General features: G+C 48.6%; 3 protein-coding genes across 3 annotated transcripts; 2 read left to right on the top strand and 1 right to left on the bottom strand.

Moving 5' to 3' along the window:
- The first annotated feature begins 22793 nt into the window (after positions 1–22793).
- On the top strand, positions 22794–25242 carry LOC120665306 (protein OCTOPUS-like). The gene has a single exon (XM_039944832.1). The coding sequence runs from the start codon at positions 23035–23037 to the stop codon at positions 25066–25068; it is 2034 nt and encodes a 677-aa protein (XP_039800766.1). The 5' UTR covers positions 22794–23034; the 3' UTR covers positions 25069–25242.
- A 14192-nt stretch (positions 25243–39434) lies between these two features.
- LOC120665303 (probable anion transporter 2, chloroplastic) lies at positions 39435–43335 on the top strand. The gene is made up of 8 exons (XM_039944830.1): positions 39435–40152; positions 41231–41457; positions 41791–42139; positions 42225–42269; positions 42347–42493; positions 42596–42733; positions 42873–42906; positions 43025–43335. Exons 1-8 carry the CDS (start codon positions 39658–39660, stop codon positions 43195–43197), a joined length of 1608 nt encoding a protein of 535 aa, XP_039800764.1. The 5' UTR covers positions 39435–39657; the 3' UTR covers positions 43198–43335.
- Positions 43336–43831: 496 nt separating this feature from the next.
- Positions 43832–46549, bottom strand: LOC120665305. Its single transcript, XM_039944831.1, has 4 exons — positions 46028–46549; positions 45814–45915; positions 44275–44412; positions 43832–44195 (listed from the first exon to the last, which is right to left on the bottom strand). Exons 1-4 carry the CDS (start codon positions 46247–46249, stop codon positions 44154–44156), a joined length of 504 nt encoding a protein of 167 aa, XP_039800765.1. The 5' UTR covers positions 46250–46549; the 3' UTR covers positions 43832–44153.
- Between the last annotated feature and the right edge of the window lie 15533 nt (positions 46550–62082).

Raw genomic sequence — 62082 nt, 5'->3', positions numbered from 1 at the left:
CCGGCCAATGGGTATATATAGAGTTTCCCTCAAAAACTAGCTGTTACACTCTTTTCTACGCAATCGCGGACCATCCGCCATTCAAGACCAGTGAGTCAGAGTGCAATGATTGCGTGTCAGAAGTGACCGTTATAGCCCCGGCGGACCATCCGCAGTTCAAACTTCCAGACCACCTGAGATGAAATCGTCTCTGGATGTTTTCTACAAATGACCGGCGAACCGTCCGCGCTCTAGGGGCGGACAATCTGCCGTTCAACCTCTTAGCCTAAACAAAGCCACAGACGTCTCTGTAAAAATTCATGTTAGTAGGGCGGACCGACCGCCCTTGGCAGTTTTCTCCAAGCAGAGGTAAACAACGTCTCCAAACAGGGCCGGACCATCCGCCCTTCAAAGCTTTTTCTCACCAGAGACATCCACGCCTCTGGATGTTTTTGAACATGTGTGGCGTACCATCCGCCATCTACGGCCGGACAGTCCGCCCTAGACAGTCAGCACAACATTTTTAAACCAAGTTACCATTTTCTCTACCAAAGTTAGCCCTCGTGCATGCAACAAGGATTTTTTTTAGCAAAATGGCACTAGAGACCCGTCAAGCAAAGGTGCAAGGACCCCTCTTGATAGTACGGCTATCTATCCTATTAATTCGGTCATTTTTCATTCGCTAATCACCTTATGACCGGCAAAATAGAAAAGCTCTTTATTATACCTTTGCCTTGAGCTCATCGCTTGATCATCATCTCCAAATCGTTCCACGACATCGATGAATCCTCATTTATTCATGAACTAACCTATACTTATCATCTCAAATGAAATCGTTAGTCCATGAATGTTGTCATTAATTACCAAAACACGAATTAGGGGCCTATATGCTTTCACCATATCATATTTAGCCGATAATATAGACCATGTAGATCATGTAGTTGATTTTACATGTGATTCCCCACGCGTAACAAGATTGGTACACAGGTTTGGAAGGAGGAAGATGCCCCTGGTGAGGCGCCCGCAACTAGGTGGGAATGGATGCTTTGTTCTTGATGGCTGTGATTCAGCTGGGCGACTCATCAACCGTCCGTCTATTTCTCTCTCTTCTCAGTCTACTGACTGTGTTATAATACTTGCTTTTAGGTGAACCATCTTAACAAAATTTCATAATTCCCCGGGCGTAACAGGATTGGCACACAGGATTGGAAGGAGGAAGATAACACCTGGTGAGTCGCCTGCAACTGGCTGGGAATCGATGCTTTGTTCTCATTGGGTGTGATTCAGCCGGTCGACTCATCAACTGCCATTTTGTGTCTCTCTCTTCTCAGTCTATTGACTAGATGTTATAATACTTGCTTTTAGGTAAAAGACCTCAGCAAAATATCATAATTTGTGTTAAGGTATATTTCATTCCGAACCTGTTAGTTTAATTGAAAATTCGTTGAAATCTTAGGGGTGCTTATGTGTGCGCGGGCATCGAACAAAGCCTCGACTAAGTATATAGGGATGCCCATATGATTGGTAGGGATCGGCTTTGTAGCAATACAAACCCATTGTATGTTTTCATATGAAGTATCCAAACGTTATGTAAGAAATATGGCATTTGACAAAGAATGTGAAGGAAAATTAAAAAATGCACAAGATTAAACCTCGACAAATTTTAGAATAAAATGTGGTTGATATATGGACACCAATCATCAGTAAATTCTACAACGTAACAAGTTTATTAAATTCACATATATAATTTTATAAATATGTTAGTAGCTATGTCCTAAAGTATGGGTTATTACAGGTCGTTAGTCTTTTCTTTCTCACTCCTGATTTCATTTGCACTAGAATTTTTCATTATTTTAGGCAACATATTCCATGTTATATTGTAATGTCGCATATGTTTTATCCATTGTTAACTTGAAAATGCTATTCTTTGGTGCTGTAAAGAATGAGATGCGGAATATAATGTTGTAGCTCCAACGTTTTTTTTATATAGCAGAAAAATACAAGGTTATGTTTCTGGGATATCATAACTAGGCAACAAAAAGAAAAAGAAAGACCACAAAAACAACACCGATGGGTTGGATTGGGACATAACGCGCGCTGAACTGAACTCTACTCAACAGCTCAAACCGGTCGAATTGGGGCCACAGTACATGTGGAAGTTGTCTTTTAATGTTTCAGAGTTATTCTCTGACCTGAAAAATTGTTAATTTTATTTAGGCACCTAGAAGGCTAGAATGTAATTACTCCCTTATTTTTCTCTATTATGTTGACCTCAAGCTAATTAATGCCAGCGCGTGGTCTAGCTATCACTGTTATCCGCCTTTTATATGATCTGAAACTATAAATACTGTTTGCGGGGCAAGTTTACTAACCCTTTTCGGATGGAGGGAGTAGTACGTCCGCCGTTTTCTTCCGCCGACTCTTGCATACATTGCCGCCTGCAGCGAGGAATTCCTCTCTTCGAACCTTTCCTCAGCCTAACCAAAGGATTCACAATTCGAAATTTAGCATGCGTTTAAGCAACGACAGATTTTTCAGGAACCGGATGGGAGCAGCTAAAGGAATGTGCTTAGTGCTTAAGCGTCCTGGTTAATTTTTTTGGTGGGGTCTTAGTCGAGGGCCGGAGCATCTGATCGGAACGGCAAAAGTGATCGAGCGAGCAATGGGATCTAGTAGGAGGAATACTTGGCCGGATTTCGACAGGCTCGACATGGACGCGGCCGGTGCTCTCGTGACTTCGTTCTACACCGGCGGGGCTTCGTCTTCGTGTGGGTTCCGAGCTTCTCGTGGTGGTGGTGGGGTGGGTTAATTCGCGCGGTTTCATCATGATCCCCGTGGCGCGCGCATGGGCGCCGGTGATGGGAGCACGCGGAAGATTGATCACCTCGCTGTCGCGCCCCGCGCACGCCGCGCGCGGTCCCCGTCCCGTCCCGTTCCAGTCCCCACCGTTACGTTACGCACGCGCACCAACACCCTGCTTGCCTGATGACGGGTTAGGCTGCCGTGCCACGCGCGCGAGCTGAATGGTTCCAGGAGCAATGCTCGTGTCGACCTGACAAGCGAGAATTCCACCTCGAACGGGAGATGTCCGGACTTGACGGGGGCCACCGGCGCAGGAATCCTGGCCTCTTTCTTTCGTCCGGAGTGGTATGCGGTGTCGACTGCCGAGTGGCCATTGACCGCTAGTGCGCGGCCACCGTACCCCCGCCGGAATAATGAAAGCCGGCGACTTGGAACAACAACTCGTCGGTGCACGGCACCTGCAGTGCATGTCTTCCGCCGGATCGGTGGCTCGGCTGCCCAAAGCGGCCGGGATTTCGCTGTGCCAGCCGAGGACAAGCGCGGCAGAAGATCCCGCGCGCTTCAAATGATAGTCCCTTTCTCCGACCCTGCTAGAGTGCTAGGGTCCTCGATCGATGTGCTTGCGTTGCCAGCCAATGAGAGTATCTCCAACTGTTTAGCAAATGGAGTTGATCTCCTTAATTTTTTGGGAAAAATGTTTGAAACACCCCTCTAATAGTTTGGCAAACAATTTGGTAAAATATAGCAATTTGACAAAAACCCTCCCTCACCGTGCATATATGGCAACTTAAGAGCATCTCCAAGAATTTGCCATATTTTACTTGGCATATCTTGTATTTTGCCAACTTCTAAAAAGATATGCCAAGTAAAAAAAAAGCTTATCTCCAACAGTTTGGTATAATTCACTTGCCAAATCCAAATCTAACTTACATCAGGAACCCTGAGAAAGAACCAAAATTATATTTATGCCCTTCCAGCTCTTGAAAACTTAAATCAGGAACCCTTCTCTGTTATTTATTTCTTTTTTCACCCTCCCACCTGACTAGAAACCACGATGCCAACCGCGCGCCACGCGGGTATATTTACGCGTTGGAGGCTGGTTTTTCCCAAGTTGCCAAAAATTAACAAGCCTTTTGCCAAACTGTTGGAGGAGTATTTTTAACATTTTTGCCAAAAATCAAAGATGGCAACTCGATTTGCCAAACTGCTGGAGATGCTCTAATAAAGGACTTGGCAAATCCTCTCTCTGCATGCATGCTGCATAATGACCACCAAAATAAAGTCTTCTCTCTGCTTGTATGTTGTCTATTGCTTTTTTTATTTTGCCAAGTCCGAAATAGCAAACTATTAAAGAGAAACTGTTTTTTTACTTAACAAATAGTTTTGAGAGTTGGCAAATCGCAAAATTTGTCAAATAAAATATAGCAAACTTTTGGAGGTACTACAAGCGCCCGCGCGCAACCAAATCCTCGGGACACCAATCGTTAACGACACATCACACGGTTAATAACTCACCTAGGCCCCACCCCCTCCCCAACAATCACTGCCGGCGGTCAAACAACCGCGCATGCGCAGGCAAATCGCCCGTCGGCCAATCCCATCCTCCTAGGAAAGGAGGCGGCTACCTGTAAAAATTTCCCCCCACTCCGGCGGCTCGGCAATCAAGCTACGCGCACGCGGCACGCCCATGCGGCCCTGCCTCTCTTCTGTAGCCTCCTGGTAGCCGCCTTCTCCTAGCTGTGGCTCACAGTCCTCGGCGTGTACCGTTTGGTCTGATTGTCTGGACACTTGACCATAGCCAGCCCATGGGGGCTGGGGAAAAAGAATAGAGCTACGTAAATTTTTATAGAACACTCCAATTATAGAGCCTATAGCACTGTAGGTTTTGTCACCACATATTTATAAACAATCCGTCTGGTTTTTTTAGAGGGTGTTTAGTTGGTGAAAAGTTTGGATTTGGGTAATGTAGCACGTTTCGTTGTTACTTGACAATTAATTTCCAATTATGAATTAATTAGCATCATTAGATTCATCTCGTATGAATCAGTTAGATTATGTAATTAGTTATTTCTTTCAACTACATTTAATACTTCATGTATGTGTTCGAAAATTCGATATGATAAGTACTGTGTAAAAAAAATTGGAAACTAAACGCAGCCTTAGTTGTTTATAGTCGGTAGTACTAGTCCTACATGATTTGTTGAGCTGCAAATACAAAGGGGGAGAGTACACCGGTACAATTATTGGGTCTGTACTTTATTGTTTGTGGTTTTTATTGACCAATCTCAGACCGCCAGGGCATGCTTGTGTGGCGTCTACCTCTACACTACTGTGACCTCCCAAGTGCCATGCCATGCGCCCATGCCAATATACCACGCACTGCACAGCTTTGGAACCTTTTCCTCACCTCCTTCCGGTATGGATCCAGGAGCAGCGGGGTTACTCTTTCGGGTAACGAAGGGATGCCATGAAATAAAGTCGCACAAACTTTTTTTTTTCTGTTTTCTATGCCTCCACATGACCTCACATCACAAGGGACCAAGCGGACATCTTGGACGCATGTACAAGTACAACTCCATCGCCTCGCCGGGAAAGAAAGTACACCGGATGCTGACATGAGCACGCCAGGGAGGGAAGGAGAAAAAGATTCCCAGCACAAATAGTATTTGTATATTTGTTTGGCCGCAAAGTGTGCCCTTTTTTTTTGTTTCTCGGTCTGTTTTCGCGGGCTTTGGTTTCGCGGCGCTGCCGGATGCCGCCGCGAGCGCGCGAGGTTGGGATCGGAGCGCGGCGTTTGCGTGTCGTGTGAGATGAGCAGCCCATCACCCTTGTAGGGGGAAAATGAGAGGAGGTCATGGCGCAAGCAAAGCATCTGATGCCCGTTATGGCAACAAAAAAGGATCGAGTTGTGTATGTGTGTGGTGTGGGTGTGATGGATTCTTTGGTTCTTCCACTGAATGAAGTGCTAGTGGCAGTGGTGGTTGGGTCTTGAAGATGTTTTCACGGTGTTCCTTTCGAGCTTGGCCGAAGGTTTTTTGCTCGAGGAAGGACGGTGGATTCCAGAACGGTGCAAGCCGAAGAAGGTCCTGGATGACGACAGACAAACAGAAACCCCATTCTTGTTCGAAGAGAAACAATGAAGTGGGGTAGGTAGCAACACCACCACCATTCCTTCATCTAAAAAATTGTGCACCTTACGAAAGAGCTGGACCGACATCTGGCCCGGTTAAATACAAGCAGGCCCTTAGCCCGCTGGTGTCGCAAACAAGCCCCGACGGGCCGCCGTTAAACTTTTGAGCTCAGATGCCCTCATTTTAGCCGTGCTGCTGCAAGCCCGGCCCCCGCAGGAGGCAGCACCACAGCTTAAGATCCAAGATCCAGATCCTGAAACCCACTACTAGCTTTGCTGCCCCAAGCAAACCGGCCCGTGCTGGCCCCTGGTGGCAAAGGTGGCAAACCTGGCGCGGCAGGAGTAGCCCAACTTCCCGAGCTGCCCCCCACTGCTGCTGGGCCGTTAACCCACCCGAGCCCAACTGGGTTCAGAGATCTTTGGCTCTCCTTTTTTCTGCCGATCCTGTGAAATCGGCGCGGCCACGGCCGGCCAGGCCAGGCGACACACAACTGGCCGCGGCCATCTCGCTCGTGGCCTCGGGCATCCTCCGGTCCATCCAGCGGCGCCCGCCCCCGGACTCCATGCCCATCGCCTCGCACGAGGATGACAGCGACTCGTGCCTATCTGCCGTCCCTTTCTCTCCAGGTCCCAGCCAAGACGCGCACTGCAGCCTGCAGCGCCGCCTCTCTCCTGCGCTACGGCCAGCGGCCGATCCGCTGCCATCGTTCTGACATTCTTGCCCGCGCCAGTGCGTGGTGCTCGGCTCCGCTTGCATGTTGACTGTTCTGTTTGAGATGGACACTCATTGGCAGCCAAGGGGTTCTGTTTTCTGACCGCTCCATGTGATGATCGTCACTGGCCAGGGTTTCAGGGTTTGCTTCCTGAAGACACTACTTATCGTCTGATCATCTGATGATCCCGCGAGACCGTGAGGTCGGGGCAACCGGGCCGGGCGTCTTTTCCCCGTCCGTTTCAGCTTCAGCCGCGCCTTTTTCTTCGTCGAATTGAGGACTGCTCACTGGCGGCGTTTTGCCTCGAGGTAAATGGAGCCCCTGTAAGGCTGTAACTATAACCTGAAGCTGCGATCGTGGGCGTGCTTGCGTGGAAACCAAACAACTGTCTCACTTTGGAACAAAGCACTGTTCACCGTTCTCTTTGCTTCGCATTGCGGCCACGGCAGCAGAGAAGCGCCCAGCAACCAGCATCCTTTCGTGGCTCATCATTCGTATAGCTCTCAAAGGAACCAGAAAAATAAAGTCCAACATTGGACGGCCACGTTGCACTGACCCGGTGGCCGCTGAACATGCACGCCTCGCCCCCGCATGCCCGCGGCCCTGAGAAGCGGGGGCGTGTCCCGGCGCCCTCGATGCCGCGCTTCTGCACGCCCGCACGCACGAACAGTTCCAACACACACGCCCAGGATTGGCTTGGGCATCCAATGCTCCTCCTCTCCCCGTGCCCCCGCGTGCGTGTTCGCCGCCGCCAATTATTGTGACAGACCCGCGAGTTAAAATGCTTAATTAAGTGAAACCGTCATTATTTGAACGCATTATTAGCTTAATTAAGTGTAACTTGACAGGCTGTTTCCAACCCACAGGCCGATCGAAACACACCAGACGTCTCGCACGAAGGCGAGCGCAGAAGATACCAGCAATGATACAATCTCACAAAAATAGTAAATAAAATTAAGACTTTTACAAAACAGCTTTAAATTTAAAATATATAAAAGAAAAGATAGCAGCGGAAGAGAAACTAACTTACAGAACATTTTTACTAGAGAATAAATAAAACTAACGAAATAAGTCGATGACTACCGAGACATAAAGACAAGGCGCCACATCGAGCCCACCGATGTGAAACCTAGTTAGCTCCTAAACCTGAAATACGATAAACAACAAACCCTGAGCAACTAATACTCAACAAGACTTACCCGACCAGTGGGTATAACTTAGCTCACATATCTAGACATGCAAGGCATCTAGCTGGTGGTTATTTTGCAGAAAAAGCGACTAGAGTAATTCTTTACTTCCACCATTTTAGCTCCAGATTCTATATATATTAACCATAATCTATCATTTGCATAAACTAGCTATAGCAAACATGGTAAAATATTAATCACAATTTAAAGTAGACATCAACATATATAATATAATCCATGTTCCATATCATATTACTACGATATGACGCAGTTGATCAAGGTGGTCATATCCGAGAGCGACTGATGGCGAATCGATCCGATTTAACATTGCAAGGTGGACCTAACCAACACGGCACGCAAAAGCCCCGTCGGACCACACGCACCAACATTTCCCCTCCCCGCCTCGAACTACAGAACCGCCCCACCTGCATATAGTCAGGCGAGCCCTACGAGAGACCACCAAAAGTAAACTCATGCATCCCAATTCTCCGCGGCCACTCGACTCGCCCTAAGGAGTGAGTAGAAGTTTTGTACTTTCGAAGCAAGGAAGTACTCGGCTTACCGGTTTCGACTATCTTCTACTCCCGGCATGCGGCTAGTACAATTCTGACATGATCAGCAGGGCCAACAACGGTACGGTCCTTAATCGACACAGACGGGACTAAGACACCCAGGAACCCTGTCCTGCTGCCATACCTACATATCCTTATCATTTCCGTCCGGTCTCAATTCTCCATTCATTCCATATCAAATACACAACTCATGTACTGGAATATAAATATATCATATATCTCGCGAGTAACCGGAAATTACTCGACTTCTAATCATCCTATATCTCGCGAGTTACAAGAGAGCACTCGTCTTCTACCAGGAACCATTAAGCATAGCACTTCTATCGTCCTATACATACTAGTATAACTCAAGGAAACTTAGGGATCATGCAACTAGGGTTTCAAACAATTCATATACTTAATGCACAAATAATAGAGATATATATAGGTGTCATAATTTGAAATAATAGGATGTGCACCGGAACCAAGAACGTCTCTGGACGAATTTCTAACTCTACGGCGGACTGTCCGCTCCCTATTAGCGGACCGTCCGCAGTTCCCTTTGCGAACCCACCCGAGCCAGCGACGTCTCTGGACAAATTTCTAAACTTACCGGCGGACCGTCCGGCCCTCCTTAGCGGACCGTCCGCGGTTCATTTACGCGAGACCACCAGAAACACAACGCCTCTGGACAAACTCTAACCTAACTTGCGGAATGTCCGCCCCCCCCCCTCCCGAGCGGACCGTCTGCGGTTCGTCTTTTTAACATCGCATGACAGGCGGCAGCAAGCGCGGCGGCGGCCGTTCACCGGTGCCTGCGGCGCACAACGGAAGGGGAAAAAGGCCGGGGAGCATAAATAACTCACCACGAATCCATTCTTGCGGTCAGTTTGGGCGGAGGATGACCGAAAAAGCGGATCGACGGTGGAGCAAAGCTTCAAGCGGGCTCCAATGGTGACCGGCGGTGGCGGGGGCGATTCCGGCCGGGAGAAGCTAGGCTGGGGGTTGGGGAAGGTGGAGGGGTGCTGGGGAAGGTGCTCGCGCAAGGAATCGAGGTATGGCGGCCGGAGAAGGGAGATCGAAGGAAGGGGGCGACGGTGGAGCGAGCGGACGAGCGGAGCTCGTCCCTGATAGATGGAATGAGGAGGAAGGAGGATAGGACAACCGGGGTCCACAACCAGATAAATATCTGGGTGTTACCTGAGCGGACCGTTCGCGGCTCCAAAACAGACGGTCCGCAGTTTCCTGGTGTTATAATTATCGCCTCATCCCGTGACCGGCCGCGACGAGGAACCCCGTAGAACACCGGGCGGCGGCAGTGCCCCCCCCCCCCCCCGCCCGGCAATGATTAGGCAAGGGGAAGCCAAGACCCAGGCAATGAGGCGAAGGAAGAAAAGAAAGGAGTAAATTCCCTGTATGCCATTGGAAAATAGATGTGATCCCTTATATGCCATTGAAAATTATCTCATCCCTTCTATGCCATCATTTATAATTTTCCATCTCTTCCATGCCATTGCCGTTAATTTCTCTAACAGATCCGTTAAAAGGCAAATGGGAAAAGACAATAATACCCCTCCGTTTCCTCACCGCAATTTTTTTCCCCGAGCGCCCCGCCCCTCCCATCCCCGACGCCAATCCCGCGTCCCCATGCCGGAGGGGAAGGAGCCGCGCCTCCCTTGCGCAGGCCCCGCGACGCGCGCCCTCGCGCGGGCCCCACGTGCCCCCTCGCGCAAGCGCTAGCGCTGGGCGGCGCTAGGCACGGCGGGCGCTAGGGCTGCCTGCCTCGCGGGAATTGGGCGGGCAGGCGAGCGCGGCCGGCCAGCCGCCGCGACGCCGTGGCCCTCCATGCCCACGCTGGCTGCGGCCGCCGCAGCACTCAGCGAGCGCACCCTTCCCGCCGCGGCCCTCGCCGGCCGCCGTGCTTGCCGCGGCCCTCACTGGCGCTCGCGCTGGCTGCCCGCCGCCGGGACCCTCGCCCCCGCGCGTGCTCCCCGTCGGCGCCGCGGCCGCCACGCTCGCGCTCCCCGCCGGCCGCCGTGCTTGCACCCGCTGGCTTCTCGTGCACCAGCCTTCCCGTGCGCCTACACCCGCTGGCGGCGGTGCTGCACGACGCGGCGCGTGCTGCTAGCGTGGGCCAACGAGCGTGGGCCGCCGACGGCGCCGGCCGCGTCCTGGCGGGGCACGCCGACCTGCTCCACCACCCGCAGGCACGCAATGCGCTCCGCAGGCACCCCTGGACGGAGCAGCTCCTTGACGACCTCCACGGGGGCTTCGGCGAGTCGCTCGTCGCGCTCCGGCAGCTCCTCGCCGAGACGCACGCCGCGCTGCAGGCGCAGCGGCGGTCGGCGCGGGAGGTGTCCCGCCTGGCGTCCGCCGTGCCTCTCCCACCGCGCGGCGCCCGACGAGGCCACGCTCGTGGACGCCTTCGCAGCCGCGACGGACGCCGTGTCCGGGGCCTTGTCCGCGGTCTTCGCCGGCGTGTCGGCCGCGTCTGCCGAGTCCACCGGCTGAGGAGCTGTACCGCGCGCTCGTGAGCGCCAGGGTCTCCTGCTCAACCTGCTCACGCCCACGTTCTGACGCCCTCCAGTAGCTTCTCCCTGGTACGATAAGATGATAAGGCGAGGGTGTTTTTAACTGTGCTACAGTACATTGACGGTGAAAACAAACGGCAGGGGCACGGAGGGGATCAAAAATTATAAACGATGGCATTGAAGGGATTAGACATTTTTCAATGGCATGTAAGGGATGAGTTGTATTTTACAGTGGCATAGAAGGAATTTTCTCAAAAGAAAGGGGTCCTTCATTTTTGCGTGTGCGATTCGGTGCGTGAAAGCGATCGCGATTGTGGTAAACCGCCATCATAATGCGGTGGCGGTGGCGGTGGTGGCATCGAGATGCGCGCCCGGAGATGCCCCCCCCCCCCACCATCATGCTGCTTGCCGGCGGTGCGCACCTCCGGAGTTCACACGGCGGCGAGCTCAACCCATTCGCCGCCGAGCTCTACTGCTCTGCTGCTGCTACCATGGCAAGCTACGGTGCTGCGTCTGACACTGTACCCGTACCAGCACCTGTACACGCTGCTGCCCTGCGTGGCTGCGCCTGCTATACAGGCTACATGGGCTGGCTAGGAACAGGCTACCACTGCTACCACTACTGGCGTCTGTCCTAGTCTGTGCTGCGCGCCTGCAAGAACGCCCTGCGTGTGGTGGCAATGGCATACTGGCATGGCATGGCTGGAAAAGAAGAGGAGGCGATTAAAGCTGGTGCGCCCGTTGCTTGTTTACTTTCTACTTGACTAGAAGTATTCTACTACTCCCTCAATTTCAAAATAAATGCAATTCTACGACTGGACACGCAAACCAATGATACATGTGAAATTACTCAAATACCCTTTGTCTTTTGTGAGAAAGATCTTGATACTGTCTTGTCTTTTGTGTGAGAAGTTTCTAGTACTCTTGACTCTTATGGTAGGTTGGTCAAAGTTGTATTTTTTGTAAGATAAATTTTGCATGCAATTATTTTGAGATGGAGGGAATACTACACAAGTGTGCCGTGCGCGTCGCATTTGAATCAAACTTGAACAGCAGCGGGAGTTGATTTGCGGAGCGGGAGGGCCATCGGGCATGGCTGCTGGCCTGGTTTGGGATGCATACCATTTTGCCAGCCGTGGATGTTTCGTCCTTGATTCTGTTCTGCGCTAAGATTCCTTGCGGAAGGAAAAAAAGAATAGAGAAGATCCTTTTCCTTCGAGTGCCGGGCAGTAATTAACGGCACGAATCTCTCAGTAACACTGTCAGTTTGTCTTGGAATTATTAATCTGACGACTGGAGACTCGGTTCAGTTGTTCGCAACCTGATTTGCTCGGCTGAACGCCGAACCCTTGGCCCACGTTCATCGGCCAAAGCTCACGCGGCAATCATGTGGCACTTCAAGGAACTGGTTCCTGAGCTAGCGCTGGTACTCAACCCTCGATGGCTGACAATGAAACGCGCACTGGTGCTGTGTGCAGCGGCCGCCACACTGTCATGACCAAGCATACATCCAGCTCAGCCCAAAGTTTCCCCGCTGTCAATTCCCCACCGCCTATTTACAGGATTGCACGACGGGGGTCTACCAGCCTCATCTTGGGCTGGGCGTCTCCGATCAGGACGCGAGTCAAGGGACCAGTTTGCCGTTGGGCCAACTGGCGGAGATCAATACTAACACTGCTTACTTGGCGTCCAGCAGTAATGTAGCGATGGGGATTATAATAAATCTCATACCTGTGTAATGGAGAGAGACATGTGGAATCTCTGAACTGTTATCTCTACCCGTTCTAAAGGAAGCAGACCTCTGAGCGCGTCCACGGCGCGAACTCCCTCAAGCTTCTTCTAATCCCAACCCCGATTCTTCTTCTTCTTCCTCAAATCCGTCCAGGCACATAACAATTGGTACCCAGAGCCTTGTATCCTACCTATCCCCAAAATTTTTCCATTCAATTCGCCCGAATTCGTAGCCCTCGCGCCACCGCGTTCCATTTCCAATCCAGCGCTCTCCTCTGCATTTTGGGTCAGCGCCGCAGGGTCCTTCCCGACTCCAGCGTCCACGCCCTGCCCACCGACTCCCAGTTGGCGGCGGCCACCGCCAACCGACGGTTAGCCACTCCGGCGCTGTCGTCTACTTCTCGTTCGCGTGCCGCTTAGGTTCTAGTCAGGAACGCGCTCTGGCTCCGCGGAAACCGTCGCAGTTCGAGACCCACATGACGACTTCCATGGAGGATCTCGCTACGAAGTTGGATGGCTTCGACGCTATCATGCAGAAGGTCCTGGACAAGGTGACCGGGTTGGAGACCTGGCGTCCTTCGCGGACGCATCGATGGATGCTCTGCTCACCAAAGCCGACGATACGGCGACGCGCCTGCGTCGACTCGAGTCTGCGCCTCCGCCACCACCACCGCCTTGGTGTACGGCCGTGCAGTCCCTCCTCCGCCTCCTCTGGCTTGGATGAACACGTTCGACCTCAACCTGGCTCCTGAGGCAGCAACGCGCCCATCTACGTCGACTGCGAAGCGGCCCAGTGGGCACGGCTTTGATGCTAGTACCCGGGTAGCTGGCGGTGGGATCCTTGGATCCGCTCCGTCACGCTCGGTCATGGGTATGTCTAACAATCCACCTCCTCATACTCTGGATTTCATGGTTGATCGTGAATCTTGTCCTGTTCGTTCTGGTTCCACCCCCAAGTTAGAGTTTCCTAAGTTTGATGGTCAGAATCCTAGGCTTTGGAAAGATCGTTGTGAACTCTATTTTGAGGTGTACAATGTCAGTGATGCGCTTAAATGTCGCTTTGCCGCGCTTAATTTTGATGGCGTCGCTGCGTCGTGGCTCCAAACTCATGAGCTTGGGGGCGGGTTGCGAGTTGGGAGGAGCTCCATACGGCTGTGTGCTCGCTTCGATAGAGATCAGTATCAGCTACACCTCAAGCAATTAGATATGCTTAAGCAAACAGGTTCTATTGCCGAATATTATGCCCGTTTCGAGCAGCTTGTGCATAGCATCCTTCTGTATAATGGCTCCCATGATGATGTGTATTTAGTCACTCATTTTTTGGGTGGGCTTAGAGAAGATATTCGTGCTCCTATTGCTTTGCACCATCCTAAAGATGTAGATACTGCTAGTGCCCTCGCTTTGTTGCAGGAAGAGGAATTGGAGTCTCATTCTCGTATTGTTGGAAGTCACTCTGTTTCCAAGGATCAGGGCAAGTCCACTGGACGGGTTTTCTCCAGTTCTGACTTCTGACAAGGCCAAGCTTCCTTTCAAACATGATGATCGTATGAAGGTGGATAAGGCTTCTGGGGATTCTAAAGTTGCTGAGTTAATGGCATTTCGCAAGGCTAACGGTCTTTGTTATACTTGTGGTGAGAAATGGACTAGGCGTGGCCATAAATGTCCTAAGCAGGTGCCTATTCATTTGCTACAAGAGCTGTTGGGTCTCCTTCACATTTATTTTAATGAGGATTCTGACTCTAGTGATACTAAACCCGACTGCCCAAAGGATTGTGTTATGGCTGTTCAGAAGGAACTTTCTGCTCAACCACCTAAAAGTAGGAAAACTCTGTGATTCAGAGGTTTTGTTGGTAAACAAGAGTTACTCATCCTTTTGGATTCAGGAAGTGCTGGTACTTTTATCAGTCAGCATGTGGCTCAGAAATTTCAGTCTTCTCTTCTGTCTTGTGACGAGTTGCATTTCACCACAGCTGATGGCAGCCCTATGCTTTCTAATCAGCAGATCCCTCATTTTCAGTGGTGTATTCAGGGTCACTCATTCTCTTATCCTACCAGAGTTTTACCACTCCAATGCTTTGATATGATATTGGGAGCTGATTGGCTTGCTGAGCACAGTCCCACTTGGATTGACTGGAAGTCCAAAGTTATGTAGGTCCAATTTCAAGTAACTACTGTTACTTTGCATGTTATTTCTGATGATCTCACATCCTGTAAAGGGATCAGTTCAGGCAAACTAAAAGGTCTGCTCTGGAGACATGCTGTTACCCACTGTATTGCCCTCAAAAAACTTCCTCCTCCTGCTCAGTCTACTCTTGTGCTTACTGTTCAGCATCAGGCTGCAGATTTCACTGCTTCTCTGGAGTTACCACCAGCTGTTAAACAAGTTTTATAGACCTACTCCCACCTGTTTCAAGAACCCTCTGCTTTACCTCCTCAGCGAGCTGATGATCATCATATTCCATTGATCCCTGGGGCACAGCCAGTAAACATCAAGCCATGCCGTTATTCTCCTCAGCAGAAAACAGAAATCGAAAGGTAGATTGCTGAAATGCTCAAGACAGGGGTCATTCAACATAGCTCCAGCCCTTTTGCATCCCCAGTCCTTCTAGTAAAAAAGAAAGATGGTACATGGTGTTTTTGTGTGGATTATAGACATTTGAATGCCATAACAGTCAAGAACAAACATCCCCTTCCTATTGTTGATGAGCTCCTAGATGAATTGGCTGGTGCATAATGGTTCACCAAGCTTGACTTTCATTCTGGCTATCATCAAATTAGAGTGGCTACTTCTGATGTCCCTAAGAGTGCTTTTAGAACACACAGTGGGCTGTATGAATTTAAGGTCATGCCATTTGGCCTCACTAATGCTCCTGCATCCTTCCAAGGCACCATGAACAAGTTATTTGCTCCATTATTAAGAACTTGTGTTCTGGTCTTCATGGATGACATTCTCATATATAGCAATTCTTTGGCAGACCATGTGGCTCATTTATCTCAAGTTCTGGACATTCTGCACACTAATCAGTTTTATGTGAAGCTCACTAAGTGTGTCTTTGCTCGACAGCAGCTTGAGTATTTGGGGCATTTGATCACTCCTGCTGGGGTTGCCACAGAACCCTCAAAAATTTCTGCTGTGAGTCGATGGCCTACACCTACCAATGTCAAGCAGTTAAGAGGCTTCTTGGGGTTGACTGGTTATTATAGAAGATTCATTAAACATTATGGTCTCATTAGTAAACCACTAACTCACCGTCTCAAGAAAGGAGTGCCATTTCAGTGGACTTCTCAGGTTCAACAAGCCTTTCAGTTACTTAAGTCTGCTCTGCTATCTGCTCCTGTTTTGGCAATTCTAGATTTCTCCAAGCCATTTGTTGTGGAAACTGATGCCAGTGATTTAGGGATTGGAGCTGTTCTTATGTAGGAGGGTCACCCCTTTTCCTATTTGAGTCAGCCACTTTGTGCCCGAAATACTGCTCTCTCTCTCTACTTATGAAAAGGAATGTATGGCTGTTCTTCTTGCAGTAGACAAGTGGAGACCTTACTTGATGAGTCAATAGTTCATTATTCGAACTGATCACCGTAGTTTGTTGTTTCTCACTGATCAAAAAGCCACTACTAAACTCCAACAAAAAGCTCTCCTCAAACTTATGAATTTGCAATTTAAAATCCAGTATAAGCAAGGCCGTACCAATGCTGTTGCAGATGCATTATCACGATGTCCAGCCTCAAATGTTTCAGAGCTGCATGCTATTTCAGCTTGTACACCATCCTGGATGGGCCACCTTCAGGGAGGCTATGCTGATGACCCTGAAGCCCAGCAACTTCTGGTTGAGCTCAGTATATCCCCAACTAATGACAAAGGGTTCAGTTTGCACAATGACATTATCAAGTACAAAGGGAGAGTATGGGCGGGTCACAATTCTTTGGCCCAATCTCATATTTTACAGGCTTTACATGCCAGTGGCATTGGAGGACACTCTGGCATTCAGGCTACTTATCAGAGGATTAAGGCACTATTTGCCTAGCCAAAACTGAAGCAATCAGTCACAAAGTTTGTTCAAGCTTGTCAAATCTGTCAACAGGCTAAAGTGGAGCACTCCAAATTAGCTGGTCTTTTGCAGCCTCTCTCTGTCCCTGATAGAGCTTGGAAAGTGGTGAGCCTAGACTTCATTGAAGGTTTACCCAAGTCTCATGGGTGCTTTGTCATTCTGGTCATTATTGATAAATTTTCTAAGTATGGTCATTTTATTCCATTAGCCCATCCTTATACTGCTCTGTCAGTGGCTCAGTTATACTTTACACATGTTTACAAGTTGCATGGGTTACCTGAGGCTATGATTTCTGACAGAGACCGTATTTTTACAAGTTCCTTATGGCAAGAATTGTTTAAACTCGGTGATACTAAGCTGCTTATGAGTTCCTCCTATCATCCCCAGACAGATGGCCAAACTGAGCGTCTTAATCAATGTTTGGAAGCATTTCTTCGGTGCACTGTGCATTCTTGCCCCAGTCAGTGGTACAAATGGCTTCCCTTGGCTGAATATTGGTACAATACGACATTCCATACTGCTTTGGGTCACACTCCATTTGAGATTATGTACGGTCACCCACCGCTCCATCTGGGCCTGGTTGATCCTCAGGACTGTGTTGTTTCTGATCTTGCCGACTGGCTTCAGAACAGGAATCTGCTTACCAATCTTATCCAGCAGCTGTTACTACGTGCTCAGCAACGGATGAAGCACCAGGCTGACTCTCATCGTACTGAAAAAGAGTATGTTGTTGGTGATTTAGTCTATCTCAAGCTGCAACCACATATTCAATCTTCAGTGGCTCCCAGAAGTAATCAGAAACTTGCCTTCCACTACTATGGGCCTTTTCCAATTCTACAGCGCATTGGTGCAGTGGCATATCGTCTTCAGTAGCCTGACCATGCTCAAATCCATCCTGTGGTGCATGTGTCTCAGTTGAAACGTCATGTTCCCCCACAAGTTGAGGTTAGTATTGATCTATCAACCGTCTGCACTGATCCTGATGATTTGGTGTCTCCAGTGGCTATTGTGGAACGCGCCTTCAAGGGTGTGGGTGGTGCTACCTCTGCTCGAGTTCGTGTTCAGTGGAATTTTGCTTCTCGACTTCTTTCCTGGGAAGATGAAGCCGATTTGCGCCGTCGATTTCCGAAGGCTTCAGCTTGGGGACAAGCTGCTTTCCAAGGGGGAGAGAATGTCATGACCAAGCATACATCCAGCTCAGCACAACCGTGATGCTTACCTGGTGTCCAACAGTAATGTAGCGATGGGGATTATAAATCCCATACCCTGTGTAATGGAGAGAGACGTGTAGATTCTCTGAACTGTTATCTCTACTTGTTCTAAAGCAAGCAGGCCTCTGAGCACGTCCACAGTGCGAACTCCCTCAAGCTTCTTCTAATCCCAACCCCGATTCTTCTTCTTCCTCCTCAAATCCGTCCAGGCACATAACACACACGCGGGCAGGCTCCAGCGGATTCCTCTTGCAGGCCCGAGGTCCAGGGCGAAGGCTCCGAAATTTACCGAGGGTGCTTGGTCGGGCCCAGGCAAGGAGACGTCTCTTTACTCCCCCTGCTCCTGATGCCTGGTGCTGGTGCTGGTCCCGTCCCGGCCATGGCCCCTGCTCTTCTTCATCGCTTCCCTCTGCACAGGTCTTCCGAATTCGCATTCCGGGCTTGGGGATCCGCGTCGCATGGAAACACAAAACAGACACGGCGCGTCTCCCATATTTCCGCTTGCTCTGCGCGTGCGTCCTTCTTTGATGCCCGAGGAGGACGGAGCTCTTTCTCCGCCGGCCGGGGAAACGGCCGGCCCGAAAGGCGGCGCACGTCCGGCTCGGCCGGAGATGCCACGGCGAACTCGGCTGCTCGTGGGACACGACCGATTCCTTTCCGATGCGCGCGTCGCGTACGATCAAAAGCGAGCGCGCGCTGGCTGCTCACGCGGATCCCAGGCCCGCCCTCTGGTTTCCGCTTTGTGCTTGCTCAAAAGAGGGCGTGGCCTACGCGTAGGAGCCTCAAGTGACGCGATTAGGCCAATCATGGCCTAACCCTCCCCATGGATCCGCCTGTCCATCCATGCCGCCCGAACTGACACCAGGCATCATGCGTCCACGCTCACGCGCTGGCTAGCGTGGCTGGTTTAAGCGCCGCGAGCATGCTTACTTGTACTAGTACGTAGAAAAAAAAGCTCTAATTTTCTCGGAGGAGAGGCTCCAATCATCTCGTCTTACGTGAAGCGTGATCGGCAACGCCAAATCGCCAATGTCAGTGCTCCGTTCGACCGGGAGGGCCGGGGAACGAACGTGATGACCCGCTCCGAATAAAATCTTCACCGCCTGCTGGAAAGATCCCAGAGGGCGGCCATTAAAGAACTCGAGCATGGATCATGGTCTCATGGATGCGTTGCGACCTCACTTGGCTGCTCCTAATCCAGACGCAACCTCTCGCGTGGCGAGGCCTCAAAGAAACATGGGCATTTGGGAGTACGGGAGAGCGCGGCCGATCGCACATGCATGCGACCGTGATGAGGGGCGAGGAAGAGAATTTTTTTTAATTGCCCCTCATCTGGGTACAACTGTAGCATCTATTCGTACACACGCACACTCACCACACACACTACTCGTGTACAACCAGACCTATAAACTACACACAGACTTAAGACCATGTCTTTTTTGAGATCACCGGAATCCATGACTCCGTAGGCGACGGGCGCGTCGCATTCCCTTTGTGGCTCCACGCGTAAGAGGCAACCGCCTAGAATCACACCAAACGGGAACAGTATAATATTGTGGGGACTGTGCCCCGGTGCGAGATCGGGAGCAGGGTTCACGTATCCGACCGGTGACCGGTAACCGCCGGCCTCCGGTTCCGGTATACCGGTCCGGTTTGGCCGGTTACCGGTCGGAACCGGTGGAATTCAAATTTGAATTCAAACTTCCCCGTTCAACCGGTTCCGATCGGTATGCCGGTCGGTTAGACCGGTATACCGGCCGGTTTGGCCGGTATACCGGCCGGTTTGGATGGTAACCGGCCGGTTTGACTGGTACAGGTCAAATTCAAATTTTTTTCTTTTTTTTTTAAATTCAAATGCCCACAAAGTATACTAAATAAATATTTGTACAACATATTTTAGTCTAAATGAACCCTCCAACTCTTTTTTATACTACTTTTACATTGTATTTGTATACTTTCGTATGCACGTTTTTTTTATTTAACTTATAAATTCCGCAAACCATACTAAATGAACGAATTTTTGAGAAAATTTGACACCATTAGATTCATCACACCTTGAAATATTTTTAGGAATTTTTTGAGAATTTTTCATTTTTTTGAATTCAAATTCAAAATTTGAATTTGGACCGGTTGGGAACCGGTCGGAACCGGAACCGGTCCGGACCGGTTTGACTGGTTACCGGTCAAACCGGACCGGTGGTAAGGTTAACCATGATCGGGAGTCGAACTCCCGACCGGCCGCTTCGCACACTGCGAGGGTAGGTAGCGCGTTCGCGGCGAGGAGGAGAATCCTGCGAGGACACTGTTGTTCCCGATCGGAAGGACGCAAAGCCTAGCGCCCTAGCGCCATGATTGTTTATCATTCCTGAGCTCGAGGAAGGCGACAGCTTTGGCTCGCCCTCATGTGCAGTGCAGTGCAGTGCAGCTCTCCTCTCCTCTCCTTTTTACTGGTGTGACAACAAAGCTGATGGCTATTAAGCAAAGCTCCTCACTAGGACCTGAGCTGTTTTGGTCATCGGATGCCTCTCTTTTGTCTCAAATCGGGATCGGTTCGTGCCTGCCCAAGTAGGACAAATCCGGAGGAGAGCTGGGGAGGGACAGCGACACACAGTCCTAGTGCGTGGCGTGCGTGCCTTCTTGTTGCCGCGCTTGTTGAGGCCACGCACGGGGAAATGGCCGAACTAGCCCCCCGTGCTCTTCAGCTCGTGGGCCATGGCGGCATGACTCATGGACAGGTAGGGAAGGGGGGCCGTGGAGGTGGGGTTGAAAAGGGCCAGCGGGAAAGTGAGACCTCATCCATGCACGCCTGCTGCTGTCATCAAAGAAAAAGGTTGTGTTTTGTGGGGGAGGTGGTCATGCTTCCTGATCGTTTTTTCTTTATCGTAGTAGGTAGAAGCTGAATTTTTTGAAGTAAAAAGAAGCTGAATTAACTAGGCTGTGGAAATGGCTTCACCAGGAGCCAGCCAAGTAGTAACATTTGTTGGTGTTTTACTAGATTCCACTGGCGAGAGCTGCCCCCGTCTTGAACCGATCCCTTTCCATGAAAAACCATATGCACCGAAGCTGATTGGATGACACCGCCCGGGTTTTATCATTTTTTTTCTTTCGAATGGATGTGCTACACTATAGGAGTGGAGTACGTGCTGCTAACCAGGCTCTAAAGACCGTCCCGTTTCTTGGAACGTACTGCTGCGATTCTGCGTCACGAGAGGGTTGTGGGCTGATGACGAAGCGAGCAAGGACGACGACGGGCGGCTCCCCTGCCCCTCCCTCGTCGCTGATGAACGAATTGATTACCCTCAGATGTCTCACGTGGCCCCCGTCCGGCCCACGGAAGCTGCCGGCCAGGCCACCTCCGCCTGTCAGCGCTGAGCATCCGGCACTTTTGTTGAGTTGGTGTTTAGTTGATGAAAATTTTTATATAAAAGTCATATCAAATATTTGACCACACGTCAAAAGAGATTTTTAGACACTAATTAAAAAATTAATTTCAGAACTCACTTGAAAACAGCGAGACGAATTTTTTGAGACCTTTGACCGCATTATTAGCACATATAGATTACTGTAGCATTTATGGCTAATCATGCACTAATTAGACTCAAAAGATTCGTCTCATCGTGTACATCTAAATTGTACAATTAATTTTATTTTTTAACTATATTTAATACTCCTTGTATGTATCTAAAGGTGAGACAAAAATTTTTGGGTGAAAATTTTTGGTAACTAAATGGGCTGTCAGTTTTGCCTACGTCGCTGGCCTCCTCCTCCTCCACTTTTTTTTGCTCAGGGCAATTTTTTACATTTTTATGCTTCATGGTAATTTTTTTTACCGGATGTGTAGCCGGTGCGAGTCTGCACTTGTCTTCCCTCGAGGCCTTTTCAACGTTCTCTCTCACTCACCTGGCCGATGGAGCTTCGCCAGGCACTCCAATCCAAACGAGAGAGCACGAAGCACCTGAAAACGGGAGGGGTATGGCGTGCCGACATTTTTAACACGTTTCTTGGCTGCTAGCTGCTGCCGATCGAGCGTGCCAAGTCCACATGATACCGCTACGCCTACGCTACGGTCCGGCGGCCACGGGCTCCTCCGGCCACATCCGACGCTGCGAGCTACTAGAATAGTGCTATACCAGTGTAGGTGTAGCACTAGCACACATGACGCGTCGCTCTTGGGCCGTAGCTGCTGTACAGTAGCAGCGGGGTAGCGACCATGTTGCGTCCTGTTGGCGTCCATCCGCGGATGTGCCAATTGTTGGCACGCCCAAACGTGCGCGGCAAACGCGAACTTTAGTGGTCACCGCCTGCCAAAGCAGGTGAAAAACTCACGGCTTGCAATCCACATCTGTGGTTGTCTTGGCTATCATCCTTGGTCCATTTCTTTTAATCTGAAATACTCCATCTATTTTTACTTACATGTTGTATTAGATTTGTCTTAAATTAGAATTAACTAGCTTTGGTCAAATTTAGAGAAAAATATATCAATAACAATAGTACTACTCAACATAGGGCCGGACTCTCAACATATATTTCATGATGGATTCAATAGAATAATTTAGTATTGTAAATATTTTTGTTCGACATATTTGATTAAAGTTGGTTAAAATTTAGAACAATTCTAATGCGATATATAAATAAAAATAGAGGGAGCAGCAAGTGAAACGTTACCCCGCTTTTTCTTCCTCCTTTTGACCGAGTCTCCAGAAATTGTGCTCATTGCAGGGTTGGAGTTCACGTTATAAACGCAGAAACTTGCATGCTACTTTGTGAGTGTGACATGGTCGCATTGATGCTCGCACGCACGAAGGAATGATCTACCTTTGGATCAAGCAACGCCGAAAGGCCAACCTTGGCGAGATCACAGGGGCGCCCGGTAATACAAACAACATGTAGCAACAGTGAGCGAGAAAGCGTGTGCATTTGATCCCCTTCACCTTCCCTTGGGAAAGGAGTAAAAAAGCAAACCAAACCAGCAGCCTCGAACCCCGAGAAGGCCACACGGAGAAAAGCAAAAGAACAAGAGAGAGAGCTCAGAGCCAGCCCGAGAACCGTGATTCCTAGGCCTTACACAAAACCATCCGCCGCGAGCGACGACGAAGCAATGTGATACAAGCCGGGGGGGCTAGCCAGCTGTTCGGGGTCGGCGTAGATAGATGGTGCTGCAGATGGAGCCGCCGGTGCCGCCGCCGCGCCGGTCGGTGTCCACCACATGCGACCTCCACCCGGAGGAGACCTTCACGGGCTTCTGCGCCGCCTGCCTCCGCGAGCGCCTGGCCGGGCTCGAGGCCTCCGCCGCCACGGCCGCAGCGCCGGGCCGCAAGTCCACCTCCGCCATCCGCTCCCTCTTCTCCAGGCCATTCAACGCCGCCGCCGCCGCCGCTGCAGCCGGGGGGCCCTCGGGATCCGGCGCCGCCGCGCTGCCGGACCTCCGCCGCAGCAAGTCCTTCTCCTGCGGGCGCGGGGGCGACGCGCTGGCCGCTGCCGTCGCCGGCGCCGGCGGGGCGTACGAGCCGCAGCGACGGTCCTGCGACGTGCGCGGGCGCAGCACGCTCTGGGCGCTCTTCCACCTGGACGACCGCGAGCGTGTCCGCGACGGCACGGCGTTCGGCGCCTTCCCGGCCTCGTCCTCCGCCGCCGCGGCCGCGCTCGCCGCCGAGGTCCTCCCGCCCCCGCAGCCGCCGCCTCCCCCGCCGGCGTGCGTCCCGGAGGTGTTCTTGGACGAGGAGATCGCCGTGGCCGAGGATTCCGACGGGATTGTTCCTGCGACGGAGCCCGTCTTGGTGGTGGACACGTCTGGGGAGATGGAGACCGAGGCCTATGCCCCGGCGCGGGACGTACGGGCCATGAAGGATCACATAGATCTCGAGTCCTCGCAGTCGCAGCAGCCCAAGAAGCCGCCGCCCAAGGACCTCAAGGAGATTGCAGGGAGCTTCTGGCTAGCCGCCTCGGTGTTCAGCAAGAAGTGGCAGAAGTGGAGGCGCAAGCAGAAGATGAAGAAGCAGGAGGCCGCGGGCAGCAAGGCTGCTGCTGCGGCGATGCCCCCACCGCAGAAGCCGTACAAGCCCTCATTCCTCCGGCGGAGCCGCTTCCACCGCGGCGAAGCCGGCTCGGAGTTCGCTGGGGGCCGGCGTTCGTGCGACACCGACCCAAGATTCTCCCTTGACGCCGGCCGCATGTCCGTCGACGATGTGGGCTTCTCCTGGGACGAGCCCCGCGCGTCCTGGGACGGCTACCTGTTCGGCGCCGGCACCGGCATTGGCCTCGGCCGCGCGCCGCCGCCGCTCTCCCGCCTACCTCCCATCCTCTCCGCGCTCGAGGACTCCCCCGCCGGCGTCGTCGAGCGCTCCGACGGCCAAATCCCCGTGGAGGACGACTCCCAGCCCGACGCCGACGCCGACGCCAACGTCCCCGGCGGCTCGTCCCAGACGCGAGACTACTACCTGGACACATCAAGCAGGCGCCGCCGGAGCCTTGACCGGTCCAGCTCCGTGCGCAGGTCCTTCGAAGTCGCTGACCCAAAGCCAGGACCCGTGCCCGTGCCTGTGCCTGTGCCTGTGCCCGTGCCAGTGGCGGCGCCGGCCGCCATTGCCAATGGGAAGGAGTCTCCTCTAATGGGCAGCTCGGAGTTCTACCACTTCCACCACGCCGAAGACCTGCTCGACCACCACCGCTTCAGCACGAGCTCCCTCGTCGAGGACTTCTCCGCCAGTCTTGACGCCGCGTTCCACGGCCCCGCGAAGAAACTGCGGCGGTGGCGCAAGGCGTGGAGCCTCTGGGGCCTGATCCACCGCCGTGCCGCCGGACGCCGCTCCGACGCGGCGGACCGCGCGTTCTCGGAGCCCTGGCCGGAGCTGCGGGCCCGCGGGTACAACGGCCGGATGCAGCGGTGCAACAGCAACGCGAGCGCGCGGAGCTCGTTCAGCAGCAACAGCGGCGGGCTGGGCAGCTCGCGGCGCAGCTGCGCGGACGCCCACGGCAACGTGAAGCGGCGGCGCGAGGAGTGCGCGGCGCTGGAGCGGAACCGCAGCGCGCGGCGCTCGCCGGGGCACGCGGACAATGGCATGCTGCGGTTCTACCTGACGCCGGTGCGGAGCGCCAGCGGCCGCCGGGCCGCCATCCTCCCGGCCAAGGGCGGCCGGCAGCTGAGGTCGCAGTCCTTCGCGCGGACCATGCTGGGGCTGTACTGAGTACTGACGACGGCGAGCTGCCGATCAGCCGCTGTTGCATTTCTTCTGTAGCTGATGGATTAGATGTTCAGGAGTTTGGGCAGTGGTGGTATAACCATAGATCCCTACATCCATGTGTAGCGCAGTGACCATTTTGTTCATTCGGGGGCTGGATAAAATGAAGTTTTAATCTCATGACCGCATCTTAATACTCGGAGGCGTTGCTCGACGCATCCATTCTTCCATGGCTAGCGTGCTGCATAGCTGAATTATGCTCTGTTGCTGTTAATGCTCGAGCCTCGACCACAGCATGCTCTACCATGCTCTACAGCAGCGAACAGGTGGAGCCTGGTAGAGCCAATGGTAGTGTAGCGAATTGGTTTGTTCTTTTAACGCCATTTTCAAAAAATGGCCATCGTTGAACCTATTTTCCCACAAACTAGTGAGGTGGCATGTGTATTTGCTGGGCTAGTATTGATATTCTAAATATATCTTGTATTTTTATCTAATTATTATTTATAAATTTAAATTTTTCTCGTCACATGCTATTTGCTTCAATAATCAAGAGTGTTTTTCTGCTGCTAGTGCAGTGGTGTCTTCTTTTGCCTACATCTTTCTTTGTCAGTGATGTGGCCTCATGGCAAGCACACAGCCCTAATCCTGTCACGACTACCTATCTCTTCGATCTTTGCTACTACCATTCGTTGTAGTAGTAGTAATCTATTTCTTATCTACCAGCTCTTGCAGTAATGTTGTCCATTGCTCAATTCAACTGATTCAGTTGTTTTTTTGCTAGCTCCTCTACTTCATGATCCTCTTGGTCGTCTGCTGCTACTATGTTTAATTCTGTCCTTTGTTGCATGGCGCCACGCCTCCATGGCCTAGTTTTTTGCTTTTTGGAAGCCAACAAATCTCCATAGTGCAGAGGTCAAGCCTGATAAGCTTACTATACCAATCATGACATGATTGATATTGTCCTGGTCCCTGATCTGCTTATGGTGTTTTTTTTGAGCTTGTGGTGTTAATTGTGAGGTGCGGTAGTGTCTTGTAGCAACAAACCTTTGGAGGATGGTAGTCTAATATAGTGCAAAGCCTAGAATTGTATTATATATTTTAACTAATAATAATATAATCGTGAAGGTGCATTTGGAATTTTGATAATATAATAAAATATATATGTGGTAAAATATGTTAAGTGTTTGTGTAGCTAGTATTTTATAGGTATGTACGATATGTAGCTTGATATGCAAAATGGTGGATAGATTTATATTTATAAATATATTTTAATGGCACTGGTGGGTAATTTATAAACTTGTTTCTTGGGAGAGTTTGTACTGTTTTCGCTTTTCACAAACTATTTTTAAAAACACCCTTGTCTATCGATGGATGGTTAATGATAATCTTAGGGAAACTTTGGTGTTTGACTGATCAAAAGTCATGGTAAACTTTCTTGCCCGTGTACTGAATGATGGGTTTGTTAGTTAAACAAAAATCTAGATGCAAGGTGGTTCTTTTAAGTTCAGTGCAGATTTGCAGCTTGTGGGACAGTGATCAAAAGTCATGGGAAACTTTCTTGCCCATGTACCGAATGATGGGATTGTAAGTTAAACAAAGCTCTGGATGCAAGGTGGTTTTTTCAAGTTTAGTGCAAATTTGCAGCTTGTGGGACAGTTTCTACTTGTCCAACTTGTAAACATTTGCATGGAAGTGTGATAATAGCTTACCGAGTGATCTAACAACTAAAGGACAAACATGTAGCATTAATCAATCTGCCTACTATAAAGTTAAAACAAAAAAAATATGTAGCATTACCTCTATTGCTGCCTGCTATAATTAATTGTAGTTAGTGTTACCTTTATTGCTACCGGCTATAATTAATTGTAGCACCCTGGTTGATGCCACTTTGCTCAAATTGTTCACTGAATATGAGTTTCATCAACAAAGATGCTTTGCTTTAATAAATTTTATTACTTAACCCATCCCCATATATTCATGATGACCTATGGATGAATATGCAAGCATGAGAGTACCTTTGCAGGAGGGGGGGGGGGGTTTATTACACTGACGCCGCAGCGCATGGAGAGGCCGAGAGTTTCGAGCAATCTGATGTTCAATGCTTTGAAGAACTTTGGCGAGGTGTAGAGATCGTAGAGGCAAGTTCTAGGCAAGTATAGGAACTCCGGTGGCGAGTCGTAGAGATTGCAGAGGCGCTACATTGTGGAACTCTAGCGGCGAGTTCTACATATTGTTGTTATGAAGTCAACCTGCTCTCGTATGGGTTCTGTTTGGATTTATTTTTAAAAAAAATAAATCTGGCTCATCTATGGAAACGTGACGTCAACTCTAGTTTAACTGTCATAGATCCTATAATTGCAATTTCTCATATTTTGAAAAAAATAGAGTCAACTCATGCGTTGCATACCTTCGTCTTCAGCCGATCTTGCTTCATGAGGAATATGTTCTCGTATAGGTTCTGTTTGGATTCTTTTTTTTTAAAAAAAAAGTAAATTTGTCTTATCTATGAAAACGTGACGTCAACCTATTTCCATATAGATTTTAAATTTTATTATAAGGGGTATTAAAATAAGAAAATAAATTAACATGTTTGGGTTCGCGTATGGAAACGTGATGGGCCTGGTTAATAAAATAAGGAGTATTTTTGACTAATATTATTATAATGACAGTGATGAGTAATTTAATTTTTTTTTATTTTTTTAATTAATATGGGAATTTTTAGGCCTTGAGAGCGAATGTGGAGGCTTCGTTTGTTGGCTAAATAATAAGATAACTAGCAAGGTGGCCCGAGCTAATAGCACGAGTAGCTAGTTTTTTATTTAGTTTTTTATTATTTACATTAAAAAACTCAACTTGCAAGAAACAAGCTGTCTCCGAGTGTTAATGTAACAAGAAAAAACCTCACGTAGGCCGAGAATCTCCAAACCTCAGCCTCACCCTTACACAGAGGTGGGGTAACCCAAGCCGTTACTTGTGTGAGAGCGGGCCGGGATCTATTTTATGGACTTTGGCCTGTAGACATGCGAGTGTATTTTTTTTCACCTCAACCTGAAATTCGCCCACTAGGAATCGAATCCATGACAATAAGGAGTGCTAGTGAGACCATCAAATCAATCCGGCTAGGCACCCGTTCGCAAATTTATTTACCTCTCATCTGCTCTTGCTGAATACTACCTGCAGCTTTCTATGCATAGGAGTTCATACCAATCATCAATTTTTATGTTGGTTTGTTCTATATTATAGTTGCATATTTTATTACTTTAACCTGCAAAATCTAAATTTGAGGATTGAATTTTGATATTGGGTCACCTTCAATATGGATGCATATAATATATGTTTGTGTTTATACAAAGTTTTTTTATAAGTAGTTATGAAATATATTTATATGTATGTGTTAGTGATGTTTGCTAACAGTCTGTAACTTAGATGTTGAAGTTCGATTTGTATCTTGCACTATTTTAATTATTATTTAGCGAAAATATATCTAGCGTAGTTGTTAGAGCACCTAAGTAGCATCTAGCATATCTAGATCTGACACATCATATGAGCGAAATAAAAATGATCATGGATTAGACAAAAAAATTATGCTAAAAGATAAGTTGGGGCCTCATGCTGACTTTAGCAAATAAAAGTTATGCAAATCTTATATATATATGTGTGCTATATGAATGCATATATGTTCTAAATCTTTTATTCAATCGAATCAATTATTATTTTTCCCAGTTTGGTCACTGCATAATTTTTTATTTGTTTTTAGCCTATATGACTGTATAAATTGGCCTACTTTAGAGTTTTGTCATCTTAGTTCCATATATAACTTTGTTGTTGTTTCTAACTCTTCTTTTTTATCTTCTATTTTCTATAACTATTTCTACTGATTTCTCTGTATTCCATTTTCTTCCTCTGTATAGTTGAATCAATTAGTGTGTTTCACATCCGATACATCTAATGGAGAAGTTTCTTATTTAGTTCGAGTCAGTTGCTGAGTTTAGATTGTGTCTCATGACTTTTGTTTTTTTAAGCGAAGAGGACAAGCGGCAACATTTGTTTGAATCACTTGTTTTGTACCATACGCAATCAGCTTTGGGATAGGTTAGCAGGGTTCTAGGCATCTTGCTATGGCTAAAATAACTTGTGGCTTCTCTTATGAATATAGAGCCATTTTGAAAATTATTCGGTAGAACGGGTTCTCTTATTTTTTTCATGAATATATGGAAGATGTCAAATGTTCAACGTGCCCTGGCTATAATTTTATATTCTCCCCTAATATAAAATTTGATTTCATAATAACATAATTTCATATGAAATAACATAGTAGTGACTAATGATATTAATTAAAGACTAAACCAATAATTCCACTTTGTCTTTTTTCTTTTTCCCTCATTTTCTCATTTTTTTCCTACCTTCCTTTTCTATTCACCTTTTCTACTTTCTTTATCCGTTCAACCTTGCTGCTTCTTTATCTTTTTCTATTCCCTTTCTCTATACTTCTTTAGAGGTATAGATCACATTTTGTGTTCCGTACCTAGTGTTTTTTCATATACATATAAAATATTAGATGTGGATAATAATGTTAAAAATTATTTATACTATTTGATTCCTCACGCGATTAAGTCTGTAATTTTCCCCATACATCTATTAAGATTGGGCTAATAAATAGTCACATTTATTTGTAGATTTCGGTGCTTTACTCTTTATCCCAATGATTATTATTTCTATGGAACTATTTGTATAATCTTTGTTGACCACCATCAGATTAGTTTGTATAGCTGAAGTTATTCAGGAATATAACATTTATGATGATAATCTTTGTTTGGAGAAAGCATTGGTTCTTCAGCAGATGTTTCTCTCACATTGATTGGAACTCTGCGCATCGTCACTATCTTTTTCATCCCTATCTTGATGTTTGGTTGCTCACTTGCTCCAGAAGAAACGGACTGATTGAGTTTGGCAATGGTTATGAGTAGAATCCAGTTTGCTTCATGCAGCTGCATGTACTGTAGGACGTTCTTGAGACTCAAAACATTGTGATTTGGAATCTCGGGCAAATACTACGGTCGCGCTGCTGTGCAGGGCGTTCTGAAGATTTTTGAAAGCAATTATCTCTTTCTATAATACAGATACAATTCAATTATGATCGCACTGTCACGCTTATGCTACTGCCGTATTTCTTTCTTTTGCATATTTGAGGAGGGTTAATGTGAGACATAGATGAAGACGTGAGTTTTTATGTGGACTCTGTATTTAACTTTAATTTGATACAGACACTTTTGGGTAGTTTATAATATTACATGCATTAAATTAGACATAGACTCTTCTGGTCAATTTAGACCGATAGATCTTTATTAAATCCAATAGTGTAAATTCTATACATTAATACTATTTAGATCTTCACTAAATTAAACTTTATTTGACATGGAACTCAAATTTGGTTTTTATTATTGCATTTGACATATACTATTTGTTTAGCTATTTTCCTTCTTAATATGCTTCTTAATCACTCTTCACATCAACTACAATTTTTTTGTTTCTAGTTCTTGCATTTATCTATTTATTAGTCATATTCAATGCCAATTTTTTTATAATTTTAATTTTAATTTTGCTATTTGGCTAATATGAATTTTTTTGTCTAGTGCTAATGCTAATTTTCTTAATTTGATAATTTAGAATTTTCCTATTTAGTAATTGTATCAATATGGACTCTTTGGTGGAGCCCTAATTTTCTTATTTTTTTAATTTTAAATTTAGCTATTTACTAATCTTACTCAGCATGGACTCTCTGTCATATCCTACTTTTCATTAATTTTTTAAATCCGAAATTAGTAATTTATTAATCATATTTGATATGGACTCTTGAGTTAGTTTGAACCGTTAGATCTTCATAAAATCCAATAGTACAAATTCTTCTATTTTTTAGATTAACGTGGGAATTTCTAGATCTTCTCGCCGAACGTGGTGGCTTGTTTTAATAGTCATTTAATAATATAATAGATAGATAGATGAGATCAGCGAACGAGACCAGCGAACAGGCAAAGAGACACAAGAGCCGTGGCGCCGGTGATCGTGCGTAGTCACGCCATGCCCGCCGGCACGACGCCGCACCGGCTCAGCTCGGCAGCGGCAACGTTGGATTCGCCGTCGCCCGGGCTCTACTCCGATCCTGGCGGTGGCGCGCACCTGCTGGAATGCCCCGGTGCCTTTCTTGGACAGCAGCGGCCGCCGCCGCCTCGGAAACCGTTATAGGCGGCGCCCATATTCCGTCGGTCCCCCGCACTCGCTGTCGGCTGTCGCTGCCGGCCAGCCGCTGGGTGATGGTCTCCAAAACAAAACCCGCCGTGGCCGTGCGGCCGTGCCAGCACCGATTCTTCTCCCCCGCGTCCGCCGCCGCCGCCGCCGCCGTGTCGTCGGCGTTTCGTTCTCCTGCCCGCCCCCCGCGGCGCAGCGCGTAGGCGTGGTGGTGGGCGCTCGTGGGCATTTGTTTTTGTCCACTTGGTCGGTCGGTTGGGCTGGGCACCCTCGTGCGCCGGGGAGCGAAACCCGGCGCGCGCACGGGTCTGTTGGCTGTGCCGGGCTCCGATCGGGAGCAGCAGGACCCGAGACGCAGGCAGGCCCGCAGATTCTGCTGATCCGGGGTCGGCCAGGATGCACGGACGGACGTGTGCCGCATATACTACCAGTATCATTATTCAGTAATCTTACAAGTAGGCGTAGAATAACCGTTACATCTAGGATGGACGCCGGCCGTTCGAATTTTTAATTTTTTTTTCACCGTGCTAACGCTCTGCATCAACGGGCATGTGCAGAAGAGGGGAAAAAAGAATCGCCCACATGGCCACATGTCCCTGAGACTTGTTCAGGCGCTACATTAACTGCGGAACTCAGTTTTTTTCCTTTTTTTTGCAACGTGGCACATCTGATCTCACACCTCTTGGGCACGGAAGTTACACTGCGTTCGTTCGACAGTAGCACGGAACATCGAAAGTTCGTCCCGGAGCGCATCTCTTAACACGATTCACGGCCAAACCGGCCCAACCAAAGTGGCCACATACACAGTAAAATTTCGGACCGTAGATATGAAATCCAACGGCCTCCGCTCTCGGCACCAGCGCCGCCGCCCAGGGCGTCGAATCGACCGACGCCTTCGCCCTACAGCTCCGCGCGGGCGGACCCGGGCAGGCCATGGCCCCGGCCGTGAGCATGGACTGCTCTGCCGCCTCCGCCTCAGCCTCCATGCTCCAGCTCGGCTCGGCCGGCGCACCACCGAGCTGGTTCGCCACGCTGCCACCCGACCCAGACCCAGCTCCATCGTGGCGAAGCTCTGTTCGCCGCCGCCGTCGGTACATACGGACCTGGCCGATCCCCACCGCAGCGACGCTATGTTCAGTGCCGTCACTGGGCCGCGCCCGCTGCCTATGCGCCTCGCGCCCGGTCTAGCCTGGCCACGGGCCGCAGACGGCTGCTGCGCTGCGCGCCCGCCAGGCCACAGGCCACGCGCCGACCGCCTGCGGCAACTGGGCCGCTCCGGCTCGCCAGCCTCAGTCGTGTCACGCATGAGAAGGAAGAGAGACGAACAGCACTTGCCTACTGTTGCTCCATGATGGGGAAGCAGACGAGGAGGATGTACGCAGCTACCACAGGTGAGCGAGGAAGCAGAGGAGTTAGGGGAGCTGCTGTAGCTCAGGGACAGAGAAGAAGGGGCCTTCGCGCCATGGCTGCTTGGAGGGGACCAAGGAAAATCGGCTACTGCCTTTCTTATTCTGCGGCTGGGAGAAGATAAGGCAGGCAAGAGGATGTGCACGTGGCTGACGGCAGCACAGGAAACGTGGAATGGATTGGAAGAGAGGGAGAGTGCAGGATTACGCGTGTAATTAGTATAGGTTTTGTTTAATAGGTTTTTAGGCTACATCTTGGGTAGTGAGTTTGGCCGACAAACTAAGATAATTTTCACAATTAAATATTTCTTAATTCACACGTACTAGATACGAAATAAATTTTCAGGATTTTCGATCCGCAAGAATTTCTAGAAATTAGGAAACAGAATTTCGACATCGATGTCAAAGATCCAATTTCCTACATCCAATTTTTTCCTACAGTTTAGAAAATCCATTTTCGTATTGTTTGGAGCGTCATAAATTTCTTCACAAGTCACAGCACATTTTAACGGACCCATAATTGTTGGAGCACTATTCAAATATTCTTCAAAATTTCATTAATTACTGTTTGTATTCTACTAATAAGATCTAAATTCCGATTAAACAATTCTGAGCTCATAGCAAGATCCAAAACGTAACAATAATAAGTTATGGATTGACAAATTCCATGCTTCTAAAAAAATAATTGACCTTCTTTTCCAACGATAAATGTAGCCAAAAAATAATAGCTATATTTTTATTCCACAAAATAATGTATTACATAAATAATGCTTTTATGATAATGGTGTTCTCTAAAATATATAACAAGAGCAACAACAGGCTGCCAACCATGAGAATTATGAGAAAATAACAAAGCCATGGATTTATTTTACAAATGTTGCAACGTAAAAAAGAACAAATACTACTGCAAGCAAAAAATAAAATAAAAACCCATTCGTTGTAATAATATGAAAAACACAGCAACAAATATCTAATTTTTTAATTACACAGTTTCAATCTTAAAATTATTTGTCCCTCAAATTAAAGACAATTCCAGCAGCACATCACCTGCCGAGGGGATACGTAGATGGCTAAACATAAATGCAAACTAAAAAAACAAATGTACTACGAAAAATATGGCATCTAGGACTCAAACGACCAGTTCACTGGCCCACGCGGCAACGCGGCGACCATTTCTAGTCTCCAAGAATACCCAATCTTTTTACTCCCAATTTTATATTGAGATTTGCTTAAATATTTGAGACACAGAAAATACCTCCTTCTCCAACACTGATCCTATTTATAATTCCCAAAAACTTTCAAACGATGTCATTATTAGTGGGACCTCCTCCTTAAACCAAGCTTATCATCTACATATCACTCATGTGTATTTTTTATATTTGATTTTAACTTGCATCCAAGATAGTTTGATGCTTTTATCATCTACATATAATCTACGTAAAGTCGATTTTTACGTGCATCTCTCTCTCTCTCTTGATGCTTGCCGATGCTACCACACCCACACGTCTGTGCCTGCCAGTAAAACTGCCTGCGGCTGTACAACGGGCGCTCCCTTCTGACATGGAAGCAGGATTTCAAGCCGCGCATCGCTTCCATGACATCGCCGTCCGACCTGGCGAAAGCGGTCGATTATACGGTTGGACAAGCGCGAAATCACCGATTGGGAGACCGCGTGTTTTGAGCAAGCGGGAAGCTTGGGAGTTAGTTTTAGGAACTGTTGGAGGTTGATTTTATTGATCGTGTATTCGTGTCTAAAATTAGAGTATTGGGAGATGCTTTTAGGAACTCTTGAAGATGCTTTTATGGCGGGGCGTGAGAGGTCTCTCTCGTCGGCATCGCAGGACGCTGGCGCTGGCTGGGCTTGGCCTTGCCTTGCAACCGAGGAATGAGAAGAAATGAATACGACGAGGGGATGGCGCACCGGATGTACGTGACGGACGACGGCGGCGGCGGCGGCGGCGAGGGTGAAGCGGCAAGCACGGCCGGCTGGCTCGCCGGGCCCGGGGGGCCCCTCTGCGGCTCTGCTCTTCCCGACGCCCGGTGTCAAGTCCCTCGATCGCATTCATGGCGCCTGAGCCTGACTGCGCGCGCCCCGGCCGGCCCGCCGCAGTGAATGGAGGCGATCTATCGAGTAGAGGGTGTGTTTAGATGTATTTTAAATTTTTGTGTTTTTAGAAGAGAATCTTTAATATTTGAAATATTAAATGTAGATTAATTATAAAATTAATTATAAATCTCGTCTGTAAATTACTGAGACGAATCTAATGAGCCTAATTAATCTATCATTAGAGCATATTTACTGTAGTAGCAATTTAGTGTCTAATCATATTATAATTAGACTCGTTAGATTCGTCTCGCGATTTACAGTCCATTTGTGTAATGTGATTTATTTTTTAATTATATTTAGTACATCATACAAGTAATTTACAAAAATTTTGTATTTTGCTTTTTGAGATCTAGAGCGAATCTGGTGATGATGCGGGGCTTACGATGGCGCCCCCACAATCCACAGTCCATGACCATGTCGGCACGTTGCAGGAAGCCACAGTGGAGAGCCTGCCCGCCTGTCGTCTCAGCCCCGGCCCCCGCTGCCAGCGCTGCGCTCGAGCGAGGAGCCCGAAACGCGTCCGACCCCGATGCTACTCCTCGTACCAGGGAGGCGACGTGCCATGGAGTTTTACGGTTACCCAACTGACTGGGGCCCGCCCGTCGGCGAGTGACCACTGACCAGACGTGCGTGGCTCAGGGCTTCTGCTGGCTTCTGCCCTGCTACGGACTGTGCGCGCTCCCGTTGTGTGCGGATGGCGCTGCGCTGTTTCTCCTTTTCAGCCGAAGCCGTGCCATGGACGGGGGAGAGCGGCAGCGTAATGATTTGGATTCTGAATTGTTTGGGGACAGTGTATAGCGCGCTTCTCTTACTCATAACTCATCTGCGTACGCGGTCACGGTCGACGACGGGCAGCTCCTGCAATGGTGGTACTACTTGTTTCTGTCGTGCTACCGCCTGCTAGAGAGTCAACACTCCACGGTAGACAGCCCCTCCGCACTCGCCATGAATGATGAATCCTTCACCAATTCATCAGTTATGAGCAGGTGGTTATGAGTACTTCATCGATGGCAACATCCAAGTTCAAACACCAGTAGATTACATCGTAACACGATCTGCATATCATGGTCCACGATTAATCTTGAGCGCTTCGCTTGATGACACGGTACAAGAAACAAACACAAGGGGCCTACAGCTGAGTGACTATTTCAGGGCCAACTCTGCCCTGGTTAAAGTTGACGCCTGCACGGCCCAGGGGGAGCACGAGATCGCCCATGCCAGCCCGTTTCCTTGCCTTGCTTGCACGATTGCCTCTTTTTTGCCTGGTCTGGACGCGTGCATGGCATGCATGCATGGAGGGTCGAAACGACAGGTTGCTGATCATAGCTGTGGTGGAAAAATTCGTGCAGGTTCGGCTCCATGTTAGGCAGGCCACCTTTTCTCGTTCGATCTCCTCCGTTCTTGCATTGCAGGGGGCGGTCGTGCAGTGCTTCGACACTTGGCAGAGTTCCCTTTGAAGCCACGCAAGGTTGGATGCATGGACGAGACGTTGATCACCACTGAGTTTCACTTTCACCTGTGTATTGCAGGCAGTACTGCCACGTATATTTTCTTCATGACCTTTTTTTTAGATGATTTTCTTGACGACCTGAGAAGAAGCATTTTGCAGCATCCGAATGGAACCAAAGCAGCCCAAGTCAGCCATCGATCCGACTCCTTTTTCCTTTTTCTTTTCTTTTCTTTCAAGTGGACGCGGCCTTGGGCCCTGGGCTTCCTACAAAAGTGTGCTCCGAATTCTCATGGGCTTGCTTTTCCAGGGAAAATGGCCAGCCCATGCAAATGGTTTGGTCGTTTTGGATTACTCCTACTAATGGGGCGGGGCTTGACGAGTTTTTTGGATGGGTTTTAATACAGGTACTATTGGATGGGTGGAAACGGGTGGCACTATGAAACAGGTTGGGGCGGGTTGGGTTGACGACACAAACGGGTTGGGGCGCTATGGTAGTAGATCGGCGCGTAAGTTGCATATCATCTTCTGTCGTGATTTCGGGTTGGGGCGGGTGGGGCCATTGGGCCGACGGGGTGGGTCGGGGCGGGTGGTAGTTAGGGCTTTTTGAAATATGGGTAGGGATGGATTTGGGGCGGGTTGAACCCCATTAGCAGACGTATTTTGGATACAATTTTTGATGTCTGAAATTTTCATTTGAATTCACTTAATTCAGCAGTGACACAGAAAGGACAGGAGAGAAGCATTTCAGTACCAATACTAATCAGATTCTTCTAGGTATCAGTACTTTCGAGCCTTCGCCGCAGCTGCACTGCAAAAGAAAAAAACAGTTTAAACTTGATCAATGATCAACTCGTGGATTTGTGGACCCCAAACAGAGAACAACTCCAACAAACGTACGCAAACTGGTGTACCCTATCGGCTTTGCTTATCCCCAGATGAACCGTGCGGGCTTAATTTGACTGTTGGCCGTCGTCTTCAGTATTTAAGCCCAAATCGCATCCGCTAGCGATGTGCTTTACTACTGAAATCCAATGTAGTTGTTGAGGGTCCCGTCTTTATTTGCTGGATGATTTGGACATCGTAGCGCCAAGTTACGCAATACGAGCCAATCAAACGGAATCGTGAGCTCATACAGTACCAGTGTACCACACTTCCACCGAGAACCAGGTGCTTCGTGGTAGCGCACAATGCCGATATGAAAGGGCTCGAGGGCACCTTTTCTTTTCACCTTTTTTCCCTTCTTAAAAAAGGACTTGAGGACGGGGCGATTGGGCGACGAGGTCGCAGTCGTGTGTGTCTGTGTCGTGTGTGTAGGATACGCTAAGAGCAACTCTAATAGACCTGCTAAATTTGGATGAGCAAATACTTATTTAGAACCCCACTTCTAAATTTTACTCACTCAACTATGTGCCTCCATTGCAGCAGGCTGAGTAAATTGGACTTTCATTTTTCCAACTGATAATTGGGTCCCACCTGTCATTCTCTACTCCCAGTGACACTCGCCACAGTCCATCCCTCCCTGCGGGCGTATGCCTGCCCTCCTTGTCGCTTCCATCCCTACAGTCCAGAGTCCACAAAAGCAGACGACACAATTCCTCCCTTCCTGTGGGCTGCGCCGGAACGCGATTCTATCCGTGGCGAGGAGTACTCCGCGCCCGCGAGGAAGGGCGTTCTGGTGCTGAGACGCGGCGCGTTCGCTGTCAGAAGGGAGGTCTTTGCGGTTGGCAAGATGTCCGTCCCGGCGCGGTGGTTGCTCCGGAAGCGGCTGAAATCCGAGCTCGAAGCCGTCCGCGACGCCCTCAGGAAGGCGGAGGTCTTGTTCTATGGTGCCGGCGCAACCGGCGTGGCTGCACCCGCCGGCAAGGACGGCCGGCTCATGGCCGCCAAGGCTCCGATGGGGAGGATGGCGGCAGGGCGGCGAAGAGGAGAAAGGTGGCTCCTTCTGCGGAACAGGGTGCACGGCTCAGACCGAAGCCTGGGTGTCACAAGGGCGCCGAGAGCCGCACGGCATACTGCAAGGCCCACGGCGGCGGACGGCGGTGCCTGCGGCTCGGCTGCACCAAGAGCCTGGAAGGGAAAACGGATCACTGCATCGCCTATGGTGGCGGGCGGCAGTGTGGCGATGCTGGCTGCCCGAAAGCCGCGCGTGGCAAGTTCGGGCAGTGCATCAAGCACGGCGGCGGGAAGAGGTGCTCTGTGGAGGGCTGCATCAGGAGCGCCGAGGGCAGGGTCAGGCTGTGCATCTCTCACGGCAGCGTGGCGTCGCCGGGGGCTGGGCGGCGGCAGCCGCGGCGGGGGCCGCTCGCGGCGCGCCACTGGGGATCGGATTCGAGACCGGTCGGTCAAGAAAATGAAAAAAATGGTGGGGCCCACAGTTGGCAGCCCAAATAGAGGGCCACCAAATTGGGAGGTTTGGGGCAGAAATTTAGAAGGCCTACTAAAATAGCAGCTCATTTGCTTCTCGTGGCAGAGATTGATTTTTGTTGTCCACCGACTAAATTTCTATATGACACCCATTTACTCTCTCTACCGAAGTTGTTCTAACGGTCCATAATTCCAGGTAGCTTTCCGGCGCGACCATAGCTGCGGTCCCGTCACGGCGCGTTGGTGCCGGCCAAACAAACGCCCGGGGACGATGGCCGTCGACGTCGAGGGTGGCCACTGGGCACTGACCAAGCCCGGCAACCTACCCCCGGACTCCGGTCCACCCACCTGCCCCCGGACGCCCGGACCTGACCAGACACCCCCTGGCACGCCGATGATCACACACGGCACGACAACCGCGCCGTCTCTAGGAACACAAACGTCAACAGGCCGCGCGTTAGTCGTTGCCTTGCCACCTCCTCGCCGCCTGCCCTCATTCTCTGTCTCTCCCTGGCGTGTCAAGCCATCGTCATCTTCGTCTCGCCCTCTGCCGCGCGCGGCGGTTAGGTGGCGAACCGGCCGCGCAGCGGTAGGTGCCCCCGCCGGACGCCGGCACGGCGCCCCCGCAACCCTTGACCGTTTCCGCGTCGCCCCGGCGTCGTCCAGCGACACCAGCACCAGCCCGTCACCACTAGCAACGTTGCCATTTTGCCAAAAACGAACGGCTCCTCGCTCGTTTATAACATGAGCCGATTGATTCGTCTTTTAAAAAAAAAAGCACGAGCTCGATCGCTCCGATCTGCCGCCACCTACCGCGCACCTCGTCAGTCGTGACCACCTTTCCCTCTGTCCTAATTTAACCCACCAACCGCCCGCCGCCAATCAATCCCGGCGCGCGCACCCCCGCCTCACTGCCACTGCCATGGCCCTGGTCCTCTGAGAGCTCTCTCGTTCCCGCTTTGCCGCCGTGCATCCAGGCTCTCAGCTTCTCCCACGGGCAGCTAGTTGGACCAAGCTTGACGATGGCGCCGGTCATCAGGTCGTGCGTGTCCGTGAAGGCCGCCGCGAGCCCGGTCAGGTACAGATCCGCGAGGGTCGGGGCGGCGGGCTTGGGGACGCCGCGAAGCCTGCGGATATGCTCCTCATCCGTGCCGCTCGGCGGCGACGCCTGCAGCGACGGCGGTCGCGCCGCCAGCATCAGCGGGAGGGGCGTCGTCGTCAGTGGCGGTACCGGCTCGCTCGGCGGCGGTGGGCCGAGCGTCAGGCGGCGGGACGTCGCCGCCTCGGGCAGCGCGAGCTTCGACGGGGTCCGGCCCGTCCCCGTCCCCGGCGCCGCTGCCGTGGCGAGCGCCGTCCAGCCCGCGGTGGCGTCGGCGTTCCCGGAGCGGGCCAAGGTGGTGGCACTGGTGGCGGCCATCATGCTGATCTGCAACGCCGACCGGGTCGTCATGTCCGTCGCCGTCGTGCCGATGGCCGCGCAGTACGGATGGTCCAGCTCCTTCGTCGGAATCGTCCAGGTAACCACACGGGTGGATCGCCTACAACTTCCGTTCCGTCTTTCTCCCTAGTTTTCATCCGTGCATTGACGAAAAGTAGACGCAAAGCAAAGGACCCCCTTTTCTCTGAAATTAAGCAACAAATTCGCTGCTCGCTGAAGAACAAAATGTTTAGAGCAACAAAGTCAACTCTGCTTCGTCACGTCAGTGCCAGACGCGATCGGAAAACGACTGAAGCGTTAGAAACACGCGGAACTGCAACGATGGGAGACGGCCGTTCTGCTTCTGCCAGCCTCTCACAGAGACTACAGTCTTGCCACATGCCAGGGTGCCAGCCCGGAGCAGCTCCAAGTTACCAACATGCCACCACTCACCAGAACACGGTGAATTTGTGAATGAAAGTTGATCTTTGCTTTCTCAATATAGACCGCCAGCATTGACATGGTATCAAAAGTCTCCTGATATTGACAGGATTCGAATTGGATAATTGGAGTAGTCCGAACGTCCTTGCTGTTGGGGTCTTGTTTTTACCTAGTGACAGGGACCATGAGGATTATACAACAACAACAACATAGCTTTTTTTCCCAAGCAAGTTGGGGTAGGCTAGAGATGAAACCCGAAAGAAATAAGTTCAAGGTTCAGGCACATTGATAGCTAGTCTCCAAGCGCTCTTATCCAAAGCTATCTCTTTAGAGATATTCCAATCCTTAAGGTCTCTCTTAACCAACCATGAGGATTATACTGCGGAAAAAAAAGTAACTAGAAGCACTCAACTAAGACCCTATCTGGCACATATTAGCACTCACACACATGTTTATGTTTTCGAGTCTTGGTTAAATTTAAACACACACCATTAGCACTTCCGTTTGCATGAGCTATTGCTAAAGTTTAACACTTTCACCCATTAGCACTCGGATCCGAACAGGGCCTAAAAACTCCACGTTATGTACACCTTAATGCTCGATAAATATTTCAACTGGTTAAAGACTCAGATCAATAAACCTGTATGCATGGCTGCCTAGCACTGAATGAACACAGCTTGTTATCTTGCTATTGGGCTGATTGAATCTGAGGTCAAATCTTATCGCCATTTCTGCAGTCATCATTTTTGTGGGGATACGTTTTCTCATCCATGGTTGGAGGAGCTTTGGCAGACAAATATGGCGGCAAGAAGGTGATGGCAGGTGCTGCTGCACTCTGGTCCTTGGCTACAATCCTCACTCCTTGGGCCGCCTCCCGCTCCACCATCATGTTGCTTGCTGTGCGTGCACTCTTTGGCCTAGCAGAAGGTGTTGCATTTCCGACAATGAGCACCTTCTTACCAAAGTGAGTAACAAATTTGACCGACTGAATTTGCTTGTAATTGGCCTTTTAAGTTGTCTTTCTTTAAGCCACATCAATCTCTCAATTTATAATGATTCAAACAAAAAAAAGAATAACTACCTGGATTTGAGATTGAACAGCTGTACTATTTGCCAAATTGCCAGCTCAGTAACTAGAATAATTCTTTCAACTGTACATGCAAGTATTGTTCATCTGATCTTGCTGGTATTTCAGTTTATGTTTTGCTTTCATCGTTACCAACTCTATCTGCTACAGAATCTGACATTCAAACAAGATTTCAGTTTGGGATTCAATCTAACATTGATCATGAACCAGGTGGTTCCCAACACAAGAGCGTGCCACGGCTGTTGGCATTTCTATGGGTGGATTTCATCTTGGAAACGTCATCAGCTTCCTTGCAACACCGATCATCATGTCACACATAGGCATTACTGGAACATTTGCCTTCTTTGCATCGCTTGGTTACTTGTGGCTCCTTGTATGGATGTTTAATGTAGAAAGCGATCCTGTTGACAGCCGTACCATAAGCAAATCTGAGCTGCAATTTATCCTAGCTGGAAGAAGTGGATCTAAAGCTAAAGGCAGTAAATGCCCATCCCTAAGGGAATTGTTCTCAAAACTTGAGTTCTTGGCTGTCACTGTAGCCAATGTGGTCAACAACTGGGTAAGGATGATTGGCTCGCAACATTAAAGTTTAGTCATATTGTGTCCGAATTCTAACACCGGCAAAAATTCAAAATACTTTGCAGGGCTACTTTGTCCTACTGTCGTGGATGCCTGTGTACTTCAAAACGGTATGTGATCAAAGGCCTTCTAGTTGATTAATATTATTCACGACTCCAAGCTATTTCTAACCACAAGGCGACCACAGGTTTATAATGTAAATCTCAAACAAGCAGCATGGTTCAGCGCCATACCTTGGGCAGTCATGGCTATGTCTGGTTATGTTGCAGGAGCCTCTGCAGATTTCCTGATCAAATCTGGTTTCTCCATAGGACTAGTTCGGAAAATTATGCAGGTAAGCCTGGGAATTGCCTTGGCCTTGCTATGTTCACATAATAAACTGATCCCTCGCATAATCTGAAACAAATGACTCATCACAATTCTGATTTCAATGCAGTCCATTGGTTTTATGGGGCCGGGTGTGTCATTGCTATGCTTAAGATTTGCCCAAACCCCATCAGTTGCTGCAGTTCTCATGACCACTGCCCTGAGCTTGAGTTCTTTCAGCCAAGCCGGATACTTCTGCAATGTACAGGTAATGTTTCCTTCATGCTCTGATCAGTGATCATACCACCTTGAACTCTATGAACAATATTTTCCCTTTCTGTACTACTACTTCCACCACTCCTGTACTTCGATCTGACTGAATGTGTTTTCCTTTATTTCTCGAGCAGGACATTGCTCCCAAATACGCTGGATCCTTGCACGGTATGTTGATAACTCGAGATCTAGCACTAGCAGACAAGATATGAGTTTCCTGTAGGCTGTATTCATCGCTGCATTCCTCTGGCTTTCTATCTGACACTATCTTCTGCCTCGTGAACAGGGCTCACGAACGGCATCGGAACGGTGGCAGCCATAGTTAGCACCATCGGGGCCGGCTACTTCGTGCAGTGGCTAGGGTCCTTCCAGGCCTTCCTCACCCTCACGGCGGCGCTCTACTTCAGCGCCACCGTCTTCTACAACGTCTACGCGACCGGCGACCTGGTTTTTGACTGAGAAACAAAATTGGTTAGATTCTTTGGTGCAGAATCCCAAAGTGTACCAACATTTATTTGTATCTCCCCAGGAAAGGAATAAGATAGACCCTCTTATTCGCTTTCAATATATAAAGCGGACTTTTCGCCGTCAAAAAAAGAAAGAAAGCGTGTAACTTGCGAGGAAATCACAGAGGAACATTGGGAAAGGAGGTGCGTGTCCGGTGTTCGACGAAATTACCGTGCAAGACGATGCGCGGATGCGGCGGTGGACGAGCAAGCGTGGACGCGGACCTGCCTGCCAGTTGCTGGTGCGGCGGACAGCGCAATAAGGCAATGCCGACTAGGCTAGCAGCCGGCTGAGCGGCGGCGCCGCGAACGGGGGATCTCGGGAGCAGGCTGAGCGGCTCGGGAGGCGGAGACTCCCTCGGTTCCGTCTTCCGTCCCAACGGCCGCCGCACGGACGAGTGAGTGGATGAAAAAGAAAGAGAAAGTAATGGCGCGAGTGTCGGTCATCATGAGTAATTGGCGGGCCGCACGTGCCTTCGGCTGTGGCCCAAGAGCAGAGCATTGTCGTAATTGGGTTGGCGGAGCAGGGTAACTGCGCGGCGGCGAGACGGCCCAGCACAGAGTTCCACGCCTCGAGCCCACGGCTCTGTAAGCGAACTGATCCGTTTCATCTCCTTTGCTCAAAAATTCCTAAATCAGGAGGTGGTGGTGATCAAACCACTCACATTCAGTCAGACTCTGTAAGTAGCTTGCAGCATCAAGTTACATGTGCTGAGGTAACCGTACACATTCTTGGTTTAAGCACACATCTCCTCTCAAACCTGTGCACCTGCCTGTTGTGTCTTTCTGCACCTCGCGATCTCTGCTCGTCTTCCGTAGAACACCACACAGAACGGTGGTGCTCTTTATTAGTACCCTGAAACGATTTGCGTATAATTCACCACGCTTTCTGAAGGCAAGGAAGTCCAGTCAGGAGTCACTCCTGCTGGGCTTGTTCGAAGCTGGGATGACCTGCAAATTTAAAAGTCAGTTAGGGATCCACAGAATGCAATGTTGGCTTGCTCGCCAATGTTTTGGTTGGTTGGCATACGGTATCAGCAGAGGGTATCCAATCATTTGTCGCAGGATTGCTTGTGCATCGGACAAAGCTGGCACACGAGTGGCCATTGGTAGTCACGCTGAAGGCGCTGCCATTGGGTCTCTCCACTTTGATAAAACCTGTACCGGTCTGCAAAGAAATATGACCGGGTTAAACATATATCCATGTAAAAATGTTAAAGATTTCACACTGCAACTAGAAAAACTACTACGTTACAACGAAAAATAAAATTGTCCACCACTAAGAGAGTCTATAGTATCCGGGACCAAAACTAATAAAACATAGGTTCTTGGGATCCTTGCATTTTCCTTTTGGTCTGGAGATACCATACAGGCAAGCACCAGGAAGGGCCTCAATATTGAAACCTCTGAGTTTATTGCAAGTTCCTAATGCTCCTACTGATACTTCAGTTGTCCTATGCCAGCATCTGGGAATGATTATACTGCTTTGCCGAAGAGCCTTCAGCAGAGTAGTACAACTTAAGCTAGAAAATGTTTTTTTAGTGACCGTGCCTGAGCACGTCTTAAGCTAGAAAATGTTCCATGCCCGTTGGTACGTGCATTTTAGAACAGTTTATTTATTATACCAGTAGTAGCCCACCAATGCATGAAGTCAGCCTGACTATATATGCTAAAGAAATTGAAACTGTTCCCTTTGTTGGTATAGTTGGATGAGGTTTCAAGATTAGTTAGTTTTACCATTAATGAACCATGTTTTACCACCCATCAGAAACAACAAATGTGGAGATTCTGGGCATGACCTTAGGTTCCTACCATACAGCTCTTGCCAGGTTTCACAAACTGCACTTATCAATGAAAATGTTCTTTACACTCTTGTTCTAAAACTTTTATGTTGTTCTGTTCAATGAAGTACTGGCGGTGCTCTTGCTATTACTTTTAAAAAGAAATCAAAGTGTAAAGCAATCTTCAGATTTTCATAGCCCATTCATATTTCATGAAAAACACATACTCCTAATGCATATTTAGCTAATCATAGCATTTTTGAAGGACAATTGGACAACTGATAGTGACTCTAATAACGAGCATGCTGAAAGAGGACTGGAAAAAACAAGAAACATGATGGTAATTGACTAGTACTTCTCTGGTACCTATAAGAAAAGTATTTCTCTTGTGACTGCAATCAGTTGTGCAAGCAAATTAAACACCATTCCGGTGAAAATTACACTAAACCCTTGTGTGAACAAACTTTATTCCTTGAATGCAGTTAAGATGTGAGGATTTCAATCAAGAGTTCAAAAGCAGCTATCGCCAGACGGCAGACACATTGACATGATAAGATCAAACGAAGAACAATAACTAACTATGGATAGAGTGATTACCTACAGGATCCTAAAAAATAATCTTCCTCTTAATGAAATACGTGCTGGCACGTTCGTGAAAAAAAAAACAGAATCCTATCTTACAACTCGGCCAACCTACTGCACCGACAAGCAGTTTGTCACGCACAACTGGAATTTACAGATTCAGTAACACAATTTTTCCCTAAAGAGGGCAAACATTCAAAGCTTACCGTGTGATGCTGCTTGTCGATGCCTATGAGCCCGTCGTAGTACCGCGTCTCCCCGTACTCCTCCTCGCCGTCCACATCCCCTGCTCCGTCCAGCACCAGTTTCTGCACACGACAAGGCGCCACGCTTACGTCCACGGTCCACCGATCGATTTCAACGGCGAAACACGAATCAAGAATTCGAGTACCACCAAGGTGAAAGGCAAAAGCGGCTGACCTGGGGCTTCGCCTCGAGGTCGCGCAGCTTGCGGAGCTCCGGCAGGTCGTGGTCCCCGGCGCCGGCCTCCGTGCCGCCGTCCTCCGACGGGTCGCTGCGCGGCGGCTTGGCCGGGCGCCTCGGCGCGACGCTGTCGAAGTAGCCCCGCACCTCGGCCTCCAGGCGCGCCGCCTCCTCCGGCGGAAGGTGCGGATCGCTGCGCGCCGGCCTCGTCGTCGCCATGGCCAGCGGCTTCCTGGGTCCGCCTGGCGCCTGCTCGAGGTGTCTCTGCTCTGGCTCTGTCCAAGGGACAGCGCGGGTAGGTGATTCGGTGGCGGACCAAGCCGTCGTCGGTGCCTCCTCTCTCTATGGGCGGGCGACGCGCGCGGTTTCAGGGCGGGCACCGGGAAGGGCGGTTTTGCGGTGAGAGGATTACAGCGTGGGGACCCGGGCAGGTGGCGACGGCGACGGCGGCGTGATGGTGGCGTCTGATTGCGAAAGCTGGGATGGTGGATGGATTAGGTTATCCTGATCGATTGCAGAGGAGACGAGATCCGAATCCGATCCTGATGGCGATGGACGACGGTTCCAGATTTAGAGAGGTGCCGGCGTCGCTGCTATTCCTTTTGCACTTTACAGAGCACGCCTTGACGCCTGGTACTGGTAGCTGTTTGTGAGTTACAAATTACGGAGAGTGCCGAGCACAGTTGAGCTAGTAGAATAAATAGTGCTTGGCTTGTAGAATAAATAGTATTGTGTGAGAGTAAATAAGTCAAGCCGCACTGTTGATCAGATCAGCCGAACATGAATCATGGATTTTGAGATTTTGGAAAGGAATTTTTCAACATTTGAAGTATTAAATATAGACTAATCACAAAACTAATTATAGATCTTGTTTGTAAACTACGAGACGAATCAAATGAGCCTAATTAATTCATCATTAGCATATATTTACAGTAGCAACTTAGTGTCTAATTATGTTCTAATTAGTCTCATTAGATTCGTCTCGCGATTTACAGTCTATTTGTGTAATGCGATTAATTTTTCGACTATATTTAGTATACCATGTAGGTGATTTATAAAAATTTTGAATTTTGAGATTTTTGATCTAAACACGGCCAAAGCACGTTTAGAAATAACGGATGTTAAAGCATAGATAGACTTTCTAAAATCTACACTCTAAATCATTATTTAGAGCGTTATTTAAGTAAAAAATATTTTCTATATTTTTTACTCTCCAATATTTTTTTATGTTTGTACGTAGTCTAGAGAGCAAGCTATTTTTAGCTAGCGAGAAATCCGAAACAGATGATATTTATATTTAGATATCCAATTGAAAAATTGTTGGAGAGTTTTTTTACCTTAACTAAAATATATATTTCTAAAGATATAAAGAGTTGCGGGAGATGCTCTTAAACTGCAAAATCTTGTGGTTGGATTTTGGGGCAATGTCATTACTATAGAAGGTATTTGTAATTACAGTCAAAACGTATTTGTCCTGTTGGATTTAACACCGGACAGCAATCTTGGTGGGTGCACAACCACCGGCGCAAATACATTTGTGCTGGCGGTAGTCTTAAGGGTCGCCAGCACAAACCAATTTTAATCATTTTAAAAATTAATATTAAAATATAAAATGAAAAGAAAATATTTTCACATTTTATTAGGCCCCTCTACTTCCAACAATTCATCATTTGACACAAGTTAAACAATTTTTTCAAGCATATACGGTGCACATGGTTCGAACTTGTGAGCTTTGTTTCGCACTTTCTTTCCTTACTATCTCATCTACACATTATATCTTCTCTTTCTAAGATATGTTATTGTTTTTATATCACTTTTTCCGATCTTATATTGTGTGCTTGACACTCTAAATAATCTCAAATTAAAAAGTTGTCAATTACAAAACTATAGATCTTATCGAGCACTACAACTTTGTATAAAGTTCATTTTCTGTCGGTATTTAGCCGCCAAGCTTGCTCAGGGATACCCTTAGCAGTATGATTGTAGGCAAGGGATCGACTAGCTCTGGAACTCGATGGTGCAAGGAACACAAGGATTTAGACACGTTCGGGCCGCGAGGTGCGTAATACCCTACGTGCTGTGTGGTTGCTTGTATTGCCTTAGGTGTTGATGTGTTTTGAGGGATCTCTGCCCGTCCTTATATACTCTGGGGGGACATGGTTACATGGAAAGTCATAGCCAAGTACACTTGGAGTTCCATTACAATCCGGTCGGGTAGTTTTCTTGTACTGCAGCTAGTTCTACACCTATTTGGGTAGTTACAAAAGATGTAAGGTACATCCATGCACTATCCCTTACTCTAGAACATTCTATGCGTATGAGCAGTCCCGTTGTCCCGAGTCTGACATGTTCATCCAAGGTTATTTAAAAATTTAATTATTATTTTAATAGTAGATTTCTGAAACGACAACGAATATTTGGCCTAATAAACGATCTTTAATAAAAAAAATTATCAACTACATTTTAGATCTCGTTAAATTCTATAACTTGGATATAAGGTCTGTTTTTATCTCAGATTGTCTATATCTAACTTGGACATAAGGTTTGTGATCTGATTTCTGAAATGGGAACGAATATTTGATCTAGTAAAGGGTCTTGAATGAAAATATTATCAACTACAAGATTTTAGATCTAGTCAAATTCTATAACTTGGATACGAGGTCAGATATTATCTTAGCTTGTCTATATCTAACTTGGAGGTTTATGATCTGATTTCTGAAATGGTAAAAAATATTTGGTCTAGTAAATGGTCTTGAATGAAAATATTGACAATAAAAAATTTTAGATCTCGTCGAGCTCTATAACTTTCGCATAAAATTTTTCTTCATCCGACTTCATTTAAAAAAATATTAATTTTTTGTAATAGGAAAAATGATTTGTGCACCGGGACAAATCGATTTATGCTGCTCATGTCAAATGCCAGCATAAATATAGGGGATTGTGCTGACGGTTGGCAATGATGACCGCTAGCAAAATTAAGGTGCCATTACAAATACTTCATGTACTGGTGTGTGTTTTAGTTTTGAGGAAACAATTTTAGCAGTTAAAGACAATGGAGCCTCCGTTTGAGCTGCTCTATAGACTATAGGCATGCGCGCAACGCTCGGAATGAAGAAGAAATGGCTGGAGAGATTGTTATCGCTATAAATTAACAAATTTATGGGCCGAAAGCAAGTTGGGCTTAAAGCAGAAGATTAAGAAGGCTTGTAAATCGGCTCCTGCGTGAGCATTTGGGCCACATGGGCCATGTATCTTTAGATTTAGTTCAAAATTAGAGGTAGAGTCCGATCGGGACAAGATAGGATTAGATTGTTTCTCAAGTCTCCGGACTATAAATATGTACCCTATGTTATTCATGAAAAAGAACGTCATCACGTCTCGCAAACAACAATTCTCGTCGCATCGCCACCCCTAATTCTAGGGTTTCATCCAAGTAAGCGCCATGCTGCCCTAATCGCTTCTTGCGATCAGGGCAGCGTTGTTCTTGCTTTTACCTTGGTATTACTCGTACTGAAGCGTTTTTGATAGCGAGTAATGCTAGTTATCTTGATGTTCGTAGCATGGCTTTTAGTAGATCTGTTGTGCTTTGTTGCTTATCATCTACGAATATCATGTTGTTTTTCGTGCAGTCACGTTTCAATCTCATGCTAATTCTTGTTGTGAAGAGTTAGTTGCACAGAGACAACACTCTGCTTCTTTTCCATCTAATATATCTAATCTGTTATGATTTGCTCTTATTCTTAAGAGTTGGTGTAATATCTGCTAGGTTAGGCCTTGCAAACGGGTTGGATGATCCGGCGGCGTGTTAGATGCTTTGCTTTAGTCTTAACAGGGAATTGATCCGGGAATCGGCTCTTGCTAGTTCTTAGGCCTCTGTTTTTTGTTATGGTTTAGTTATTTGTTACGTTCATTAGGCCCAATCACGTGTAGGATGTTCCGATCTAGCAGTGAAGCTTTTTACCATCGTGGATTAGATTAGTTAGATTTAATTGAAGCAGCTTTACAGTTATTTGCTTTATTCATCAATATCTGGATAGATACAGATCCAATCTGACACCAGGACTCGATCGGCTCTTTAAAGCCGATGCAAGAGTCGTCCCGGGGAGCCGACCACGGCTCGGACTTACGTTTCCATGTGTTTGTGTATGAAGGCAAATCGTCGCAAGCACGTTCGCACCTTCCGGATCGGGTATAGGTCAGGTGGCACACCCGATATTCTCCGGAATCTCCGGGCGCGTGACGGAATTACGGGCCGTCGACGAGGGAGCAGTGCCTGCCAGCGCCCCGGTGACCTCCCGGCTCTTCGTGTTGCCTGTCGTTACTCGCCGGTGGGTTTCGACCGACAACACATTCTGGCACGCCCGGTGGGACCTTCATCAACAACAACGCCCACTGCAGAGATGGCAGGAGCTCAAGACCAAGTACCGGTTCCGCCGGTCACCAAACCTGTCACGTATGAAGAGCTGACTCCAGAACACAAGCTAAAATATGATGAGATCAAAGCTCAGTTCGAAGCCAATCTCATCGGCTCTTTTGATTGGACCCGCAACCATGGCATCAGGTGGAAGGGGTTCTCACCAGAGGGTGCTCTCGACAACGTTGATCTGTCTGTGCCGTCAGAAGAGCGCACCAGGGCCCTACGCCAGGAGATGAACTACATGGTGGCTCACGCGCTCCATCGACACTCAGAAAGCCTGGTGAACGAGCTTGAGCGTGTGGCACATCGCGTTGTCCAGGAGGTGATCAAGAACCAGCACTCCCCGTCGGGACCAATCCTGGGGAGTCACAGGGGGAAGCTGCACTGCAATCAAGGCCGCCAGTGTCCTACTCGCTCGCGGCAGCAGGACAGCAGAGTTCGCCGACCAATGTCGTCCACAAGATCGGCGGTGATCCTGGAGAAGGCCAGTTCCTCACCGAGCCACCCAAGGAGATCCCGCACGGCTACACGTGCGCCTACATCCCTGACAGCATCAACCCAACACGCTCGGTGCAATTGGTAAACCCAGGAGCTTCTGGAGTAGACGCGGAGAAACAATCGTGGCTGGCAAAGTACGCTACCGGGCCGAGTGCTAAGCCATCGGCCCCAGGAGTTCTTAGTGTGGAGCAGGTCAGTGCAATACTGAGAGACCAGTTCGCCATCTTGCCCAAGAGAAAATCGATCGGCTATTCCAAGCCGTATCCAAGTGACTACGACTTGATCCCATTGCCTCCAAAGTATCGGCTCCCTGAGTTCACCGAGTTCAACGGGTCAGAAGGAGCCAGCTCCATTGAGCATGTGAGCAGATACTTAACGCAGCTTGGGATGATCTCAGTATCGGATCCGGTGAGGGTCCGGTTCTTCGGCCAATCTCTTACAGGCCCAGCTTTTGGATGGTACGCGTCATTGGCACCAGATTCGATTCGAACTTGGAGGCAGCTGGAAGATCAGTTCCATACCCAGTATCACTCAGAGGCTGCTGAAGCTGGGATTGCCGACCTCGCCCAAGTCAGGCAGAAGCGAGGAGAGACTGTGTCGGAATACATACAACACTTCAGAGAAGTCAAGAATCGATGCTACTCATCACGCATTACGGAGAAGGAGGCAGTCGATCTGGCAGTTCTGGGACTCGCTAAGCTGATCAAGGATATTGCTTTCTAGTTGGAGTTCACATCTCTGGCGCACCTGGTGCAGAAGCTTACGGCATATGAGCTCTACCATCCTGAGCTGTACCAAGACAAGTTCAAGCGCCATGTGAACATGGCCCAAGCGGATGAATCTGATGATTCTGGCGAGGAGCAAGAAGTGGTCGTGGCAGAGTGGACTCGGGGGGCAAACCCCATCCCATGCAAATGGATCAAACAGCAGGGGCTTGTGAAGGGCTTCGACTTCGACGTAGACAAAGCAGAGCAGATATTTGATCTACTGCTCAAAGAAAAACAGTTGAAGCTCCCAGAGAATCACAAGCTGCCAACTGCACAAGAGCTGCAGGGGAGGCTATATTGTAAGTGGCATCATTCGTTCACGCATGCCACGGGTGAATGCAAGGAGCTGCGTCGTCAGATTCAATCGGCTATCGAGTAAGGCCGATTAATCCTGGCTCAACACACGATGAAGGTCGACACGAAGCCCTTCCCACAAGCCAACGTGGTAGAGTTGTCGGACTTCACACCTACGGGCCAGAATTTTTCATTCCAGATCAACATGGTGGGGCCCGTACGCCGTCGTGACGAGCAAAGGAGAGACGCCGTTTCTGGCAAACGGCCCCAAGACAACAATAAGCCAGGGCGACAACATATTACTAAAGAGCAAGTGCGTCACATCCGTAATCAGCTTCCTGCTTCCGATCGGCTTCTGGAAAAATATGAGTATCAGCACAAGCTGCGTCGCCGATATCAATCGGAAGAAGAGGAGTACGAGTACCGCACAGTGAGGACGCTGAGAAGGCGCCAGACTATACGCGACCACTGGCATTGCCCATTCTTCAGGTACTGCTAGAATTCCGGCATGAGCCGATTGCCCACTATAGATGATTGTCTGGAGTGCAGGCCTCGGACACGCCAGTCAGGCGAGACATCGGTGTTCCGGCGCTTGGGGCCCAAAGTGCGTCACGACGAACATATTGAGCGGCCGACCAGGAGCGATTTCGAGCCAGAAGAAGAAGACAGGTGCCATCGCCCATGGTGGTGCCCTGATGGGCTTAATCGCTCGCAGAAGCGCAGAGTGCAGCGCCTGCACAATCTAGAGGAGGCGGAGGCAAGATACCTTGACGTGCTGAGGAAGGCGCGTCCGGATCTTGCGGAACAGGTCAGGCACCCGCGAAGGGTGGAAAGGCGCCCTCCAAGAAAAGAGTGGCGCCCCAAACAGACAAAAGCCGATGAGAAGCCATTGGCTGATGTGAACATGGTGTTCGTGCTCCCATCAGAGTTTCGGGCACCCCAACCGGAGGATTTGCCTATTGCACAGTTGGATCTTGGCCCCCCAGCCGTTCATCTTCGAGAAGCCAAAGGAAAAAAGCTACAAACATTTGAAGGGGCTGTATCTCAAGGGCTTCATCAACGGTAAACCCGTTAACAGGATGTTGGTTGACACCGGTGCTGCAGTCAACCTGATGCCATATTCAGTGCTGCGCCGGTTGGGGCGTTCTTCTGCCGACCTAATCAAGACCAACGTGACGCTCAATGACTTCAACGGGCAGCCATCAGAGGCTATGGGGGTTCTTAATGTGGAGTTGACAGTGGGCCGCAAGACGATCCCGACTTTGTTCTTCATCGTCAACAGCAAGAGTACATACACAGTGTTGCTTGGGAGAGATTGGATTCACACGAACTGTTGTATCCCTTCCACAATGCATTAGTATCTGGTCCAATGGGATGGCGATGAGGTAGAAGTGGTCTCTGCAGACGATTCCAGCAAGGTCTCGCTCGTAGATATGAACGCCTGGGACGCAGAAGGACAAGAGCCGATCTTAGGAATTTCACTGGAAGACTGTGATCAGATCGAGGCAACAAAAAACGGACTGAGGCTGGTCTTATCCACTGGCCTCATAGAGTAAACACGTCCTGGCATGCTACGGGGTGTAATAGAGTTAGAGAGGCCAGTCCCAGCGACCGGCCCCAAAAAATAGAAAAATCCTATTTGGTGTCAGAATTGTTACATCATGTACATACGATGGCCTGCTCTGGCAGTTGGCCACTTGTGGACTATTTGGTTTCGAATGATAATGGAAGTATGGAAACGGCCAGCCCATGCGGTTGGCCAAATAATTTTTCTTGTCATGTCCATGTGGTTGCCGCTGATCTTGTGGATAATGAAGACTCGCCTGCGTTCGCAGCTGGTTTTTTAGACGACGGCAAGCTAGGATACGGGTTCACGTCAGCTGATGATTCGGAAGAGGTTGATATCGGTCCTGGGGATAAGCCACGACCGACATTTATCAGCAAAAAGTTGGATCCGGTCTTGCGTGAGGAGATGATTGCACTACTGAAAGAGTACTGGGATTGTTTCGCATGGGACTACATTGAGATGCCCGGTCTAGACAGAAGCATCGTCGAGCATCGGCTCCTGCTTAAGAAAGGGTTTTGGCCGTTTCAGCAACGAGCACGTCGGATGAGGGCCGAAGTCCTAGAAGAAGTCAAGAAAGAGGTGGAGAAGATGTTGCATGCTGAGTTCATCAGGCCGTGCCGGTATGCAGAATGGATCTCTAGCGTGGTACCGGTACAAAAGAAGGATGGCCGATGGCATGTCTGCGTCGATTTTAGAGATCTCAACAGAGCGGCGCCAAAGGATGAATATCCGATGCCTGTTGCAGAGACATTGATCAACGCAGCTGCGGGCCACAAAATGATGAGTTTTATGGACGGTAATGCCGGCTACAACCAGATCTTCATGGCCCCAGAAGATGTGCACAAGACCGTGTTCAGAGTACCAGGCGCGGTCGGCTTGTTCGAGTACTTGGTTATGACCTTTGGATTGAAAAATGCCGGTGCAACGTACTAACGTGCCATGAATTACATTTTTCATGATCTCATCGGCAAACTGGTAGAGATCTACATTGATGATGTTGTGGTCAAGTCCACGTCGGCTGGGGGGCATCTAGAAGATCTGCGTCAAGTTTTAGAGCGGACTCGAAGGTTTGGGCTCAAAATGAACCCAAAGAAGTGCGCTTTTGGCGTGTCGGCCGGTCAATTTTTGGGATTCCTGGTGCATGAACGGGGAATCGAGATCAGCCTGAAGAGTCAAAAAGCTGTGAAGACGATGAAGCCGCCTACCATGAAGAAAGAGTTGCAGAAGCTCATCGGTAAAATTAACTTTGTCAGACGATTTATTTCTAATCTGTCTGGGCGCATTGAACCGTTCATGGGTTTAGTGAAGATCAAATCCGATGATGAGTTTCGGTGGGGGGCAGAACAGTTGTAACGTCCCGCCTCCCCGAAGCCGGGCCCGCTACATCTGGCTGCTTTCTAGGACATAGACTGTCCTCACAGACCAACACATGTCTTTTCTGCGCACTTTGTCCTCACTCATGCGCACCCGGGAAGAAGTTCCCGGTCGGTCACTCATCCCGAAATTGCTCCAGGCCAAGCACGCTTAACTTTGGAGTTCTTTCGAAATCGGCTTCCGGAAAAGAAGTTGCAACTTGTTGATATGAGTATTCTATCAATTCTATTAAGCCCTTGGGTTGGGGTGTCACAACAGTAGCAAGCTTTCGATGAAATCAAAGAATATTTATCAAAGCCTCCAGTCTTGGTTCCTCCTCAGCAAGATAGGTCGTTCTATGTGTACCTATCCGTGGGTGACACTTCCATTGCTTCGGTGTTAATCCAGAAGCGCGACGGCCAGGAGAGGGTGGTTTTCTACCTCAGCAGGCGCATGTTAGACGTCGAGACCAGGTATCCTGAAATTGAGAAGCTTTGCCTTTGCTTATTCTTTACATGTACAAAGCTTCGTCATATTTTGCTCTCGGCGGAAACAATTGTCATATGCAAATCGGATGTCATAAAGCACATGCTGTCGGCTCCTGTTCTGAAAGGCCGGCTTGGAAAATGGATGTTTGCATTGTCAGAGTTCGATATTCGATATCAGCCTGCAAAAGCAGTCAAAGGACAGGCACTAGCGGATCTTGTTGCAGACAGGATCAGCACTGATATTACTGCACTATTTTATTCGTGCTTGGGCTATGTTTTTTGACAGATCGGCTTGTGATGATGGGTGCGGTGTGGGAATTCTGTTGGTATCGCCTCGAGGGACGATTTATTCCTTTTCCATCAAGATGACCTCCCCATGCTCCAATAATTTGGTGGAATATGAAGCCGTTCGCAAAGGGATGGAACTGCTCCTCGAAGATGGTGCAGAAGCGGTGGAAATATTTGGAGATTCGAAGCTGGTGATTTCTCAGCTCACGGAAGAATATAGATGTGAGAGCGAGGCTCTTTTTCCGATATGGATGCAGTGCCGTGAGTTGATGTCACAATTCAGGTACATTAATTTCCACTGGATACGCAGGACTCTAAACAATGAAGCCAATGATTTGGCACAGATGGCTTCCGGTTACAAGGAAACGGCCGATGGGGTTGATATAGAGGTTCAGTTTCTAGAACCTGGAGACTGGAGAGCCGATATCATCAATTACTTGAAGGATTCGGCTCGGGGGGCACCCAGGAGGATAAAACTCAAGGCTATGAAGTATGTTCTGATAGGGGATGACATGTTCTACAGGACCTTGGAAGGACTACTGCTTAAATGTCTGGGACCTTCAGAGTCAAATCGGCTCTTGCATGAGGTTCATGAAGGAGCCTGCGGTACTCATCAATCGGCTCATAAGATGAAGTGGCTGATTAGGCGATCGGGTTATTACTGGCCCGCTATGTTTGAAGATTGCTTCAAATATTACAAAGGATGTCAGGCATGTCAGAGGTTTGACAAAATTCAGATAGTGCCAGCATCAGTAATGAATCCTATCATCAAACCGTGGCCATTCAGAGGTTGGGCCATGGACATGATTGGTCAGATCAACCTGTCATCTAGCAAGGTTCACCAGTGGGTCTTAGCTACTATAGATTATTTCACAAAGTGGGTAGAAGCAGTGCCCATGAGGTCAGTAGCGTCAAGAGATGTGATCAGCTTTGTCAAAGAGCACATCATTAACATATTTGGGATCCCTCAGACCATTACGACCGATGGAGGATCGGTCTTTATATCAGAGGAATTCAGGAAGTTTGCCGATGACATGGGGATTAAGCTGATTAGATCATCTCCATATTATGCCCAGGCTAATGGACAAGCTGAAGCATCCAACCAGAGCCTCATCAAGCTCATAAAGAGGAAGATTGATGAATATCCTAGGCGCTGGCATGAGGTTTTGTCAGAGGCTTTGTGGGCATATCGTTTTTCATGTCACGGGTCCACCAAGACATCGCCGTACCATTTAGTCTACGGCCAAGATGCTGTGCTACCATGGGAAATTACGGCTGGATCAAGGCGTCTCAAGTTCCAGAATGATCCAACAACTGAACAATATGCAGCCTTGATGAATGACAATGTGGAGGACCTGATAGAGCTAAGACTTTGGTCATTGGAGAAGATTAAGGAAAACTAGGCTAAAGTTGCTCGTGCGTACAACAAGAAGGTCAAGCCAAAGAATTTCCTGGTTGGAGACTTGGTTTGGGAGGCAGTATTGCCATTGGGAACTAAAGATAGAAAATATGGCAAGTGGTCTCCAACTTGGCACGTACCGTACAAGGTTGATCAGGTTTTGCCTGGAAATGCCTACATGCTTGAAGAGTTGGATGGTGTCAAGTTTCCCGTGGCGGTTAATGGCCAACACCTCAAGAAGTATTTCCCGAGCATGTGGGAAAGCGAGTACCAAGATCCGATGAGATCCATCTGGCTGCAGCGTAAAAGGCCAACACGTTGAGTTGGCCGGGAAAAAAAAGAGAGAGAGAAAGGCCAACATGTTGAGTTGGCCAGTAAAAAAAATGAATGAAGGCCAACACATTGAGTTGGCTAGTAAAAATACATATGAGAAGCAAGATAGCCGATGTGTGACCATCGACTTAAGATGTTTTAAATGAGTACAAGTTTCAGGTTTAACAGGCAATATCAAATATTTTCTGAATAGTTCTACTAGTTCAGGAATCTTTCTATGGCATGGATGGCTTCTGCACGTACAGCATCAGCTCTTGCAATTATTTCTTCGTCGTCCTTGTCATCGCCTGATATTATCTGTCGACTCAAGGTGCTTATCTCTGCAAACTCTGCCTGTATTTGTTCAGTCATTTCTTGAGCTTCCTGCTTGGAGTTTGCGATCGAAGCTTTCTCCTCTTGTATTAGTCTTTGGGTATTGCGGACCTTTTCTTCAAGTTCCATCAGTTCCTTTTCCAAGAGGTTGAGTCGTCTTGTGCTCTCAGAGATATCAGCTTTAGCATCCAGAGTTGCCTTCTTTTGGTTGAGTAGTTTGCACTTCTGAGCGATGTCGGCTTTCAGAGGGATTTGAGAATGACGCAGTTCTATTCTCTGTTGTGCTGCCTTCACCTCTGCCCGAAAGAAGGGAAGATGGCCGGCTGGCCAGAGTTTGACTTGAAGTGATTCTGGAAGCTGGGATTCTATCTGCTCGAGAATTTCTTTTATCTTGCCGGAATCATCAACCAGAGTAGTGATTGGAGCAGATAGTAGATCCTTGATGAGATGAAGCTGATTTGCCAAGTTAGCCGATTGCTCCAAAGATGGTGTTTTTGCTCCAGGGGCAGTTAGACCCATTGATGCCGGGTCAAAGGAAAGCAAACTTGAAATGTCTAAGCCCTGTGGACATATCTGAAGTTAGAGCAAGGTGCATTTATGAAGCTATCGGCTGGTTCAAAATTGGCTGTCATAAAAGTTACCTGTTCTGAACAAGAAGTGATGATCGGCTCTAGTGTAGCCGATACGGTTGGATTGGAGGTGACAACAGGGGCTTCGACTATGTCAGCCTGTTTGTCATGCACATCCGTCAGAGCATTTAAAGTTTTAGTTGCTCCAGTATCAACTTCATGATTGATGACTTCGTGTTGTGCTGGGCTACTAGTTTCGAGGATGTCTTCAGTTGCATCCTGGAAATAGAATTACAGTCAACCAGAGTACATGTGTATGCAATAAAGAAGAAGTTTTAGAAAGATGAGTTACCTGGTTGGTGTTGGACTCTGATGGACTCGGGGAAGCTGGTGCTGGTTTCTTGATGACTCGCCTCGTGATCATCTTCCTTTTCTTGGTTAAGACTCGGGGGGCAACAATTGCAGAAGCTTGTCTTCGTTTGGAAGCCGACTGAAGTAAGTCCGGTTGAATAGTCATTATCTCTTTCTTCATTGATGGTGATTTTTTTTCAGAAGAGTACATCAGGGGCAGTTGGAAGAAAGTGGGATGGCTCCCCGTTGCTGGTCATAGGTTCTGGACCATCTTGTTGCTGCAAACAGGGTGAGCAAGAATTAGACAAGTAGAAGGATAGAGGACTTAGAAGGGATAAAGTGCACAGATTCAGTACCTCTTCCTTGGAGATTACATTTTCAGGATCATTTTGCTGCAGTTGAGGGCCTAAAGCTCTTCTAAAAATGTGAGTTTTCCACATTTCCCACCAAGTGTTAAAGCCGATTGAAGAGGAAGTGAAGGACAGATCGGCTGGTGTTGGAATGTGGAGGTTGTCAAACATACTGTAGCATCTTGAATTGGTGAGACCATCAGGCAGATCGGCTCTACTCTCCACCAAGTGGTTAATATGGAAGTGGGGAGGGTCTTGTCCCAAGTCAAATTGCCGAGCTGCTATGGCTGGTTGATAGGTTTCATAGCTTGGTTTGATGATTCTATTAGAGGTGCTCATGCCAACAGGGAGGAAACCAAGTCAGATCATTAAAGAATATAGATGCCGAGTGCTGTCGTCATCGGCAAAACTATCTAGTCTAAAGGCAGTTGGATTCTCAAAGGATTCAGATTCAGTGAATGGGAAAAAGAGAGGGTTGTCTAAACCTTTGTAGAAGACTCTGAACCAGTTTGCTGCATCTGTTGGGTTCAGTTTGCTACCAGGAAGACTAAATAAAGCTTGGTCGTAACTAGTACATCTAATTGGTTTGCCACTCTCATCAGGAAAAGAGTTCTTGGTCAGGCCTTGGAAGTTTGGGATCTGGTGCTGAAAGTACAGTTGTGCCCACAACTGAATAAACCACCAAGGGCCTCCAGTTCTCAGTTTCTTTTGGTTAAGTAAGTTAGATGTCATCAAATGGAGATATCTGTATGTTTCTCCAAGGAAAAGCTTGCCTAGGCCGGTGCGGTTGCCATGGGCCAGGTGGTAGGCCAAGGGAAGATAATTCTTAGTGGGAGCTAAAGAAGGACCACAGAAGATGAAGTGCTCTAGCCAGAGATTTAATGTGTGTTCCTTTTCAGTCACTAGACCTTTTGTTTTCATATACTGGTTCATGTAAGTGCCCCAGTTTGTGCAGTTTGCCTTGGAAGAAAGTTTAAAGGGGACTTCTGCCATTTTGTGGGCAGCAGGATTAGGAGATCCAATGTCTAAGCCAGTGATCATAGTGACATCCAGCAGAGTAGGGGTCATGGGTCCATGACCGAAGAGAAAACAGTTCAGAGCATCGGACCAGAAATAGCCGATGGTTTTCAGAAGGTTTTCATCTTTGTCAAGTGGGGACAGTGATAAGCTGAGTGCATCAGATATGTTCAGCTGCTGCCACAAGGGTGTATAAGCTTTTGCTACTCTGATGTACCATGTAATCCAGCTCTCAGGGGGGTTAGGCCAGGCTCTTAAGCAGTCGGCCCAGAGGTTCAAATCGATGTTTTGACTCACGAAAGGAATCCTATTTGCTTCACAAGAGATTAAATCTGTGGGATTTTCGTAAGCTCGTGGGCCAAGACAGAAAGATTTTAGATTGGAGGGATGCGACAGAAGGATGTCTGACACCTGAAGTTCAGAGATTCAGAAATTTACATATGGTGTCATGTTTCAGAATTTGATTTGTTCAGAGGCTTAATAAGCTGAAGAATACCAAAAGAATTAGGCTGAATGTTACCTTCAAGCCGCAGATTGCCGCATCATCGATTGCAGAATTTGTTGTCTGAACTGCAGAGTCTGCCATGGTTCAGATCTGTTGATTTATGGTTTGGTTGCTGTGGGCTCTGATTCAAATTCCGGATGCTTGGAGAAGTTCTTGCTCGAATTTGTAGAGCTGGGTTTTCGAATTACACTCGGATTTGAGAGTCTGTTTCGAGTTCAGTTCAAGGTGGAAGTGATACTCTACTCTTGTGCGGGTTGCTTCTAGTTTGAATTTCGTCGGCTCTTGGATATTTATAGAAGCCTGATGCGTTGCTATCGGCTTTTTGGGAAGTAAATCAGACACACAAAATTGAAGGAAATTGATTTCATTAAAAGGAAGGTTTCTTACAAGGAAAAGCCGATTGTTACAAAGGAATTAATCCTTCGGCTTTACAATCCTACTCCTACAATCCTACTTCTACTGCTCGTAGGTACCTAGTACCTACGGCGTTTGGGGCTCCGGGCCGACACATCTCCACCGTTGTCGCTGTCATCATCATCGTCGTCGTCGGTGCCGAAGGCGCTGCTGCCGCCTTCGGACCCGAAGTCGCTCCAGCCGTCGCCGCCGCCGCTCTCTTCCTCACTGTCCTCCTCGGAGGACCCGAGGAACTGGAAGGGCTTTCCGCCCATCGACTCGTCGTCGCCGGAGGAGGAGTCGATCTCTTCTTCCGAAAAGGAGTCGACTCCGTCCCAAGAGAAAGCGTCGTCGCTGACGCTATCCAGTTCCTCCTGGAACAGGAACTGGAGGTCTTCCCCCTCAGTTTCGGGCTCGTCCTCCTCGGAGATGGTCCTGAAGTCGAACTCCTCTGCATCCCAATGCAGAGGAGCCAACGCTTCGTACGCTGCTGTCGGGTCCCTTTCGGGAGTCGGCTCTTGGCTCTCTGGGATAGAGTCGATGGAGGAGGCGGAGAGAGAAGAAGAAGAAGAAGGAGAAGAGGAGGAAGAATCTCTGAAGGAGTTGGAGCCGGAGGAGGAAGAGATCGCCATGGCTATTGGTTGCCAGAAGATTGGGGTTTTTTCTGTGCTACTGGCTTTGGAGGAAGAGGAGTTTGCTGTGAAGAAGAGCCAATTCGGGGTGAGGTTAAATCGTAAAAGGATGGAGATGGATCGGCAGTTTCACATTCTACGAGGAGCCAATTGCAGAGACGTTGCGTCTTCCTTGGTGGTTGCAGTGTGTTTTAATGAGCATTAACGAGAAGATGAAGCAACGGAGTGGTTTTGGAATTATCATTGCCAAAACCAGGGGGCATGTGTTATCGCCATAAATTTGGGCCGAAAGCAAGTTGGGCTTAAAGCAGAAGATTAATAAGGCTTATAAATCGGCTCCTGCATGAGCATTTGGGCCACATGGGCCATGTATCTTTAGATTTAGTTCAAGATTAGAGATAGTGTCCGATCGGGACAAGATAGGATTAGATTGTTTCCCAAGTCTCCGAACTATAAATATGTACCCTATGTTATTCATGAAGAAGAACGTCATCACGTCTCACAAACAACAATTCTCGG

This window comes from Panicum virgatum, chromosome 3N (genome assembly GCF_016808335.1).
Source record: "Panicum virgatum strain AP13 chromosome 3N, P.virgatum_v5, whole genome shotgun sequence".
Classification (NCBI taxonomy): domain Eukaryota; kingdom Viridiplantae; phylum Streptophyta; class Magnoliopsida; order Poales; family Poaceae; genus Panicum; species Panicum virgatum.
The sequence above is the reverse complement of the archived record's forward strand: the minus strand, read 5'-3'. Positions and strand labels throughout refer to the sequence as shown.

Bases quoted from the DNA above. Each gene is read 5' to 3' on its own strand.
- LOC120665306 (XM_039944832.1), top strand. From the start codon at position 23,035: ATGGTGCTGCAGATGGAGCCGCCGGTGCCGCCGCCGCGCCGGTCGGTG.
- LOC120665303 (XM_039944830.1), top strand. From the start codon at position 39,658: ATGGCGCCGGTCATCAGGTCGTGCGTGTCCGTGAAGGCCGCCGCGAGC. The intron at 40,153-41,230 runs GTAACCACACGG...CCATTTCTGCAG, and splicing joins CCTTCGTCGGAATCGTCCAG to TCATCATTTTTGTGGGGATA. The intron at 42,140-42,224 runs GTAAGGATGATT...AATACTTTGCAG, and splicing joins CCAATGTGGTCAACAACTGG to GGCTACTTTGTCCTACTGTC.
- LOC120665305 (XM_039944831.1), bottom strand. From the start codon at position 46,249: ATGGCGACGACGAGGCCGGCGCGCAGCGATCCGCACCTTCCGCCGGAG. The intron at 45,916-46,027 runs GTCAGCCGCTTT...TGTCGTGTGCAG, and splicing joins ACCTCGAGGCGAAGCCCCAG to AAACTGGTGCTGGACGGAGC. The intron at 44,196-44,274 runs GTATGCCAACCA...TTAAATTTGCAG, and splicing joins GGATACCCTCTGCTGATACC to GTCATCCCAGCTTCGAACAA.